Source organism: Culicoides brevitarsis, chromosome 2 (genome assembly GCF_036172545.1).
Source record: "Culicoides brevitarsis isolate CSIRO-B50_1 chromosome 2, AGI_CSIRO_Cbre_v1, whole genome shotgun sequence".
NCBI lineage: Eukaryota > Metazoa > Arthropoda > Insecta > Diptera > Ceratopogonidae > Culicoides > Culicoides brevitarsis.
Window position 1 is genome coordinate 9,961,832 of NC_087086.1, and position 72,089 is coordinate 10,033,920.

Genomic DNA, 72,089 nt, shown 5'->3' on the forward strand with positions numbered 1-72,089 from the left:
GTACTTTATACTCATTTGCTGGCAAGATACAAGCATAAAGTGTTATTATTATTTTATTATTGTCAATCTTTGGCTTGTAATGTGCGTTTGTGTTAAACAACTGTGTCGTTACAAACGCAAACATTTCAATAAATTTTCAAACATCTTTCTCTCGAGACGCTTGTTTGTGAAGCTCTCTATGCAAACGAAACGCAGAAAAAAAGAAGATAAAATAATAATAGTAGTAAAATAAAGTGAAATTGTTCAATCATGTGGAACAAATAGGATACGCAATGAGTGAACTTTTTTTTTTTCGAAATAATTACATTCGATTGCTCTTCGCTCTTCGTCTAGCTGATGATTAGACGTGGATATATGTGAACTGATGAGGTCTGGTTGTTGTTAATTGATGTTATAGTTAAATGTGAATCAATTTTCAAGTAAGAAAAAAACTTGGATTTCGTTCAATTACTATTCAGAGCAGAACGTACAGACGTCAGAAAAACATTCTCGCCAATTAAATTTACATAAATTGTGGATTTTTGACGCATTTCAGTTGAAATGTATTGCCTTAGAGCTATTTTAGAGCCGAAACTTGTCTTTGGAATTTTAACAGTTGAATTTGAGGTTATAAAGAAAATATAAATTTATAAAAAGCCCGCGAAAATTTAAAGCGCCATCTATAAATAACTTTAGATCGATCATAGAATTTTAGATCTTTAAATGGGGCTGAAAAATTCATTAAGTCAAAAAAACAATTTTTTAAAATTTTAATTAAATAAAATAAAATTAATTTCGAAACTTTTTGAAATTTATAAACTAAATACTTTTTTACAAAATTTTTATTTTTTTTTAAATTTTATTTAAAATTATTTTAAGTCGACCTTTTTTCAATAATAAATCCATTATTTTTTCTGATCACTTCTGTTTAAATAAAAGGGTAAAATTAATTAATTGTGTTAAAAACTTACCTAATGATGACTTCTAATACAATTTTTGAGCCTGATATTTTATAGAAATACAATTTTATTCCCATGCTCTGCGTTGAAAATTCAAATCTGTTGACCATCAACTGCATTTATACAAAAAAAATGGAATGTCAAACTAATCACAGCAAAAAAAAAATTAGCATTAGTTTGACTGTATTTAAAAAAAATGACAAAAATAAAAAAAAACTTGTCCGAGACTGCACTACATGTCTATTCTCGCAAGTCCTTGAATGCAAATAAAAATAGCTGAATTAGGTGTGGTTAGATATTTTACAAAAGCAGCAATCAAAGCAACTAACATCGTACGTTTGTGTATGAAGAGATGTGGTCTCGGTTTTCTTTATATTATTATTATTAAGAGTATTAAAAAACCTTACAATAATATGCATATTATTACGGTTTGAGAGTCATACGTGATATGACGACGTGCGATGTTTAATGAGCTGGACGAGTGTCTGCCTTGGAGTGTTTTTTGTGTCTATTCGGGGAACATACGTTGGATATGCAAATTTTTTTCTCCTTTTGTTTAAACTGCTTTTTTCCCTCGCAAATGACGATATCAAATAAATAAAAAAATAAATTAAAGTTGATTGAGTTCCTGTACTGAAAAAATTTGTACATATTCGGTTCGATCTTCGCTACGAAAAAAAAAATGTGTATTTTAACGCTCGACTTGAGATTTCATGCAAGAATTAAGTTCAAGATTATCGAAAGTGTAAAGATTTACGCGCTTCTAGGTCAATATTTCATCAATAACAAAAAACTAAACCAGTTCTTTGTCTCATTCCAGGTTGCCAATGCTCATATTTCAAGCTGTCAGCTGTAACTAAAACGCACACAACGCCGCTGCCAAAACGCCCATCGAAAGAGCCGTCTAACCACGTGACATTCCCCATAAGATGCGAGAAAAGGACCATTCGCCGAGAAAAATGCTTCCTAGCCCAAAATTGGGCTCCGTTTATCCCATCGCAGGCGGTGCAAATTCCCTCTCATCGTCAACATCGAATCATGCGTCGCCCTTTGACTTGTCGTCGGCGCCAAATCGTTCCTCGTCCTCGAACTTGTTGCATCAGCAGCAAACGGCGCTGGATCAACCGCTCGATTTGCGGGTCGAAAAGAAGAAGTTGTACGTTCCGGCGCTACTGCGACGCAGCAACAGTGATAGTCCGATGATGGAGGATGAAAATAGCAACGTGATCAAACGTGAACGCTCATTAAGTCCCATCAGCAATAATAATAACAATAACAACAACAACAACAATATCGTTAATAATAATAATACAAAGTTATCGAATAAAAATTACCTAACTGTCAAAGATGACTTACGAATACCGGGATTGCCGACGCATCAACAAGCGTTGTTCCCGACTCCCTCGCTGAATCCTTTATTTTTAGGTAAGTTTTGATTTTTTTTTTTCAATATTTAACAACTTCCTGCATCTATATTTTTCTAAAACTAAAAAATTAATTTTAAAGTTTCAAATATCAAATAATTCAAAATACTTTATTTTAAATATCAAAAAATTAATTTTTTTAACCATAAATTGAATTTTTTAAATTTTGATCGAATTTTATTCAAAAAGTTAAGAACTTCCATTTCAAAAGTTTGTTTTTTTTTCAAAAACCAAATTTTTTTTTTAAATCAAAATGTTTATTTTTAAAAGCATGAACTTGAATATTTTCAAAAATTAAAATTTTTGTTTCAAAAACTAAAAATAATTTTAAAAACCAAAAAATTATTTTAAATTTTAATTTCAACAGCTGAAAATTATGTTCAAAAGTTCATTCAAAATATGAAAAAAAAAATTTTTTTTTAAATTCATTTTTTTTTAAATATTAGAAATTTCATTAAAAAAGCTTGAAATTCGTTATAAAAACTGAAAAGCTAAATTTTGAAAAAATTTTGAATTTTAAATTTATTTCATAAACCAAAAATATTAAATTTGAAAACCAAAAATTTTCATATTCATATACTAAAAAATTAATTTCAATTTTTTTTTAATTTCATTATCTTTAAAAACTTAAAATATCTTTTGAAAAACTTAAAATCTTAAAATTTTTTTTGAAAATTACATTTTTTTTTTTTTAATAAAAAAATTAAATTCAATAAGTTCATTTCAAATATTAGACAGTTCATTTGAAAACTGAAAAGTTAAATTTTCAAAAAAATTATTTTATAAACCAAAAATAATAATAATTTTATAGAATAATTTAATTAATTTCAATTTTTTAAAACTTTGTATCTAAATTTAAAAAACAATTTTTTAAAAATAAAAATAAAAAAATTTTTTAACATTTTTAAAACTATTTTTACAGAACAAATGGCAAAGATTAGATTACCTACTCTATATCGACCACCGTTCCTGCCGCCAAGATCTCCCACATCGACAGCATTCGATCTGCAACGCCTGAAACAAGACCCTTTGTTGTCGGCTGCCGTCTCGCACCTCATGTCTGGCGCAACACAAGTTACACAAAATAATAACAATAATAATATAAATAGTGTCAACCATAATTTATCTCATGGTCCTAGCAATGGTAACAACAACAACAATAATAACAACAACACTCACAACAACAACATAAAGAACAAAGATCGATATGCATGTAAATTTTGTGGCAAAGTATTTCCTCGTTCAGCCAATTTAACAAGACATTTACGGACACACACAGGTAATGTTAAACTTTTTTTTTGTGTGTATTAAAAAATTTATTAACTTACATTTTTTTGTTTGTTTATTGTAGGCGAACAACCATACTCTTGCAAATATTGCGAACGATCGTTTAGTATATCGAGCAATTTGCAGCGACATGTGCGAAATATCGTAAGTTGTCTTAATTTTTAATTTTCATGCACTTTCTAACAATTTTTTTTATATCAACCAACAGCACAACAAAGAACGTCCCTTCAAATGCGCCCTCTGTGAAAGGTGTTTCGGGCAACAAACGAATCTCGATCGTCATTTGAAGAAACACGATGCTGATGCTGCTAGTCTTGGTCTCGGTTTAGAAGAACGGTTACGAGTTGCCCGACGAAATATGGGCCGCAGTGGATTACCCGAAGACTCGTACTTTGAGGAAATCCGAAGTTTCATGGGAAAAGTCACGCAGGCACCGATTATGCTGAGAAATCATCACAGAATGAACAACAGCAGTTTGTCACGAAGTCCAACGCCAACGATGATTGACAGGCAAAGTATTCGCGATGAGCGATGTGACTCTCGCAGTGGCAATGGGGACGATGATACGAACGGCGATGATGTCGATATGAAGGAAATTGATGATGAGCTGTCGAATGACAAGGAAGATGAACAATTACAAGTTACCTGACGTTGATCGTCGATAATTATTTTTTTTTACAAATAATGAACAACTACAAGGAACTACTTTACATATTTAATGAACTATTACTTTAAAAAAATATTTTTTCCTATGAAATATTTCTATGATCCTAAAACACGAATAGAGACTAAATAGAAAAAGAAATCTATTTTGATACAAAGTATACAACTTAATGAGTGCTAATAATCTAGTTATAAAATATAAATAACTCGAGCTTTCAATAACACAAATTTCGTCTAACCATCGAGACAATATTTAACATATTTTAAATAAATGTCTCGAAACTATGAACCAACATTAACGCCATACAAAATGTACATTGAATTAACCAAAGCAAAAAAATGAAAATTTTTGGCTCTGTCGTTAAAGCTTTCATTCCGTCCAATTACCAACCTTTTACAACATTTCATATCAAAATTAAAACAAAATTTTTATTATTATTATTTTTCTTTATTAAAATTAACATGAGATTCTTTTTTTATTTTATAAATTTTTATTTAATACAATTAGACGATGAAAAAATTTTCCACAATTTTTTGAACTATGTTAACGTTACCATTAGATATTAATAAAATATAATTATTAGTCTTATTTTTTTGTTATCAAAAATTTAATTTTTTATATAAATAAAAAATAGGTTAAGTAAACAAATTTTATACGAAGAAAAAGTTACTTTTGTAAAAAATATAGTAGTATAATAATTTTATCTATTAATATTAAGATTTAGTGTAAAAATATCATAAAAAATATATTTTAATACAAAATACTAGTTAAAAAAACTAAAACTAATACTAGTTAGAACCATTTAAATATATATATTTTTATATAAAATTATACAAAAAAGAGAAATGTTAAAATAATTTTAAGGCAAGAAACATTAAAAGAGATTTTATTTAAAACTTTCGCGATTTTTAGAGAGAAAAAAATATATTTACTTTAGATGATTATTTTTTGAGATTGATTTAATCAATTAAGCACAAATTTTTATATTTAAAAAAATAGGCAAAAAATTGATGAATTGAATATGTTACTCATTTTATAGATTTATTTTATTATTATTATATTTTTACGGATTTAAATAAAATGCAAAAAAAAAATCGAATTGAAAAATCGCGTACCTTAAAATATAATAAAATTATATAAAAAATGCATTTTTTTCTATTCTACATTTTTTTTCACATCCATGGAACAGGTAAAAATACAAACTTTTGTAGAGCATTTGTTGTATCACAGGTACGTAAATATACATAAAGCTGGTCCGCGATGTCATCGGGTTCGACATAATTGTGTCCGAATATTTGCTGAGCTTCGGAGCTTACTTCAAGACAATAATTGTCATTCGTAAAATGTCGAATTTGTAAAGTTTCAATGTTATAAAACCATTTTTGGCGGTTATTTTCGGGAATTTTTGTGATGCATGGCGTCATACGAGCTTTTGGATCGGGCAAGTCTTTCGTTGGTAATGGAGCTTCCAAACAAATTCCTTCGTCAGTTAAAATTTGACTTTGCGGCGTGAAAATGAACATTTCGGGGAGTTTATCGTGAGCTACGGAGCATTTACCGAGCATCAGTTCTCCGAGAGGTTGTTTCAATTCGTTGCGTGCTTTGGGTTTTTGGAAACAAAGTGCTGGGCGATCGCCGTGTTCCAAGATTTCCGTTAGTTCGGGTTGATTTTTGTTCAAGTAGCTGATAAAAGAGTCAGTTTTGCCCTGTGATGACATTGAGGAGTAATACATTTTATTCGCAAGTTTCAGAATTAAGTGTTGATATTTGGCGAATTGAGAAGATTTACGATCAGCAACTTGAATTCTACCGAAAAATCTATCTCGCATGGGAAAGAAATGTTCGGGCCAGATATTTTGTAAGTACCATTCGAAAGTGTGACATCGCAGCTCGCGTCGAAGTGTCACTCGTTCATCGATGTCAACGTCATCTCTTAGTTTAGCGGCATTTTTGTTAAATTTATAGAAAAATTCAGCCCATTCATCCATCCAAACTGAAGCGACACGTATTAAGTTTCTATCTAAAATGTCATTTACGCCTCCCGGAAATGTATAAGGCGAGCTTTTTCTGAATAAATGGCCTACGTGAGAACATGGAGAGATTTCCAACTCTCCTCCGCATTGCCATACTCTGAAGGACATTTCAAGGTTATCGCCTCCCCAGATGCTCATTTCAGCATCATATGATCCAATTTCGTAGAAATACTGACGATCAATGGCAAAAAGTCCTCCAGCGAAGACAGGCGTCTTAAAAGGAACAGTGTGATCTAATTTTCGTTTCTCTATTTCTTTATCTCCGATCGTATACCATCGAAAGTGAAGTTGCCAATTGAAAGCTCCCCAATGAAATTCTGCACTTTTTACATACGAAAAATTATCATCGGAAATTATATCAATTACAGGTGACACGACTTTTCTCCGATTTTCTTTAACTCTTGAGAGTAAGGGTTCAATCCATCCTTCAGAGCATTCGCAATGAGCATCAAGGAACAATAAAACTTCTCCGTTTGATTTTTGAGCACCTAATAATCTCGCGGGAACAAGTCCTTTTCGCTCACCCATCCTTAAAAGTCGAACTTTTGCCGGAAGTGAAGCCACATAAGTATCTAACTCTTCTTTCAGGTAATTTCGATCACTTCCATCATCGATTAACAAAATTTCTTCCAAATATCTCTTCGGCGTGCGGTTTATGACGCTCCAAACAGTTCGCATCAATGTCGACCATGCTTCGTTGTAAAAGACAATTATTATAGAAGCTTTTGGCAAATTTTCATCATATTTCTTTTCTTTGCAAGCAACTCCTCTGAAATCAGGTAAAGTCCTATTGAGAGCAATTCCGTCACTTGCCATCAAATTAAATCTATTTATTTGGAATAATTGTTGCATTTTGAAGAGATCTTTTCCCGGAATTACTACCGGCTTGCCCATTTCACCCCAACCAGGTATGGGATTGTAATTGTTGGCATTAATTACTTCATCACTAACTGCACTTATTTTACCCTGACCCACATAATGTCCAACTACTTGAGGTATTTTTGACTTTTTCGACTTGTTTCTGTGAAAGAAAATTCAAAATTTCAAACTTGAAACTCTTTAAGAGTGGAAATAAATCTTACCTTATGCTTCTATTATATTCCAAAATTTTATAAGCAAGACTCCGTGATGAATAAATTATGAAGAAAAGGACAAATATTGACATCAGAAGTAATATTAGGTAAAAAGTTTTCCTCCTGTACCGCCGCGGAAACATTTTTGAGAATTTTTATGAATTTCTTCGAGACAAATTGAGTTTCATAGCTATTTTATCACAAATCTAACTAATTTTTTGAGTTTTTCGTTAGTTTAATAACTGAATAAAGCACTTTTTATTAATTTCTACGCAAATTAAAGGATTTAAAATTAATTTTTGTTACATTTTACAAAAATTTTGTTGACAAAATGTCATGAACTAAACTTTTGGAATGAATGAAGTAAGTTTTGTAATCGGCTTTCTCTTTTGTTACCTCATTCTAAACAAAAACAGATGTTTGTATTTTGCGACATCTGTTAGTCATTCTATGAATTAAATTATTTTGTGGAAGCATTTAAAATTTTTCAATGCTCATATTAAATATTATGACTTAAAAAACTTTTGTAACTAAAACTTAAGTTTAATTTTAATAAAAAAATTTGAAATAAGAATTTAAAATTTAAATAAAAAATTACTTGAAAAAAAGTTCAATATCTTAGAAATCAAAAACATTTTTTAAAATTTTTTCCTTGATGCTTTAAGTTAATTAAGTCAAATTTTTCATAAAAAAAACAAAATTTCTCTGAACAAATTTTTTAATGACTTGGCTTAAGAAATATAAAATAAAAAAATTTAAAATAAAAATTTAAATAAAAATTATTTGTAAAAAAGTTCAATTTCTTAGAATTCAAAAACATTTTTTTTTAATTTTTTCCTTGATGCTTTAATTTAATTAAGTCAAATTTAATGAATTAATTATCCAGAAAAATTAAAATTTCTCTAAAAAATATTTTTTAATGGCTTGACTTAAGACTTTGACTTCGGAAAAAAACTTAAAGAAAAATTTATTTTTGACACTTAAGCCAAAAGTAATTAAATTCAAAATCTCTTTCAAACAATAGAATTTCTTTTTGATAAATTTTTTCTTTGTTATTATTTCTAACTAAATTAAAAGTTCGATATTTTCATATTTTGTATGACAGAATATACAAATTTTAATGAAAATTTAAAAAAAAATTTATTAAAGTTTTTTGAGAAGATTCAGACATTTTTTCAACATTCGAATATTCTAATAATCGAATTGAATAGAAAAAAAAAATTATTCAAAAAAAATCTCTGCAAAAAAAGTTATTTAATTTTTATTTTCTATTCAATATTAATTATTATTAGAATATTCGAATGTTTTATTGATGAATATGAAAAAAATCCAGAATCTTCTCAAAAAACTTTAATTAAAAAAAAATTCCATTAAAAAGTATTGATTCTATCAAAAAAATATGAAAATATCGACTCTTTAATTTAGTAAAAAATAATAACAAAGCAAAATATTTATCAATTCAGGATCAAAGAAATCTTCTAGAAAAGTGATTTAATCAATTCAAAGTTTACCTTGAAACCAAAGTATAAAAGAAACTTTGAAACATAAATTCAGCCATTGAGTTTTACAAATTTTTCTTGAATAGTTGAACCTAAAGAGTGAAAAAATGGACCTCTCGAAGAAAAATATAAGTTTTTATAAAATCCGCAAAGTATTACATAGTCTTGATCGCGAAGTGGGTTTATTTTACTTCAAGGACTCATCTTACCAACGTACTCTTTACGAGAAATATCTTGCCTTTGCTTTGCCGATAAAGATTTTCCTGCTAATCTTCATGATTGTATCAACGGCTTTCGTAACTCATTTTGAGTTTTTATCGATGATTTTTTGTGTTTCTCTACTTACAGTTTATCTTTGTCTTTACTCAATTTTGACAAAGTTTTCACGGAACAGGAAAGTACTTCAAGGTTTAGTAGCATGGTGCGAAAGTCTCTACAAGGTCGAGGAAAAATTTGACAAATCAATTAAGGACACCGTGACAACTCACTTGATCCAAATGAAAAAATGGACAGTAATTATTGTTCCAGCATTACAAATTACTCTCGCCTGTTTGTCGTTAACTATAACCTTTGCCTTTGCTGTCATTACTTTATTCCTACCTGAACATATTTATCCGAAATTCAGCCCGCCAATTCCTTATTACTTGCCATTTCCGAATCAAAAGACATGGCCTGCTTACATCATCACAGTAAGTGTTCATACTCAAGCTGGATTACATGCTGCTACCCTCACAAGTTTTGTTTTTGGCTTTTTCTATGCCATCGTGATTCATATTTTGGGAGTCTTGGATATGGTTCTGGATTCAATAAAACTCTTAAAAGCCGAACTCTTGGAGAAAATTAAACGTCGTGAAAGCTTGAGTACATCTTCGTTCGATAACTGGATGAGAATTATCGTCGACATGATAGCGGATGTCAATGAAGTTGTATCGACTTTGAGCAATTTGTATGCCGAGTATTTTCTACTTTTGGAATTTACGAGTTTTGCAACGTTGTTCATTGCTGGGCTTATTGTTACCGTTGTAAAAACGCAATATTTCATGGTATTTTTGACTTGTTACAACGTGATGTTTTATACGGTTTGTTACATCCATGAGAAGGTTCTGAAGAAATTGAATGACATTACGGATGCGATGTATGATCTTCCGTGGGAACATTTGAATGCGAGACAAGGAAAAACTCTGGCTTTGGCGATGAAATGTAATCAAGTACAAAAGGGATTTATGGCAGCAGCAATTCATACAATTACCATTGAACGTTTTGGATTGATTGTAAAAGCTGGTTATACTAATCTTTTGATATTGAAGGATTTGGTTGCGAAACATACTTAAAAAAATTAAAAGTTTTAATATTATTTTTCATAATAAATGTTGCACTTTTCTTTGCAAAAAAAAAAAAATTATAAAAAAATAAAAAAAAAATAAAATAAAAATAGAAAGCACTGCACGAAAAAAATGAGTTTTATTTTTTTTTAACAACTTCAAGATAATTTTTTATTTTAAAAATTTTTTTAAAGAAAAAAAAATTAATATAAAAAAAATAATTTTATTCTTAATTTATTATTTATTTTTAATTAATTATTTAACTAAAATTTCAAATTAATATATTAATAATTATTGCATATGACATGAACTTTTTATTAAATTTATTTTTATTTTAATTTTTAAATTTTTTTGAAAATTAAAACTATTTTTTTTAATAAAAAATCAAAACCAAAACAAAGTAAAGGTCGTAAAAAAATTATTATCATGACATTCTTTGTTTAAGGAAGAAAATTGCATGAATAATGCTTTGTTATTACTACTTACTAAATTAAAGGGTCAACATAAATATCTTTATAACATTAAAGAAATTATAGTTCACTTTATGCATTAATTTTTTATTAACTCATCATTTTTTACCATTTTTTTTATTTTTTATTTATATTGTATTTTCATTCAAAAATGTGGCGCACTATTGTTTTCGTTCTCCTCGGGGCTGACTTGTTTCATTCTTTATAGTTTATTTTTTTTCTTATTTTTTTTATTTATTTTTTTTTTTTTTGAAAAATATAAAAATGATTTTAGAAGTTGAAAACTTCAAAAATGTTTTTTTTTCTATTTTTTTTTATTTTTTTTTTTTTTTTTTTTTTTTTTTTTTTTTTTTTTAATATTTTTTTTAAAATATTTTTTCAAAATTTTTTTTATAATTCCATATAAATTTTCCTATGTTAAAGCGACTAGCGTATTAGTTTCAATTTTTTTTTATTTTTTAAAAATTATTATTAATTAAAAATTTAAATTTATTAAATTATTCTACAATAATTTTTTTAAAATAACTTAATTTTGTTATTTATTTAATTAATTAATTATTAAATTAATTATTTAAACTTATTAATTGTTATTAAATATAATTATTTTTTATTTATGAATTATTTTGTTTAATTGTTAATTAATTAATTAATATTATTTTATTAATTTTTTAAATTATTATTTTTTCTTTTTTTTCTTAGAATCAGTGAAAAATATGAAAAAATTATAGGTTTATAATATTTTGAATTTTTCATGCACATTTTTATAATTAAAATAATTTTTCATTTCAATGAAAATTAAAATTTTTGAACAAAAAAAAAAAATCTAAAATTTTAAAATAATTAAAATTCTTTAAAAATTATTTACTCCAATAACGTCACAACACGTCATGTCTAAATTCTTAAAATACTTTGTCTTTGTTCTTTTTTAAAAATTTTCTATTTAATTCCGTTCAAATATTTACCCAAACTCAAGTTCATTCTGGATTACTAAATAACTAAATAATCGAACAACTTTATTAATATCTTTTACATAACTACGTCAATTTGACGTCTCATCTCTCACAAAAATAAAAGAAATTCTCCGTATTAAAAATAAAATTTGTTATCACGATCGATTAGCTAATCACATCACTTGTGTAGCCTCAGATGTAATAATTTGCATTTCTCATCATCTCGATTGCTTATCAAAAAAGCACACACTTCACACAGCTCTATTTATTTACTTTTGTTTAGATTCTACGGATTTTAGACTTTCAAGGTCATTTGAAGATCATCTAATTTTGTATAATAATTTTTCGATTGATGCTTTGGTGAAAATTCATAAAAAATGAGCAATTGTCATAAACAATGGCAATTAAATTAAATAAACAAAATATTTTCACTATCTCGGCGAAAAATCAATTGGACGTGGTATTAAAGTCAAAACAAACTCACGTGTAGATCACGCGTTCCTTAGGTGATAATAACAAGTGACTCAAGCGAAAAAGGGTTGAATTGCAATTTCAGCTCGCGTTTGACGTCGTTTATTTGTTTGCATGATGAAAAATGTTGTTTTTTGCGGAAATATCGCAAAATTCTGTAAACGACACGCTCCAAAAGAGTGTTTTGATGCAAATTCAGGCATTTTTGAGGTCGACATTGACTTGCATTGCTCAAATATTTATCTTTAGATACTAATTAAGTGATAACAAAGGCATTATTGCGAGGTGTGAAAGTACGGGAATTCATCTTAATCTTGTGTCTACGAAGGTTTTGCTTCAATAAATCTCTTTTTTTTCACAATTTTTTGTTGTTCCGTTGATAAGGCGTCAATATAAAATATTTTTATGAATTTTTTGTTGTTTTGGGAAAAAGCAAAGTTGAAAATTGATAAGAACTTTACGGTTGTGTTATCATCATCACACACGATCACGACACAAAAACACATCGTAATCGCCGCACAGAGCATAACGAGACACTGTAGTAATGAAGGAAGATGATCAAGTACATAGGAGAACAAAATGATCCATTTGTCCCGGATCGAATCAGTTTTCGTTCAAACTTTCGACGGAACGGAACCTTCTCTCCTAAAACTCCTTCGTCTTCTGCTCATCTCTAAAGTGCTACGAATGACTTATTCTGTTAGTGAGAAAAAAAGTGAATCAATTATTATTGAGAAAAAAAAAATAAATAAATATAAAAATAGTCAAAGAGACGAGATTACAATTAATCTCACTTTGGATTATTCCAGAATAAACTGAAATAAATGGAATTTGTTTTCTTAGCAGAAAAAAACTTGTTTCAAATAAATAATTAAACTGAACTTTTTATTGCTAATAAAAAAAAAGTCAGAAAGTTAGAGAAAAAAATAAATAGCAAAAATGGTAGAAGGAGCAAAAGTAGAAATTAATGTGCAAAGTGTTGAGGCTGTCACGAAAAGCAGTCTCATAGTTGTGTCAAATCGATTGCCATTTGTGCTAAAAAGAGATCCGGTTACGAATGATTTGAAACGTAATGCAAGGTAAATTTTAATTTTTACCGATTTAAAATTTTTGAAAAGAAAATGGAGACGACTAGTTAATTTATATTGTTTTTTGTTGAACGACAAGTTTTTTAAAAAATATTTAATGAAAAAAAAAATTATTGAAAATTATTGAAAAAATAACTTAAACTCGTTGTATTGAATTGAACGAATATTTTTTTTATTTAAAAAAAAATTATTTTTTATTTTAAATTATTTTTTGTGTAAAAAAAATTAATGAAAATTTAAAAAAAAAGTTAAATCCATAATATTGAATTAAGTGAATATTATTTTTGTTTTAAAAATTATTATTTCTGAAATTTTTTTATTTAAATTTTATTTAAAAGTTTTAAATTTTTTTAAATTTTAAAACAAATGTGTAAAATATTTAATAAATTGAAATAATTTTGGCAAAAAAAAAATATTAGAAAAAAATTGAGAGTGTTAAATTATTTTTAGTGAAAAAAATTTATAATTTTTTTTTAAATATTAATGAGACAATTTTATTTTAATTTTTTTAAATTTTTTTATTTATTTAAAATTTTAACTAAATTTAAATCATATTTTCAATGTGAATATTTCTTGTTAAAAATTGACCTTTTTTGTGATTTTTAAAAAATATTTTTACTAAAAAAATTCAAAAATTTTAATTGATGAAATGAAATGAACTCTTATTTTATTTAAAATCCAACTTTCGATTTAAAATAAATATTTATGACTTTTATATAAATAAATTTTAAAAATTAATTGTATTAAATTTATTTAAAAAAATCTTATAGACAATTTTTTTTAATATTTTGCAATTTTATTGTGAATTTTATCAAAGTAAAATATTTTATTTTAAAAAAAAAATTAAAATTCTCATTCAATAAAAAAAATCTTGATTTTTTTTTTATTTTGATCACATAAAATTTTTGATTTGACAATTAATAATTTTTTTTTCAGGTCAATAAACTTTTTTTTTTAAATTTACAAAAAAGCAAAAATATTCCATTGATCAAGAGTTGTAAAATTAATTGATTTTTTTTTTGTAAAATTATAAAATAAATCGTCAAGAGTTCAATAAATCATTTCGTCGTCAAAAAATTGTAACGAATCAACAAAAAATTGTCTCATCTCTTATCAACATGAAAATTGAGAAAGTCACCGACATTTTTTTACACAAACAAACAAAAAAAAGTAAAGAGCGAGACAAAATTCTATACGAACAAAGAATCAAGAATAGAAGAAAAACATGTACTTTAAACCAAAACATGTCGTAACTAATTAATTATTTTTTGTTCGATTTACGCAATCCCCAATGTTCGCCTTTCATTAAACGAAGAGAGTTCATGATAATTTACAATAGCTGATAACGTGACAATAACAAAACGCTTTAATTTCTTTTTTTTTCTCTCTCCCTGATAATCCGGTAGTGCTGGAGGTTTGGTTACGGCAGTCGCGCCCGTCGTTATCTCGAGCAAAGGTTTATGGGTTGGTTGGCCTGGCATGCACTTCAAAGAGGGCGAAATCGAGATTCCCGAATCAGATCCCAGTGATAGATCGCCAACGGCTGGTTTGTTGTCGGAACAAACGGTTCCCGTCGAAGTTGAGCCAAATTTGTTCAATAGTTACTACAATGGATGCTGCAACGAAATCTTTTGGCCTTTGTTCCATTCGATGCCGGGTCGTTCGAATTTCACGCAGCAACATTGGAAATCTTACGTCACGGTGAATAAACTTTTTGCGAAACGAACAATTGATGCTCTCGAAATTTGTCACAAGAAAAATACGCATCCCGGTACGCCGATTATCTGGATTCACGATTATCATTTGATGTTGGCTGCTAATTATATTCGTGAAAAGGCAGATGAGAAGAATTTGGAGTGTCAGATTGCGTTTTTCCTGCATATTCCGTTTCCGCCATGGGATATCTTCCGTTTGTGTCCCTGGGGAGAGGAAATTCTGCAAGGTAAATATTAATTTTAATATTTTTTTTAAATCAAAAATAAATTAAAAGTCGAAATGAAAGAAAAAAAAATAAAAATATTAAAAAATAATTAAATAAATAAAAAAAATAAATAAACAAAAAACTAAAAAATAAATAAACAAAAAACTAAAAAAAAAATAAAAAAATAATAAATAGGTAAAAATATAATTTAGAATTAAAAAAATAATTTTTTCAACAAGAAAATTCAGTTCAAAGAGTAACTTTGATTAAAAACTAAAAAAAAAATAATTTTTATTATAACTTTCTCAAAATTTTAATTTTCTCTTCGACTTATTGAAGTCATACAAATACAAAATAAAAAATTTTTTTCCTATAATTTTTTCCTAATGAATCTCAATAATTTAATTTTTTTTAATGCTTAATTTAATTTTTGAAATGTTTTTTATAGAAATAAAATTTTATTTATTAAAAAAAACATTTATTAATTTTATATAATTTTTAAATTAAAAATTAAAGTAAATTAATTAAATTAAATTAATTAAATTAGATTAAAAATTTTGATAAAAATGCTTAAATAATTAAAATTTTTTTTTAAATTATAAAAAAGTTGAATTTTCATTTTTTTTTTCATTTAAATTTTTAATTTAATTTTTTTTTCATAAATTTTTATTTTTTTAAGGAAGTTCGAATTTTTTGTATATTTCTTTTTTTTTAAATATTTTTTTTAATTTAAAAAAAAATTAATTTAATAAATGAAATTTTAGTTACATTAAAAAAATTAAATTAAAATTATTTTTTTTTTTTTAATTTTTACTTAAATTTTTTTTTTTTAATTTTTTTTAGGTATGCTTGCTTGTGATATGGTCGGTTTTCACATCCGTGACTACTGTCTCAACTTTGTGGATTGCTGTCAACGCAACCTTGGTTGTCGTGTCGATCGCAAAAACTTGTTGGTTGAACATGGCGGGCGTTCTGTACGTGTTCGTCCCCTCCCAATTGGCATCCCATACGATCGTTTCGTCGAATTAGCCCGTTCCGCCCGCAAAGTTCTTCATACCGAACAAAAAATAATTTTGGGCGTCGATCGTTTGGACTACACAAAAGGTCTCATCAACCGTTTACTCGCTTTTGAGCTCCTTTTGGAAAAATACCCTCAACACCGCGAAAAAGTGAGTCTTTTGCAAATTTCCGTTCCCTCCCGCACCGACGTTCGCGAATATCAAGAACTCAAGGAACAAATCGATCAGCTCGTGGGTCGCATCAACGGACGTTTCACGACAGCAAATTGGTCTCCAATTCGTTACATTTTCGGATGCGTTTCGCAAGAAGAGCTCGCTGCCTTTTATCGTGATGCCGCAATTGCTTTCGTTACGCCGCTGCGTGACGGCATGAATTTAGTGGCGAAGGAATTTGTCGCGTGTCAAATTAACGAACCGCCCGGCGTTTTAATTGTCAGTCCGTTTGCGGGGGCGGGAGAAACGATGCACGAAGCTTTGTTGTGCAATCCGTACGAACTTAATGACACGGCGGAAGTTTTGCATCGCGCCGTTAGCATGCCCGAAGACGAAAGAAGCTTGCGGATGTCGCGGTTGAGAAGACGTGAAGCTGAAAATGATGTCAATACGTGGATGCGGGGATTTTTGAAGGCAATGGGATCGCTGGAGGAAGACGATGTTGGGCTAACGAACATGCAACCCGTGGAAATTGACGATTTCGATGGATATTTGTTGAGTTATTTGGGTTACAGTCACAAACTTGCCTTATTGTTGGATTATGATGGTACCTTGGCACCCATTGCGCCGCATCCAGATCTTGCAACGTTGCCAGCGGAAACGAAAAATGTCCTGCAACGACTTTCGAATCACTCGGATGTGTATGTTGCCATCATTTCCGGCAGAAGTGTTGAAAATGTCAAGAAAATGTGAGTAATTTTCTATTGAAAAGTTCATTTTAAGAATATTTAAAAACTAAAAAAAGTAATTTCAAGAGCTGATAGTTTATTAAAAAAAATTTAAAAGTTGAAAGTTCATTTTGAAAAATAAAAAAAAAAATCAAGAGCTAAAAGTACATTTTAAAAACTGGAAAAAAATATTTTGAGAGCTAAAAGTTCATTTTAAAAATAAGAAAGAATTTCAAGAGCTGAAAGTTCATTTTAAGAGCTAAAAGTTCATTTTAAGAGCTAAAAGTTCATTTTAAGAGCTAAAAGTTCATTTTAAAAACTAAAAAAAATTATTTTGAGAGCTAAAAGTTCATTTTAAAAACTAAAAAAAATATTTTGAGAGCTAAAAGTTCATTTTTAAAAGCTAAAAAAAAATTTAAGAGCTGAAAGTTCATTTTAAAAACTAAAAAAAATTATTTTGAGAGCTAAAAGTTCATTTTAAAAACTAAAAAAAATATTTTAAGAGCTGAAAGTTCATTTTAAAAACTAAAAAAAATTATTTTGAGAGCTAAAAGTTCATTTTAAAAAATAAAAAAAAAATTCAAGAGCTGAAAGTTCATTTTAAAAAATAAAAAAAAATTTCAAGAGCTAAAAGTTCATTTTAAAAAATTCAAAATATTATTTATTATTTAATTTTACTTACTTTTTCATCTCAAAATCAGGGTCGGCATCGAAGGAATCACTTACGCAGGTAACCACGGATTGGAAATTTTACATCCCGATGGCAGCAAATTCGTTCATCCGATGCCAGTTGAGTGCGAATTGGAAGTTAGCAAATTATTGCAAGCGTTACAAGAAAATGTAAGAAAATTTTTCATTATTTAAATTTTTTTTTACAAAAAATCTTCAATAATTCAAGGTATGTCGCGATAACGCATGGGTCGAAAACAAAGGCGCCTTGCTAACATTCCATTATCGTGAAACGCCGGTAGAAAAAAGACCAGCGATGATCGCAAAAGCCAAAGAACTCATCATTAATTCCGGATTCAAACCAGTTGAAGCAAATTGTGCCATCGAAGCAAAACCGCCAGTTTTGTGGAATAAAGGTTTGATTTTTTTTTAATAAAATTCTGTAAAAAAAAAATTAAGAAAAATTAATTTTTTTAGGTCGCGCCACGATTTATATCCTTCGCACGGCTTTCGGTGTCGATTGGAGTGAACGCATCAAAATTATCTACGTCGGCGACGATTTAACGGATGAGGATGCAATGACGGTAATTTTTGATTTTTCGAAAAAAATTAAAAAATTCTTCATAAAATCCCTTAAAAATCAATTTTTTTCCTTCACAGGCCCTCAAAGGTATGGCTGCGACATTCCGAATCTCCTCATCGCACATCATCAAAACCGCTGCCGAATACCGTTTGCCATCCACAGACTCCGTGCTCACGATGTTAAAATGGATCGAGCGTCATTTCATGCGACGCAAGCCACGTGCCAACTCTCTGACCTACAAAAAATCCAAAAAAGACGCCTTCAAGTTGCACATGTCGTTCGATGCGGAAACTGCGGCGGCGATTGCGTCGGCAGCAGCTGCTTCATCAGCAGCCAACAGCGAAGAAGACTAATTTTCGGATGGAGATTATTACAGGATAGGACTAAAAAATTATAATTTTAAGTAAAAAACAACGTTTTAGAGTAATAAAAAAAAATGTCGCATTTTTTAATGACCTTCCGACGATGAAAAGAATGAAGACCTCAATACTCGAACTTGTTGTTTGGCATAACTTGGCGTTATAAACAAATAAAAAGACTCACATTTTATTGTTAAGAACATAAAAATTTTTACTTTTATTTCCATGCTGACTATGTGGTGTTATCAGATGGGTCGCAATATAATTTTTTAATTACAAAAATTGCTTTTTTTATAACATAACATAGAATTTTTTGCTTTATTAAATTATTTTTAATCGAAAAATTAAATTTTGAATTTTTTGAGAGGATAAATTAAAAAAAAAAAAATTAAAAATTGCCGAAAACGATAAATAAATAACATTGCAAGGGATATAGATTTTTATGTCATATAATAGTAGTGTTTATAGATTTTTTTTAGTCTAATTTTCATCATCGCAAAACATTTTGTTAAAATTTCTCCCATATATATTTTTTCTTTTTTTTTAGAGAATGATTAATTTTTTTATCTCTTTTTTTAATTAATAATAATAATTAATTAATATAATAATAATAAAAACTGTCTATTTATTTTATTTTATTAGTCTAAATTTGTTTTTTTTTCTATTTCTGTTTCTCTCTTCTAAGATCCATTAAACACGTTTAAATATTTCAAAAACTTGAAGAATGGAAGCTTTTCTTAATTTTTTTCCCTCTACGTCGTCGCTACTGAATATCGATATATAATGCATTGAAATGTTTGTTACGGTTACATGTTTAAAATTTTTAATGTATATATTTTTTTTTGCTTTGTTGTATAAGTAAAATATCAAGACAGTCAATCCTTTTCATCATTACATTATTAGAGTTTAAGTATTTTTCATTGTTTTTTTTTTTATTTGTTATTAAAAGCCGTTTCGTTGATTTTAATTGTTTTTCGTCTGAGTTTTTTTTTTAGCCGAATAACTTGTCGAAGCATTGATGGCAATATGGCTTGTCGTTTTGTTCTTTGAACGTTCCCTTGTTGAGTTGTTTCAAGCAGAATGCGCAGACAAAGTGCTCGGGATGGAATTTACGGAACATAGCTGGAAAGAAAAAAAATAAATTAATATTTTTATAAAATTAAATAAAATAAATTAAATTAATAAAAAAAATAAATGTAAGTTATTAAATAATTTGAAATTAAATTTAATAATAAAAAAAAATAAATAAAATTAAAATTATTAGTTTTGTTAATTTTTTTTTTAATTTTAAATAAATTTATTATTATTTTAATTTTTATACAAATTTTATTTAAATGAATTAAATAAAAACAAATTTGAAAAAAAAATAATTGAAAAAATTAAAGTTCTTAAATATTTTTAAATTAAAATTAATAATTTATAAAGAAATAAAATTAAAAAATTTAATTCAAATTTTTTTAAATTAATTTTTTTTATTTTTTGAAAAAAAAATTATTTTTTAGGAAAAATTTAAAAAAATAAAAAAAAAAAAATAGCAAAAAAAGCGAACGAAAAAGGAATAAACAAGGGCCTTGTGTTAACAAAGTCTAATTAAAATTTTTATTTCAGTGTACGTCAGTAAATTTTATTCTGAATTTTGTATTAAATTAAATTAAAATGAATTAGATAAATTATTTATTATTTTTTTTTTAAAATAAAAAATTATTAAATAAAAAAAATAATTAATTAAAATTTTTAATTGATTAAAAAAAATACTTTCATTAAATTTTAATAGGTTTTTAAATATTATTTTTAAATATTCAACGGATTTTTTTTAAATTGAATTTTTTTTATTTTAATATAAATCTGTTAAAATAATTATTAAAATTGAATTTTAATTTATATAATTTAAATTTTTAAAAATTATAGTTTCAATAAATAAAAATTCATTTGAAATGTCAATTCAAAAAATAACCGTTAAAAATTTGAAAATCGCATATCTTCTAATTCAAAATATTTTTTTTTATTTTTTGTACATTTTTAAATTATTTACGAATTATTTAAATAATTTAATTTCATTAAAAATAAAATTAAAATTTTATTTACCTGTAATACAACGTCCCGTAATAGGTTTTGCGCATCCGGCACAGAGAGAGCCTCGTTTGGCGTGATAATGCGTTTCGCAGTATGGAAGACCCTCATGATCGAAAAATGACCCACCATGGAATGGTTGATGGCAATCCTGCGGCAAAAAAAAAATACAAGAAAAATACATTAACAATTGTATTTAATTACAGTTGACAGTGACAAGAAATTTGGCAGAAAAAAACACGCGAAAATGCAGAAAAAAAATTTACGAAAAAAAAATTCCATTAAATTTCTTTAATAATGTTTTCCTCATCAGCGTTGACAAGTCGAAGTACATCATCATTTGTATTTTGAGTTGTTAAAAATTTGTGTGTGTGTGAATTTTATGAGTTGAGTTTATTTTTGGGGTCTTAACCTATATATAAATTTTGTTCTGTAATGAACTCTTCTCTATAATTTTTTTTCATGTAAATAATCAAGTAAACTATTAAGATGTGATCTAAGTAATTTCTCTTCATCACATTTCATCAAAAAATCATCCATCCGTCTATCAAAGAAACATTTTGAAAGCTCATCCATCAACATTTTGTCAAAAATTTGAGCAAAAACGAACATTTTTTTCTATTTATTTTTTGACGTTTTGAAAAATTGTTGATTTTTTTGCAAAAATATTTTTTATGGTAAAATCTATTCGAAAAAGGGGTAATTTTTGTTGAGCGATTTTTTCAAGATATAAATAAATTTGTTTAACATCCATCCATAATTAACTCATTTTCATGACAAAAACAATATTTATATGCTCAACAAGTGAATTTTCTTTGATGTAAATTTTAATTTTACAAAACAACCAAAAATAAAATGTTTATTAATTTTCATTCATAATTTTGACTACATTTGTATGGATGAGTTTTTAGTGACGCTCGAGTTTTAATTAATAGTGTGGTTTGTGTTTTATTGTTTACACTACAAAAAAATAAATTAGAAAGAGAGAGAGAGAGTGTTGTTTATTTATAAAATTTTGTCTAATAATAGCAATGTGACATATTGAAGTGTATTAATATAAATTTTTATTTTAAATAAATTATTTTTTTTAATGAAATAATTTTTTAAAGAGCTAAATTTTGAAATAAAAAAATATTTTTAATAAATTTAAAAAAATGAGTAAATTAATTTTTTTTTATGTAAATATCTTAATTTTTAGTTTTCAAAATGAAATTTACGTTTAATGCAAAAAAGAAAATTATTTTTGATATTTTGCAAAAATAAATAAATAAAAATTGACAGATGCCAAAAAATAAAAATAAATAAATATGACAGAGCAAAAAATTACAAATCTCAATTAAAAAAAAATTATAAAATTTTGATTTTTAAAATATTTAAAAGTTAAATTTTTATTAAAAAATTATTTACTCTAATAAGTATCTCAATGTGAGTTAAAATAAAAAAAAATATTAAGATATTTAATTAATTGCAAAAAAAAAATAATTTTTTGAGAAATAATTTTTTTTGTTTCAAAAAAGCTTTAAAATATTAAAAAAAATTTAGTCATTAAGATTTTTACTGTATAAAAAAATAAATAATTAAATAAAAAATAATTTATTTAAATAAAAATTTAATTAATTAAAAAAAAATTAAAATAAAAATTAAACAAAATTTAATTCAAATTTAATTTAAAAAATATTTTTAATTTTATTTATTTATTTTTAATAAAAAAAAAGTTTTTTCTTTAAATATTTTTTTTGTATTAAAATCTGTGTCAATAAAATAAATTTTTCATTTCAAAGACATGAAATTCATGTAAAATCTAGTTAATAACTAGAAAACAATATTATTAATAAATATAAACACATCTTGACACGATCTGACACCTGTTCTCTAACAAAAACAACAACAACAAAAAATTTCATCATCACAACTTTTAATATTTAATTTTAAATAAAAATTCGATTTATTTTTAAAAATAACCGAAAATCGCTTGTCTTTTCAAATTTAATTCAATTCTAAAAAAGACTTTTTCCTTGAATAAATTTCAAATCACGGTGACTCAGTGGGAGTAAAGTCTAATTTATCAAAAAATCGTAACCTTAAAAAAAATTGCGTGATGATCGGAAGTGTGGTCTACATCATCGAGAGAAAAGTTTGACCTTACGCACAGACGTACATACGTGTGTACAGTACATAAACGTACCTACGTGACGTACGGTAGGTGAGAAAAACCAAAATGAACGAACGATCGGATGATCGGCGATCACGTTCTTTTTAGTTTTTCTATTTTTTGGTTTTTGTTTTTTTTTGTTGTTGTTTTTTTTTATTTTTTTTTCTATTTTTATTCTTTTATTATATAAATTAAAATAAAATATCGACCTTAATGTATATACAAATGACTCAAGCTTTGATTACATTCTAAATTCTGTTCTAATAAAATATTTTTTTAAAAAAATAATTAAAAAAAAGGCAAATTTTTTGTGTGTATTGTGTATGAGTGTGTGTGTGTGTGTGTAAGTGTAAGTGTAAGTGTTTTGTGTTCATGTGTTAGCTGTAAAAGAAAGTTTGAGACAAGACAGGGAAATTTCATCATCATGGGGGGATTTCATGGGCATGGGAACATTTTTCTGCGGCTTTTTCTGCATTTTCGTTGAGTTTTTAGCTTATTCATCATCCACGCCGACGCATGATGGGCAAACGGGCTTGCCTTGCATGGCATAGAAAGACTTGCCTGTGACAGCTTTCTTACAATCCTTCATTTATTTTAATTTTTTTGAGGAAAAAATTAAATAAAAAAATATTTTTTAGAGAAAAATTGGAAACTTACCCTGCACACGAAGCAATCCGGATGCCATTGACTATTCAAGGCGGAGATGTAATTTTCCATAATGGCACGATTGCATCCGCTGCATTTTGGCGCAAACATATCGAAGTAGTCGTTGCGGCAATAGGGTTTGCCATCGCGTTCATGGAATCCCTCTTCGCCGAATTGTTGACCGCATTGGGCGCAGAAGAAGTGCTCTGTGTGCCACGTTTTCTCGAGGGCAGTCACGCATTTCTACAATTTCAAAAAATTTGTTTAAATGGAGTCCCGTGAGAATTTGAAGCAGGATCGAAAAAATTTTTTTGACTTAAGCTTTAACTTAAAAGACTTAAGAAAACTTAAAGGAAATAATCTGAAATATTTTGACTTAAAAAAGATTTTTTACTTAAACTTAAGTTTCAAAAATCGAAAATTTCTTGACTTTTCAACCACTTTTGGAACAAAATATTTATTTTTTGTAATTTTTTTTTTTGAAAAATTTGGCAAATTAAGCTTTTAAATTGACTTTTACTTAAGCTTAAGTCAATAGAAAAGCTTAATTTGCAAAAATAAGTAATTAATTTGCAAAAAAAAATAAATTTTGTTCCAAAAGTGGATGAAAAGTCAAGAATTTTTTGATTTTTGACCTGTTCTTGAAAATAAGCTTTTTAAGTCAAAATAATTTAGATTATTTCGTTTCTTAAGTCTTATATGTCTGTAAGACTTAATCTTTGACTTAAGAATCTAAAATATGAAGATTTAAGTTTAAGTTGAAGAAAAAGTCAAATTTTGATCAAATTTATGACAAAAATATTTTTTTCTAATTTTTTTTTAGAAAATTAATATTTTTGTCTTAAAAATGATCAAAAAATTTGACTTTTTCTTCAACTTAAACTCAAATCTAATTTTTTTAGATTCTTAAGTTAAAGATTAAGTCGTTAAGTTCAAGTCAAAATTTTTTTTCGATCCTGCCAAAATTTTCCTTACATCCAAAATGGGACCGTTACAGTAAGCGCATCGTGGACTGAACAAGTTGTGATAATCCGTTTCGCAATATGGGAAACCGTCGCGCTCAAAGAAGTTTCGTGTGCCGAGCTCTTGCTGGCAATGGTTGCAAACAAAGTGCTCCGGATGCCACGTTTTGCCGAGCGCAGTTATCACCTGACCGACAATTGGCTTATCACAGGCACTGCAACAACCCTTTTGTTGTGTATTGATTCCTTGACGACTCATGTTCGCTTGCAAATTACCAAGCATAGAATCCAATTGATCCGGACCTGTTTCGGTTATTACCGTTGTGGACGACTCAAAGTGTGCTTGACCTTGATGGGGTTTTGCGTAATCGGTAACTGTTTGTTGTTGATGCGATCCCTGATTTACCTAAAATGAAAAAAGAAGAGAAAAATTGTACGAAAATTGTGTGTGGGCGATTTTTTTTCTTCGTTTTCTGCCGTGCGACAAGATTCTTCGGTGTCTTATATAATTTTTTTTTAATTTTATTTTTTCGGTGTGTGGAAAATTATAAAATTCGACGAAACGTGGGAAAGCGTCGCTCAATGCGAATTCTTTCGTAATTTTTGTTGATTTTTTCTACTTCGTCTCGGAATTTTTATTTTTATTTTATTTTATTTTTGAAAAAATAATGAAAAATGAGGTCATGGAATTAATTTTATTTAAATTATTTCCAAATTTATTTTCCATCAAATCTCTTTAATTTGTCGAATTTTCCGCAATAAAACTCCCGAAATCCAACGAAAAATTTAATTTTTTAATTACTGCTCAGTATTTTATCCAAATCCGTGTCCAGTGGTCAGATCCAGTCAATTTGGCTTCTCCCACAGAAAAAAGTGAGATGTGAACCCAACAAAAATTAAAAAGCAACTAAAACGTTTTTCAGAGAATTCACATCTATATTACTTGATTTTCGGTATTTTTTTCTATTTTATTCTCATCACGCGAGATTGTACGACGAATTTTCCAATGCACGCATTTTATTACGTACAGACCGAAAAAAAAAATCTCGAAGAAAATGAGAGAAGATGAAAAAATATCGGAAAAAATTATAAATACTATTCATAGAACTTTTGCATAAGAGTGATCTCAGACTGTGGCGTGGCATGGCATAGACGCACGACGGAACAATAATGATCTCATCTCCGTTTCGGTTTTATTTAATTCGGTGAGTGAAATTGACTTTTAAGTTCTGGTTTGTTGTAAAAAGTTGATGTAATGTCAATCGTTAACGGGTCAGAGGCTAATGCACGGTAATTTATTGCGAAATATCGGAAATTTATAAGGAAAAGTTTTTATTTATAATAAAATTTAATATTTTTTTTTTACTTTTAAGGTAATTTTTTTTTGAAAATAAAAATTTTTTCAATTTTTTTAAATTTAGTTCATAAGACAAACTTGACAAGTGACAAATGGAACATTTTTTGGTTAAATATTAAATTTGGAGCAATTTTAAAGATATTTTTATTATTAAATTAGGTCAAAATTGAACTTTAAATTTTTATTTTTTGGGTAAAATTGAAGGTTTATTAAATGAATTTAATTATTTTTTAAAGATTAAATTAATACATTTTAATAAATTATTTTTTTAATATTAATAATTTTAAAAAAATAATTATTATTTTTAATAAAATTTATGAATTTGCTTTTTTTCATTGAATTTAATAATTTTATTTATTAATTATAATGAATTAATTTATTTATAAAACTTTATACCTAATTTAATTATTTTAATAAAAAAAATTATTTATGATAATTTTTATAAAGTTTGTATTTAAAGTTTCATTAGAATAGCAAAAACATATTTTTTTTATAAAATATTATTAATTAATTATTATTAAATATAAAAAGAAAATATTTTTTAAGTACTTTTTTTCACTTTAAAATTTTTTTTAAAACTAAATAAATTTAATTTAAATTAATTTTAAGTCAATAATTTTTTTTGATAATAAATTTGCTGAATTTATTATTTTTTTTATAAAAAATAACTATTTGTAAATTTTTTTAAAAAGATTTTTTAAATATTTTTTGAGGATAAATTGTCAAGAAAGTTCAGCAAATTTACAACAAAAATTAAAAAGACTGAAGAAAAGTCAAGAAAAACTTTTTAAAATGAAATTTTCAAAAATGTGACAATTATCTTGTTCCAAAATCAAAACAAATTTTCATCCATTGACCTTGTAGGCGAAATTCTGACACGGATTTGGTCTATAAACAAGCAAAAACTGGAGCAAACACTTCATAAATTTCAAAATGGATAAAATTTGGTAATTGACATTGGGCACAGTTGGCTCGCAATTGATTTTTCTACACACACAAAATACAAAAACAATAAAAAAAAACTAAAACTGCCCGATAGTAAACAAGAGAAAAGTGTCATCATCGTTTATTTTTGACGTATTTTCACCTTTGAACGTAAAAAACATTAAAATTTATTTGAAAATCGAAAATTATAAAATTCGATCAAAAATTTATAAGAAAAAAATTCATAAAAGTTCCAAATATCGTCGAAAACTTGGTCAGATTATAATCAAAAAACAGCCGTGAAACATAAATTTGAAGGTTATCACTCCTACTCAAATCGAGACGACGATTCTCGTGCACTCTCTCACTTAACACGAACGAGCAAGTGACCAAGAACTGATTGATTTATTTAAATTTTATAGCATTGAAAGACGAAGACGAGTTCATAGTCGCGCGGAAAATCAATGTCAAACGAAGAGTTGTAGCCAATGAACGACGATCAATTACTTTGATTAATCAGATGTTCCAAATTTATCGCTTAGTCAATTATTATTATTACAAAAAAGTAATAAATCGCGCAATGAACGAAGAATCTCTAAGGAAGACGATAAATATTTTGATTGTCTGTTTTGTTAAGCTGTGAAAAAGTGGATTCTCCGATACAATTTTTTTTTTCGTATTGATTCACTTTCCGCCGCGCCAATCCGCCGTTGTGTGAAGATGGAGGCATCGCGTGTTTGGACTAGAGAGGCGAACATTTGCGGTGATAATCTAATTTTAGAAAATTATTTCATGAAAATTAGTAACGGACCATTAGCAGATGCCGTGGAAAAACGTTAGAAATTGTTATTTTGGCGCGGAAACAATTGGAAAAGGGCAGAAAAGGTGAGTTTATGCGACAGTTTTTTCTTATTTAAAGATTTTTTCAAATTTTAATCGATAGATGGCGCTTTAAAATTTATTTCTAAAAGCTTCAATTGACATTTTAATTATTGTTAAAATTTATCCTGAGTAAAAAATATTTGTGAAAATCTTATTTAGGTCGAAAAAATCTTTTAAAATTTGAAAAACTTTATATAAAAAATAAAAATTTTATATAAAGCGCCCTCTTGTGTCAAAAATTTCAAGTTTAATATTTTTGTTAAAAATAAATTTAATTGATTTAAATTTAAGTTTTTAAAAACAAATTAATTTATTAATTAATTAATGAATTATTTAATTTTTAATTATAAAAAAATTAAATCATTTCCATTAAAAACAAAAATTTTGCCACAAGATGGCGCTTTAAATTAAATGTTTATATTTCGAATTTGTCTTGAATTTTTTTAATTCAAAAATTCGCAGACAATACAGAAATTAATCCGTTTTTTGACCTAATTTTAATATTTTTTACAGTTGTCATCAACAACAACATCATCACTGACCGGCGGCGAAACTGAGACAACAAAAATCGATGTAAAATTGACGTGACAAAACGCGAAAGTATTATTCTTGAGTCGAGTCCAATAATTTTTTGTTTACATCAAATGAACAAACAACGACACGAAAAAAAGCTGTAATCAACACCACAAAAGTGTCACGGTTGTTAAATTTCGCGTATGGACCATTTAATTAATAGTTAATTAAAATTTTCTGCAAAATCAGAATAATGTGAAAATTTAAAGAAAATTTCCTTCACGTGTCAAAAAACAACCAAATTAAGTGAAAAAATGATCGAAATGACAAAATTTGAGAAAATTTCGTCGGAACTGGCGTCTTTCACCGAAAATATGTTAGAAATGCATGCAAATTAGATGCAAAAATTTGCTTAGTTATTTATTTTATTTAAATTAATCTGCATTAACACCCATCTGGTGCACCATAATTAACAATGTGCAAAGCAGATTTCGCATGAGACAAGTTTTGATGAAAAAAAAACGAGAAAAAAATAAATTTTACGACGATGACATCAAATCGGATGGGGGATTTTTTGGCAAATAGAAGCAACACAATAACAATGTTTAATTTGAACAGCTGTTCAAGTGCATGCGGGAAAACGGAAATTTGGCTCGAGGTAGATAGACGGGCAATAAAGAAGTGATTGACGAGCCACGAGTGAAAAACTGTCGTAAAAGTGAAGTGAAGGGTAGCGATCTTTTTGAGTGTTTATTGATGAACTTGTTTACCCGTCAGATTTTCGTAATTTATTTTCTTTTAATTTTTTTATTTATTTTTAGACAACTTTGAGATTCCGGTTATCGTGAAACGATTAAAAGTTTCAAAGAAAGTCTAAAATTAATTTTTTTTGCGATTTTTTCTTAAATTCCGAAATTAAAAACATTTAAATTTTTTTGTTTGAAGTCCAGAAAATTTGATTTTTCATTACAAATATGAGAATATAAAATTATTTTCAAAAAAAAAATTATCTTGTCAAAATTTACTGAAAATGAAAATGAAATTTTTACAAAATTTATTGGATGATTGGATAAGTTTCAAAAATTGGTTAGATCCAATGGAAAAATAATTTTTTATTTTCTTTTAATTCTTTTTTTTTTGTTATCGACAACAAATAATAATTTACGAATTAATCATAATTTAAATTCTTTTGCGTACAAAAAAAAATAATTAATATGAAAATAAAAGAAATTAAAAATAATTTTAAATAAAAATTTCAATTAATTTAATTAATTGGAAATTATTAAAAAAATGAATTAATTAATTTTAAAAAAATCAAATAAAAAATTTTTAATTTAATTAATTTAAATTATTTAAAAAATTTAATTTAAAATAAATAAATTTAAATTAATAAAAATTTTAATTTAAAAAATTAATTAATTTAAAAAATAATAATTAATGAAAATAAAAAAGTAAATAATTTAAAAATTAAATTAAAAAAAAATTGAAAAATTTAAAATATTGGGTTTTAATTGAAAATTAATTAATTAATTATTTTTTTAATATCTTTAATTAAATTTATATTATTTTTTTAAATTATTATTTAATTTAAGTTAATTTATTTTTTCAATTTATTAATTGAAATATTTATTTAAAATTATTTTTAATTTCCTTAATTTTTATATAAATTATTTTTTTTTGTTTACGCAAATTATTAATTTAAATTATAATATTTTTGACAGTTATGAAGAATCTTTGATCGCACAAAATTTTCAAATAAAAAAAAATATTCTTACCTTAAAATCAGACAACGAAGCCATCAAGTCATCCAATTCCTTTGTCGCCGACGAAGTGTAAGCTGATGGTTTTTGGCTCAAAGAACTATTCGCGATTGCACCTAAAAAGTAAAAAAAATTAAAATATTAAAAAAATTTCCCATGTTCAACGACTTTTTCTTCCATCTGCCTTTCAAAATGCCAAAACGCTATGAAACGCAGTGAAATGTCTCAAAATCGTGCGAGTGATCTTTTCAAGTAGCAAAACACAAAATAAAAATAGAAATCTACAAAAAAATACTTACTGTGGTTGATATATCCCGGACTCGGAGTGCCGCGAATTTTTTCCGTCGTCGTTTCGCGCACCGTAATCGTTACTTGTCGTCCCGGCTTTTGACCATCGGGCGTTTTTGGGCTATTTGTTTCGGAAAATTTACAGATTTCGGGTTAAAAGAAGCGAGAAAACGGACAATTTTTACGCTACTCACGTATTTGGTAAAGCATACAATGGACTAGTATGGGCATTACTGAGTTCATCAAGCAAGCTGTCTACGGAAGGACGCTTAACAGACTCGAAATTGTATGTGGTAGGACTTTGAGTGCCATTTGTGTAGCCAGTGCTATGATCTGTGTGTGAACAAGCGAATGATGGTGACATTTTAACACGAAATCCAAATAAAAAAAAAACACATGAAAAGCAATTGGAAAGCGTGACTTACGTTTTTCGGCGAGCGAATTGTTGTAACGTGCATTGCTCAAGTCTTCCAAGAGCGAATCCAATTCCGAGAGGTTGCCAGCTGCCGGTTGCGGGGTGTGAGGCGTCGTCGAGCGCGGCAGTGAATTGTTGTTTGAATAAGGCGAATGATGATGGTTGGCAGCGGATCGGGGCAGGGAACCATTTTGTGTTTGGCTGACTAACGTTGGCGACTCGAGTTTTGACTGATATGGCGTTGGAGAGGGCTGCAAAGAGAGAAATTTTAAAAAAATATTAATTCGTGTCGCCATTTTAATTTTTTTTTTGAAATTTTGAATCATTTTTAGCAAAAAACTTTTTTAAATGTTTAAATATTTTTTTATTATTTTTTTTTGTATTTTTTGAGTTGAAATATTTAATAAAACGTCATATAGATCGAATATAGATAATTCTAAAAAAAATTTCGAGAAAATTTAAATTTTAACAAAAATAAAAGTTAACACTTGTCATCTTAAAATTTATATTTTTAAAATTTTTCAACTGAAAAGCTGAAAATTATAAAATTTTAACTAATATTTAATGAAATTTTAATCTCAGTTTAATTTAAATACATTTTTATTTTAAAATTTAAAAAAATACAACTTAACGTAAAAAATTAAGAGAAAGTATTTTTTTTAATTCAAAATTAGTTTTCTCTTAATTTATCTATATTTTTTCGATTTATTTGAATTTTAACGATTTTTTACTTAGAAAAAAAGTTTTAAAAATATAAAAAGTAAAAAAAATGAATTTATTCTAAAATAAAGCGCCATCTTTTACCAAAAATTTCAAAACTGTAATTAGTTAGAAAAAAAATTAATTAAATTACATTAAACTAATATATTTATTATTAAAATAATGATTAATAATTTTTCTGTAAAAATTTAAATGATTTTTCCATGACAAACTTTTTGCCACAAGAGGGCGCTTTATTTAAAGTATTTATTTTTTTTTATTTTTCTTAAATGTTTTACTTCAGAGATGTGCAGACAATTTTTTTTAGATATAAAAAAAGCATCAATATTAATTGATATTTTTAAAAAAATATTTTAAATAAAAAAAATTTGAAAAAAAATCAAATTTCATTCAAATATTCAATTTCGATAATTTTTAATATTTTTTTTTTAAATTAAATTTTCTCTTGATTTTTTATTTCATGCAACTTTTATACTAATTTTTGTCGTAAAATAAATTTTATAACTTTTTTTGAAAATTTTATATAAAGAAAAAAAATTATAGTATTGGAAAATTTCCAAACTGAAAGTAAAATCACAAAAACAAACATTTTACTTACCGATTGCACTGGCTTTTTGACACCATTCAAACTGCCATAACCCGATGAATTTTGTAAATTGTGCGCTTTTATTTGTGACGGTAATGTATTATTCTGGCCAGGCACAGTGTTTTGTAGGTCGGCCAATAATGCGTCTGAAATGACAGAAAAAAAGGCGGGAAATTAATTAAAGTTTACACAAAAAGCGACATTTGAACCTAAAAACGTTTGCGCGTCTTCCAAAACACTTTCGTAAGTTAAATTTTCCGCAAAAACACTCATTTTACGGTCCAACCCTATCAACTGGAAGCTGAGAACTGAATTGAAAATAATTTTTTCGCTTGGAATCAATTTACGCCAAAACGTAATCTAAACACGAGCTGCTCTCGAAATTAACCACAAATAATAACAATTACCTTGAGATTGGTTCGAAATTGTAAATAAGCGTATCGAATATCTTTGATTTGATAGAACTTCATTGTTGCGACTGAGAATTATTGACAATTGGATGGGTTTGAAGGACTTTTGAGACTTTTTGAATAATTTATTGTCATAAATTTTCTAAAAAATTTCTTCAAAGCTCTTAATTAGATACAAAAAATTCGAAAAAAATCCGTAAATGACGAAATAAAAATTCTTTCGACGTCACAATGTTTGTTTTAAAAAAATGTTTAAAATAAAAACATGAGAAAAATTTACTTTAAACATTTTTTTTTTGTAGTAAATGTACTTCTTCCACAAAAAAAAACCTTCAAAATCGAAGCGTAGCGTAAAATTAAATAAATTAAACAGGTACGTCGTCGGAGAATATTCTTCTCAAAAAAAAAAGTTTATAAATAAATTTTGTTTCGAACAAGTAGTAACCCACTATGCAAATACTCATATATCACTCGATACAGACGCCCACGATTGTCTGACAGATTTCTCACTTTTCGGGCAACGTCGAACGTTGTTAGCGAAGTAAAGAGTTGTTGTTGTTCCTGTTCTATCTATAGAACCAAAGAGATTGAAAAAAAAGTAGACAGTAACAACAAAAAAGTGTTATGCAGTTCATTTGAATAAAAAACTCATTAATTAAACTTTAAAAATAATATTCTTGCATCAACGAAAAAAATAACAATTTTCGGAGACACTTTAAGAGAGACAATAAAAACAAAGTTGAAGAATCTTAGCTGTTCTGTCTTCGGTTTGTCTGATATTTTTTATTGTTTATTTTATAAAATATTGGTGACAAACGAGTCATAATAAAGAAAAGTCTTCGTTAAAAAAAATTATTTTGAGTTGAAAAAGATAAATTTAAGCAAGCTAAAGATAAATAAAAAAAATAATTAATTAAAATTAAATTAGTTATTAATTAATAATTAAAATTCATTAAAATTAAAATTAAAAACAAATAAAAAAAAATATTTTTTTTATTAATTAGGCCGCTCCAAATTAAAATTAAAAATAAAGTCCAAAATTTTTTAAAATAAAATGGGGGGGCAAAATAAAAAAAAATTTTGAAATACTATTTTGACTGTATAATGACGAAATTTTTAACTATTTTTCAGTGTTAAATATTTTTTATTTATTTTTTATAATTATTCTTTTTGATATTTGCTAATTTAAAAAAGATTTCAGAATATTACATATTAAAATTTAAAGAAAAAAAATTCAGAAAAAATAACTGTCAAAAAATTTGAAAAAAAATTCAGTAATTTTGTAAAAAAATTAAAACGAAAATTTATTTAAATTAATTTTTTTTATTAAAAATTTAAAACTTTTTAAATAAATTTCTAAAAACATCTTGAAAAATTATGAAAATACACCTAAAAACGGCCATTTTTCGGACTTTATTTTTGATTTTCATTTGGAGCGGCCTTAATAATTATTTAATAAAGGTAATTTAGGTAATTATTTTTTTTTGTAATATTACTTTAAACCTCAAAATATTATAAAATAATTTAAATTAAAATAAATAATAAAAAAAATTAAGAAAGTAATATTAATTATGTATATTTTTAAGAATTAAAATACAATTAAAAGTAATGATTCAGAGTTTTAGAAATAAAAAAAATTGAACAAAAATAAAAAATTAATAAATAAAAATTAATATATATTTTTTTTAAATTAAAATTTAAAAAATTCTTAAAAATTAAATAAAAAGTAAAATAATTTTTTTTAATCAAATTTTGTGATTTTTTGATTTGGCCTAAATTTTCATAAAAATTTATTTATTAATATATTATTAAAACATATTTAAAATTATTTATATTTTTCTTTTAAATTTTCGCATGAAATATTGGTTGAATTAAATTTTCTTGATGAAAAAAAATCTACTATGATTAAATAATAATTTTTTAAACTATTTCTTCAACTCAGAATTTATTTTTATTTTCAAAATTTTATTTAAATTAATTTTTAAAAACTTTCCCATCAGACGCACGTTTGAAATCTGAAACATTATATTTTCTCAAAAAAACACGTTCTAAAAAAATTAAAAAATAATAAATAAACAATGAAAATAAATTTCACATTCATTGTCATGTTCCTTGACACAAAACGACTACCTCACTTTTTCTCGTTTCTCTCTTGTTCTCATTCTAAATGAATTTTCTACAAATTTTCACACATTTTAAAATAATATCAATTTTGACCTTCACTAAAAGTAGTAGAGGTCTACTTACTTAATTTATTCTCGAATTCCCCACACTTGTAGTGCCGATTGCCAATATCGTTATTAGCGTTTTCAGCAACTGACGTCATTTTTATCAATTTTTTGTTTTGTTTTTGTCACTTTTTTATTGTTTTGCGCTAAATTTAATTAAATCAGTGAAAAAACCGAACTTTTGGGTGTGGTACAATTTTCGTTTTATTCCGAGATTTAATTAATTAATCGAAAAATTGGACAAATATTGGTTCAGTGCGACAAAAATTGCCATCGTCATTGTTTTTTTTTCGTTTTGTTTATTTATTTGCTTCATCACAATGCGAGTAGTTTAGTGTGTGGGATACTAATGAAGTGTAAACATAAAACGACCTTGATACCTGTTTTAATAACATTATTATGGCATTTGGTCGTGTCTCTCGCATAATTTCCCGTTTATTGTGCCACGGATGACGTTTAATGTCTTTTAAATGGCAATATCGATTTATTTTCTTTTTTATCGTCATTTAGCTATCTTTCAGTAATGCACAACGAAGAAAAAAAGAAAAGGTGCGGTTACTCATCAACACAATGAAGCATTTCTCTTCTATTTATTGCAGTTGCTTGATTAAACAGAGAAAATGAACGGAATGACGAACGACAAGCAGACAAAAGTGATGAAGAGAGTGGAGTAGTAGGTCATTATTACAACATAAAACTTTTTATCTGCATTACAAAATAGATGAGTGCACACAAGAATTCATTATTGTTGAGCATTTCTTGCGTTTAGCTCGGTAGAAAGTTTTTTTCTGTTTATTATTATTATCTAATGTCATGCCAATGCGCTTGAAATACGCAATAATTGTGCGAAGATTGAAAAACGTGAGATTTTTGTGATAACCCGATAACCTATTTTAAAATGTTTCTTATGGATTTGCGATCCAATTTAATTTTTTTCTTCTTAGTCACTTAGAACAAGAAATGATGCGGATCGGGAAATCTTGGCACCTGTAGTGCAATTATTTTTTTTATTTTTTTTTGTCTATGGTAGTTGCACAATCTTAGTCACACGCGAAATTTTATTTGTATTCTCTCTTCTTCTCAATTTTTAAAAAGTTTTGTCAAATTTTGTTGATATAAGCGCATTTTTTTATTAATTTTTTTTGTTTGAATTAGCAAGAAAGCGATTTTCAAATTTTTTAACTGTCAATATTAAAATTGACATATAAAAATTTTTAATTAAATCTTTAAATTCGAAATTCTTTAGTAAATTTTAATTTTTTTAGAAACATTTATAGCAAAAATATATAAGAAAAGGTAAAATTATCAAGAAAAATATTTTAAATTTTTTAACGGTCAACATTTGAATTGACATTTAAGATTTTTTTTTAAATAAAATTTCCAACAAAAATTTAGCTTTTTATGATATGAAAAGTTTGAATTAGCAAGAAAACTTTTTTAAATTTTTTAACGGTCAATTTTTGAATTGACATTTACGAAATTTTTGTTTTTATCTGTCAAAAAATGACAAATTCCGATAAATACTTAAATTTTATATCACTTTTGTTCGAAATTTCTTCAAATTTCATCAGTTTTTGTATGATTCTCACTTTGAACACTTTTTTATAAATGAACAAAAATTTAATTAAAATTTAACTTTTTTCATAAATCTGTCAAATTTTAAATTTTCCATGTAAATACACTTTTATTCCTTTTCTAAAAATACTTTTTATAACTTTCATTGAGAGATTTTTAACAGTAATGTCTCCATATTTTAATCATCACATTTAACAATAGTTGTTCATGTCTTGCTTGTTTATCAATTGACAAGTTTTCTATTTTTTTTTTGGCATGCCAGTAGCGGGGATGGCGCATACAAAACATCAAACGAAATAAATAAACTTGTTAATCATCATTCTAAAATTAAAACTTTTTGCCACTACCGACACTTTTTTCTCATCCTAATGTACATTTTGTGCTGTTATGAGAACATTTAGACGTCATACCGCACTTCCGATTTCCCTTTAAACTAAATTTTTATTTGAAGATTTTAATCTTTTTTTTCTCGGAATAAAACAATAAATTGACCACACACTTAATTAATTAGACGACGTCTTCACTTTTTGTCTTTAGATTTTTAATCGCAAATGTCAGTCAATTAACACCAATTAAAATTGCATTTTTAGCACTTTAAAAGCGATTAATTGTGAGAAAAATGTCACAAAATTGTATCTGATGAAATTTTTGAATTTCTTATCATTTAAGATATTTAGATAAAAGTAAGTAAGGTATTACAGTTAACAATATTGCACGACGAGGCGACACGAAACTCGTTAGAAACCGTTCATACTTTGCCTTGAAGCAAAAGAAAACTAAACATTGATATACACAAAATAATTTCTCACACATCATTTCTCGCAGAAGCAGCAGCAGCAGCCACAACAACTTATTAAACAGAGTGTATGGTCATGTGTTTTTGTACTCTTTCTCTCTTTTCTTTCTCATTACTCGTCTTTTGTAATTTTTCTTCAATACCGCGATCGAGCGACGTAAACAATTTTCATTCATGTTTTTGTGCAATTCTCTCAGATTTTCGAGCTCTCTTGAACTAATTTTTTTCTCTCTCGGCAGAATTTTCGCAACTCGAGGATGGATAATCGAGCGTACAGTTTTCATCGCACCGCAGGTAGGTCCCGTCCATTTATAATCAAAACACATTAAAATAATTTATGACACCTAATTTTGAGATACATCCATCATGTTTATGTCATATTATTTCATTTCGTTTCAGAAGAAGAATATTTTTGTCTGCAGTGTGACGATGATTGCCGGTAGGTAAGTTTTTTTTTCTGCAGTGTCTATTTATTTTTTGTTAGTCAAATGTCGTTCGAGAAAAAAAGTGTTCTACTTAGTTTCGAAAAGTGATTCAGTGTGAGTGTGATGAACACGAAAAATTGGCACACATAACTTCCTTGAATATTGAGCATTCCAGAAATCGTTTAGTTGTGAGAATTTTCAAGAGATGAAACATCAACAAGTGTGAATGAAATATGAGGCGGGTTAATGTGATCAAATAGATGATGATGAATATAGGAACAAAGAAAATTGATTTTAAAACAGGGATGTTGCTGTTGGACTTTATTGAGGCATGTCGTCGTTATCTCCATCTGAGGTTGCCCGATATGGCTTCAATTGAGGGCTGAACTAACGAAATTCTTCGACGAAGATCAATTTTAGTCCATCGCTCGTGAAAGGAGGGTTTTTTTGAGCTGTCAGTAAAAACAATTAGTGAAATAGCGGAGATATCTGGTAAGTTTTGAACCACAATTGCTTAATGTTTTCTAAATCTTCTTTGGTTTCCATTAAATCATCGAAGGCATTATCTTTAGAATCTCCTGTTTTGAAAATCAAATTTTCATTCGCTGTTTAACTCGACTTTAGCAGATTTTGCTCGCCTTCTCCTTTTATTTCCATTTCTTTCAATTAGAAGCTTACCTCTTTGGAGGTTCGTCAAAATTCTTCCATCAAGTGTTCAGATTTACGAATTTCCATTATTTTTTGGTATATTCCACAAAAAGGATGCCAATTGTGACGAATAGCAAAGAATAAAGTCTTGATGAACTTTGCGTCGATATTTTCATGCTTCGACTTTATCTATGAAATTTACACAAATTCACAATTAATTTAATTCTCAATTTAGTTTAAATCCAATTAAAAGTTGGAAAAACTTTAGAAGTCCTTATTTTCAGTTCATAAGGGTTTGAAAAAAGTTTCCATGATCCCCAAAATTGAAAATAGTTTCGCCTTAGCAAAACATTAAATTTCAATTTAAATAATCCAACATTTAAAAATCTTTAAAATCAATTTACGACAAATTCCTAAACAAAACTATAGCTTCCGTCAACTTGTTAAAACCTCCTTTTACGGAAAATTCAATGACCTTTATTATTATTATATGACTTCATCACAAAGCTGATCATCATCAAATAATCTTTACTGCGAGAACACCTTTAAAAAACTTCCTTAAATGCAGATTGAACCACTTTAAACTCAACTTTCCCCCTTTATGGTTCTACACCTCTGCAATTTTTTTTGTCAACCGCGAATTTCTTTATAAATATTTTTTTTTGTTCTGCATACAAAGTCGCCAGTAGTACTTTGTAATGAAAACAACTTAATTGTCAACGCTTCATCGTTTCGTGTAAATTTAATGAATTGAATGACGACGAGTGACAACACAAACAATGACGTAATTTTTTTTTTTACAGATATTTGCAGTCCAAGCGATACATAATCCGCATGTAGTATTAATATCATGTTTTGTGCGCGATGCCCATAAACTGCTTAATTTTAGTACTAAGTAAATTAATGCAAATGTCAGGTAAATGTGTGTTGTGTTCGCCCCCACACACAAACGATCGCTTACGTAATCGGTCGTCTACCAATTCCGCTTAATTTGAGTTTATTTTTTGATTGGAGTCACAACAATTCATTGACAATTTTATCGTTCTCTCGTAAATTTTTATCGAATATTAACAAAACAATAACAATATCGAGAGAACACGAAAAAAAAAGTTGACATGACCATTTTCGATTGAAAAAAAATCTGAAGGAGTTGATCAGAATGTCAAGTACAGAACAACGTGTAGGGGGTTATGATACAAAATTGTATCAGATTTTTTTAATAACTTATTTTTTTTTTATTTTCAGAAACTGAAGTTCAAGAGTAGGAATCAAATTCATTGTCAACGAAGGTGTGTAAATTAATGTTCAATGCTAAACATTAATGGAAGAGGAACGAAATAACTCACCTGGTAGCTTCCGGCGCGGCGATTCTTTCATATTGATGCAACTTTCACGTGCTTTACTTTAAAAAAATCTTCCAAATTTCGTGTTAATTTTCACGAAACATTAATCCAAATTGGCATCAATTAAAAATTTAACACCAAATCCGTATTTTACGTCTTTCGTAAAATCGTTTTACTCACAATTTCTCACTTAAATTCCCGATTTCCGAAACATTTGGTGTCGAAAATTTTTATATTTTTTAACGACGCGTTCTTTTTTTTTGTGCTATTGAGACGGTAGCCTTTTATATACGCGATACACACGAAAAATAAAATAAATAAATAATCGGAATTCCGAGCGAATGTGTCTCGTCTCCTTTGCTGGACAAAAAGCGACTGCAAGTAACAATGTGAAATCACGTATTGCTTACCGACTGTTTGTTTGGCTACATGCGCGCGTACATGTCGTCTATGGAAAGCCTTTAAAATATAATGATCACTTTTGTCTGGGTACCTTAATAAGAAAACGATATATGAGTATGTGTGAGTTTTTTGTGTGATATATGCAAAAATCTGCCTTCCACACAGAGACAATTCGCTGGAAGTACGCCCGTGGAGATTTTTATCGAGAAATCCCAAAAATGTCTAAAAATGTGTGATTTATGACAATTTTGATCCATTTTTTAAAAAATGGCGCGCCCGAATTTCAAGTAATTTTCTTCCAGCAGAGTATCTGACAGAGTAAACAAAAATGGATTGAATCCATATGGAGTTGAATTCGTGTCGGTTAACGAGAATTTGCAATATTATTTTTCAATAAATATGTGATGTGATTCGATTCGGTTGCATATACAAACATTTTCTTGTCTCTGTCGTTGTGACTTATGGGAAATTCCTCGCAACATAAATATTTACTTTCCGTAAAGAAGTAAGGATGACTAAGGGGGAAGTTGGAAAGAACAAAAGAAAATTTATTTCAAAAATAATCACAAAGTTGGAAGAAAATGTTAAATTGAAGGCAATTACGTTGATGTTACACATGTGGGTAATCTAACGACGACGATGATGAAGTCATAATAAAATCATATGTTTTATGAATGAAATCAAGTTTTGTATTTACAAGAGTTGTTATACACGCGAAACGTTGTGATTCATCGACAACGACGAACGACGGTGTTCTATGAATACTGATGATCATGATGATTGCTGACGGTATAACACAGAAATCGCGATTCGCGAGTGTGCTTGTGTTGGTATGAAAGAAACGCAAAGTTTTTGAATTAGAAACGTTAGAGAAAAACGCAAATTTTTTGTCATTACAAGATTTGAGGAAATTATTTAAATTTAAATGATAAATTTATTAAATTAAAATGTTTATAATAATTTAAATAATTTTTTTCATATTAAATTAATGAACAAAAATCTGAGATCAAAATAATTCAATGTCAAGTCTGTTAATTATCATAATTTAATAACTGGAAAATTTCTAAATGACATGAAGGATTATAAAAAAATGAATATTTTTTAAATTAAAAAAAAATTGCAAATTGTTCAGAAAAAAATATTAAGAATAATAAGAATAAAGTAAATTTAAATTAAAAAAATTAAAAAAAAAATTAAATAAATAAAAATAATAAATGTTAGAAAACTCAAAAAAATCTAAAATTAAATTTAAAATATTTCTTTAAAAAATATTTTTTGAAATTTTTAATTATTTTTCATTAAATTAAAATTAATTTAAATTATAAGTTTCATTCATTCTAAAGGTAATAAAAAATATTTAAAGCTGAAGGTAAAAAAAAAATCCGTGAAAACCCTTCAAATTAGCCCAATTTTATCAACTTATAGTCATTGAACTTGAACATTAAAATTCTGCTTATCACCAATTTTAATTGAATTAACTTTCAATTGTTTCATTGTTCTATCAGAACAATAGCTTCAAATCATTACCGATCATCAGAACTATAAATACTCTGACCAGTCTCTTACCCCAATTCAGTTTCACAAATAAAACGATCAAAAATGAAAGTCAATTTTATTCTCTTAGTTCTCGCGTCACTCATTTTGTGCGCATACAGTTTCCCCCAAGCTTTCAGAAGAGCTTTACCGATGCCTGAAGACGAACCTGAGAAGATTGATCCCGTTAACGAATCACGCGTTCTTACAATCGAACATGAAACAGAAAAACCTCCCAAGGATATGGTTGCTGTCCCATTAAACGAGTCAGCGGAAGAAGGTCTGACCAAAGATGTAACCAGAAAGCCTCATAAAAATTAAATTTTTTAAAGTGAGTTGAATTGTAATAAAAAAATTTGCAATAAAAAATATCAATGAAGTTTTAAAATATTTTTAAACATATTAAAAATTTAATGAAAAATAAAAAAAAATATTAAAAATTAAAAAAAAATTAAAATTTTAAATTTGAAAAAATTGAAGTATTTAAAAATTCGTTAAAATAAAGAAATTTTTAAAAAATTCCGTTAAACCTTAAAAAAATATTTTTAGTAAAATAAATTCAAAAATTAATATTAGGCTGGATTTTCAATCAAAATATTTTCAGAATTTAAAAAAAATTTTCAAAAAATTAAAATTTAGCTTTCGAGCGATATTAGAGCTAAAAATATCATTTTTGTTCAAACTCATTAGTAGAACGAAGTGTACGGGTCCAACAATAATTAAAATAATGGAATTTATCGAGCATCGAAAAATTTTCACTAAAATACGATTAAAATTACTTACATGCTGGAGCAATTCCCCGTTCACGAACTGTACAACGATAAGGTTGTCTTTCACCTGGATCGACTTTCCCATAATTGGTTCTATCCATTTTTCACAAAAATATTTTTTTAACACTTAATTGTTTCAACTTTTTTTTTAATTTCTCATATTTTCATTTTTTTCATAAAAAATCTTCTGAAAATTCCAACAAATGATTGATTGATTTAACAATTCTTGGTCATGCCATAAATTTATGAGTAGTCACAGTGGTACCGAAGAACGATTTATTGGCATTATTTTAACGAAGAGAAAAAAAAATAACATCAGCGATGAAAAGTGAGGAGGAGAAAAACGTTTTGATTTCGACAAACGACACAGAAAATGAATCAGAAACTATTTTCCATGAAGCATAAAACAAGAAAAGCGTTAAATAAACATGAGCGTGTCATGTCTTGACATAATATATGAGGCGTAACGTCTCTCAACTCATCTTTTTTTTTTTAATTCGTTCAACGATGATGATGATAAACTTCTTGCAAAATTTCGTAAATGCTAAATTAAGGTCTGCACAAAAATCAATTTAGTTATGACAAGGAAGAATTATTTAAGCAAATTAATATTCGTCTCGTGAGTTGTCCAAAAATACAACAAAATAAATGCGGAAACCGCTTGCACAAATATTGACATCCCGCAGAATAAATGTTGCCAGAAATATCTCAGTTGTCGTCGTTGACAAGTCAGTTCGTCAAAATAATTGCACGATTAATGTTTCAAAGATGACGATTAACAGTTTGTTATTAAAAGTCGTAAACTAATATTTTAATTGTTATTTTTAATGATTATTATTTTGTGAGACGATAAAAAGTTGCAAATTTTGATTGGATTTCTACTAAAAATTTATTCGAAACAAATGTTGAAAGAAATTTTGAAAATTTTTATCTGACAGATGTTAAACTTTGGAATACCTGTGGGAGCCTCAGATTTCAGATTACAATTTATATCAACCGAAAAAATTTTTAGAGGCGACGAAACAAATGAAATAATGCGCTATTTATAACAACGAGACATCTAACATGCTCTACTTATGATTAACTAACTATTCAACTTAGTTTTAATGATTTTTTGTAAACATTTGAAATTATGAAGAGGAGGTGATTTGTTTCGAACAATAAATAATTAGGAAGATTTAACGTGAGAGTTGAGATATTTATCTGCAATTACAGCGCATCAAAGTAGATTTTTATTGAATTTTGTACGGGTGAGAGAAAAGTGATGGCAACGAGGCGCCAATGTGTCAAGGTATTTTTTTTATGGTTAGTATTGGCGACAACTTTTCTGTGCATTTATGTTATCAAGGTTGGGTTTTAATGAAAAAAAAAGAGATTTTATTGCAAACGAATTATTTTTTTTATTAAAATAATTTATTAAAAGGAAAAGAAATTATATTATAAGGAAGAGAAATTTATTTATTATTCTTTGAAAAATTAATTTTTTTTTAACAAAAAAGAAATTTTTTAAAATTTTTATTATGTTGGAAAATTGAAAAAAATTTAATAAATTTTAAAACAAATTTAAATATATTTTAAGAGAAAATATTTTTTTTTTGTTTGCCTTAAAATTTGCCAAAAAAAATTTTTAATAAATTTTTGCGATTTATTTTTTTTTTAAATATTTTTTTTTTATTTTTTACATTATATTTTTGACACGCGAACGAAAAATATAATATTTTTTTAAATTTTGTTTTAAATTATAAATGAATTAATTTTTAAAATATTTATTGAATTTAAAGTAAAATTTTCTTAAATTGTTTGAAAATTGATAAAATTAAATTTAAATAAATTAATAAGAGTAAAATTAAATAAAATAAAATAAATAAAAAAGTAAAATAAACTTAAAAATTAAAATTAATTTGGAAGTATTTAATTTTAAATTTTAATTAATTTTTTTTTTAATGAATTTTATTTTTTATTATTTTTTTTTAATTTTAGTTTTTAATGAATAAATAATTTTTTTTTCTAATTTTATCAAATACTTTAAACATTTTTTAGTGATAATTTTAACGATTTTTTTCTTTGAAATTTAATCTCTTAAAATTATTTCAAGTGCCAAAATATCATTGAACCCATTAAAAAATACTTAAAAAAATCAAGTTCATTGGCCAAGCCACATATTGATCGAATTCCCCGCAATCACGAAAAATCATTTCTGCGCCAAGTTTCTTGTTGATAAATAATTCACATTGTATAACAATATTGTCACTGCACTGTCATGTCATCGCAAATTGCATACCGGTCGGATATTGAATGTATAATTAATTTAATTCAATTTAAGATTTACAAACAAATCAACGACGAACGACTCGTAGGAACTAATAATCTCATTATTATTGCATCACAATTGAATAAACAACCTTTAATGCCTGTGGAAAGTTTAAATATTTACACTGAATATTGTATAAAATTACACACAAAGGCACTGCAATTCAATCTAATTGATCTTGTCTCGACTTTATTATTTTTTTTTTTTTTTTGTGAGGAGAGACAATCGATACTTTTTGTCTATTCTCGCGATTTTTTGGCGACAATCAGAGGAGACGTCTGACACTGAAGTTTTATGTTTCACTTTCTTATAGAACGAAGATTTTTATTCGCGTTTAATTATTTAATTTTAATCAAACACACGACGAGCAGATTTTTTGTGACGCAATTGTATTTAAATCTATCAAAGTGATTCGCTCGTATACAGACACGAAGCAGCGGCAGATGATGATAATTTAATTTTAGTACATTCATAGATTTTGATTGTTTTGCTCGGTTCGTCAAATAGGTAAAAATAAATTCAATGCTAATCAATTTTTAGTACTGTATACTCTGTTGCTGTTTGTTCTGAGGATTGAAAATGGACAAATTTTACTCAAGAAGGTGTTAAAATAACATCTAAAGGTATTAAATTAACATCCACAGTTATAAAGTTAACATCCAAAGTTAGTTTTGTTTTGAAAAATAAATCAAGAGCAAAACTATGTGAAAAACTGTGTCAAAGCCATTTTTGACAAATCTTGCTCCAAATGGATAGAAATTTGTCAGAGGGCTCTAATTTATCATTTTTAATCATTTTGTAACTCAAAACTGCCAAAAAATTGAAACTGAAAAAAAATTTTTCCTTTGACATAGTTTTGTTTTGAAAACTAAATCAAGAGCAAAAAAACTGTGTCAAAAACTGTCAAAGCGATTTTTGTCAAATCTTGCTCCAAATGGATAGAAATTTGTCAGAAAGCTCTAATTTATCATTTTTAATCATTTTACAACTCAAAACTGCCAAAAAATTGAAACTGAAAAAAAATTTTTCCTTTGACATAGTTTTGTTTATCAAGAGCAAAAAAACTGTGTCAAAAGCGATTTTTGTCAAATCTTGCTCCAAATGCATAAAAATTTGTCAGAGGGCTCTAATTTATCAGTTTTAATCATTTTATAACTCAAAACTGCCAAAAAATTGAAACTGAAAAAAAATTTTTCCTTTGACATAGTTTTGTTTTGAAAACTAAATCAAGAGCAAAAAAACTGTGTCAAAGCGATTTTTGTCAAATCTTGCTCCAAATGGATAGAAATTTGTCAGAAAGCTCTAATTTATCATTTTTAATCATTTTACAACTCAAAACTGCCAAAAAATTGAAACTGAAAAAAAAATTTTCCTTTGACATAGTTTTGTTTTGAAAACTAAATCAAGAGCAAAAAAACTGTGTCAAAAACTGTTTTTGTCAAATCAAAATGGATTCTAAAATCTTGCTCCAAATGGATAGAAATTTGTCAGAGGGCTCTAATTTATCATTTTTAATCATTTTATAACTCAAAACTGCCAAAAAATTGAAAATGGATTAAATTTGTCAGAAGCTTTAATCCTTTGACATAGTTTTGTTTTGAAAACTAAATCAAGAGCAAAAAAACTGTGTCAAAAACTGTGTCAAAGCGATTTTTGTCAAATCTTGCTCCAAATGGATAGAAATTTGTCAGAAGGCTCTAATTTATCATTTTTAATCATTTTACAACTCAAAACTGCCAAAAAATTGAAACTGAAAAAAAATTTTTCCTTTGACATAGTTTTGTTTTGAAAACTAAATCAAGAGCAAAAAAACTGTGTCAAAGGAATTTTTGTCAAATCTTGCTCCAAATGGATAGAAATTTGTCAGAAAGCTCTAATTTATCATTTTTAATCATTTTGCAACTCAAAACTGCTAAAAAATTGAAACTGAAAAAAAAATTTTCCTTTGACATAGTTTTGTTTTGAAAACTAAATCAAGAGCAAAAAAACTGTGTCAAAAACTGTGTCAAAGCGATTTTTGTCAAATCTTGCTCTAAATGGATAAAAATTTGTCAGAGGGCTCTAATTTATCATTTTTAATCATTTTCCAACTCAAAACTGCTAAAAAATTGAAACTGAAAAATTTTTTTCCTTTGACATAGTTTTGATTTGATAACTAAATTATTTAGGTTATAAAGTTAACATCCAAAGGTATTAATTTCACATTCAAAGGTATTAAATTAACAACCAAAGGTATTAAATTAATATCCAAAGGTATTAAATTAACATCCAAAGGTATTAAATTAACATCCAAAGGTATTAAATTAACACTTAGAAGCTTTAAGAGCCTCAAATAATTTCTTTATCAATCCACAGAGCATCATACAGCATTTCGTTCATGATAAAAATAAAATATAGCATAAATCAATTTTGTATTAGTCAAATACAGAGACATGGAGCATCTGGTCTCACTTTAAAAAATTTGTTTTTATTTGTTTATTTCAATCACATCTCATGTATGATTGAAAACATAAAGCGCGATTTCTTGCTAAAGAAAGACGTGCAAAAGAAATTCCTTTTCCACTCACAATCTAATAATCTCCATAAATAAACTCAAAACGGAATTTGCAAACAAGCACGAGAGAGAAACGAACTAATAATGCATCTTTTGTTAAACGAAGAAAAATTTTTCGCCTCCAGTTACCGCATTTCAATCTACGCGAGTTGTTAACTAAATGATGTAAATTGATTTAACGTTCATTTAACGATATTAAAGTAAAAAGTGAAAATCGGCACGACACGAGCATCAATCAAGCCGTTCTAATCGCGTCATAATCACTTTTTATTGGTATTTAATTAGCGATAAACAGTCGAAAAGGCGAGTTAACCCTTTTTTGTTTATTGAAAAACAAGAAGAAAAAATTATAAATTATTTTTGAGGAGTGGTGCAAACATGCATGCCAAGAGTCAATTAGATCATAAATCATAACCTATGAACCGTTATTTATTGTTAAAAATTTGAAATTCGGAAAAACATCTGGTAGGTAAAAAAATTCATCGTCATCGTACGAAAAAGGCAAAAAATTCACGTAAACTAATTAATTTTATTCGTTAATGAATAAAAAAAATTCAAAATTTTTATTGACGAAATTTTTAAATAAACTCGCTCAGTTTCTTTTAGACTAATTGAGAATGAGAGGGAATCAACTCTACTTCCATACATTCTCAATTAACTTTTATTGACTTTAAAAATTAAAATAAACTTGCATGATGCCACTCTTTTAATCAACGAAAAAAATTGAAAGGCAGAGCAATCAAAAAGGGGGGAATGTCGTCATTCAATTTTTTTTTTCAATTTCATTACCAATCCAATTAAGAGATTAGTTTACAATGTTAAACTCTTGCGCGAAGAGAGAATTTGAAGAAAATGTGCAGTTGATAAAGGAATTATCTTCTTATTGTAAAATGAAATTTTTTTTTTATTTTTTTATAAGTTTTTAATGAGGCGGATTAAGAGATTTAAAAGTAATAAAATTATATTTTTTATTGATCGATTTGAAAATTAGGTCAAAAGTCGCAAAAATGTGACAAAAGTTAGACAATTAGAAATTTTTCTATCTTTTGAAATTTTTAAAAATTATAATTTAAATTAATTATTTTAATTAAAAAAAATAATTAATTAAATAAATAAATAAAACTAAATAAATAAATAAATTAATTAGGTATATTTTAAATTTTAATGAATATTTTTTTTATTTATTTATTAGGTACATGAAATTTTTATTAATTTTAAAATAAAATTTTTGATGAAAAAATATAGGGCCTTTAAAAATTAAAACTTAAAATTATTAATTTAATTAAAATAAATAATTAAATAAATAATAATTAATAAATTATTAATTAAAAAAATTAAATAAATAAAAAAATTTAAATTATAATTTAAATAAATAATTTTTAAATAATATAAATAAATAAATAATAAAATTTTTATTTTAATATTTTGTAAATTATACTATTCAATGTTCTTAAAAAGTTTTTATAAAAAATTTTTTTAACTTTTTTCAAAAATTGTTAAGAAAATTTTTAAAAGCCTAATTTTTAGGCTAAAAGAGCTTAGAAAGGAAATTTTTTAACATGTTAGAAAATTACTAAATTTTTAAAATAAATTAAATTTAGCCTCAAAATCAATAAAAAATGACATTATTAGAGGTTTTAAATTCAAGAAAATTATATAAAAATGTTCTAAAAATTTATTCTAAAACCTTTAAAATTTTATATTCTTGGAAAATACTAAATTTTACTGTCTAAATTTCCTTCAATATTTAAAAAAAAATTACAATAAATTATGTCCCTATTTTTAAATAAAAATCTTTTTAAACAGCAGATTCCTCGACAAAATTGATAAAAAAAAATGCCAGAAACGTTTCCTGTTTCTGTCTGATCTGTTTTCAATTAAATTCAGTTATCATCTGGACTGAAATTCTCTCTCCAAAAAAATATACTTTCAACAGATAAAAAAAACTGTGTCACCAATTTCGTGCATCATTAATAACAATAAATAAAGTGATTAAAGCATAACGTCATAATCTTAATGCTGAAACTTTAATAAGAGTTACGACTTTCGAGATAAAAATTTTTCATAAAAGGGCAAGAGGTAATTTTTCGTATAATTAATGAATTTTTAATCAGCTCGCTTGTCATAAACAGATGTTAAAAGTCTTTCGAGCTTTCTTTTTTTTTGTCTCACTTTATTGCGAAGTGAATTCTCGTTTGTAAAATTGGGAAATTTTTATGGAAAAATTTTTGTTTTTATAATTTATGTCATTCGGTGCTTCCTACATGCTTGTTGCTTCAAACGCACGGCGATTTTTCATCATTTTTCACACACAAACCGTTTTTCGTGTTCTTCTTCGCAGAGAGACGCGACTCGAAAATGATGTGTGATGATGTGACACTATAAATAGATGGCACTTGTCTTGTAATAACAATTTTTTTTTTATTTTTTTAATCTCTCCGGTAAATTTTTCACAAAAGTAATTTTTTTTTGTTTTTTTAAATTAAATTTATCTCCACTTTTTATTGTTATTTTTATAATAAATTTCGTTTTTGTAAGTAGATTAGCAGCGAAAAACACTGTCAACCACCTGTGACTACTCAAAAAATTATTTCTGCAGCTTTTTAACACTTTTTTAAGTACTATTTATATCGCGATTGACTCAACCTGAGACGAGTTAAAATTAAAAAAAATAAAAAATCTTAATCTTGCATACAAAAAATCACTCAAAGAAAAAAAAAATGTGACGAAATACCGCGATTATTAACTTATTATTACTATTTTTCTCGAGAGAGCGACTCGAAAAAAAAAACTACAAACGACAACAAACAGCGTCGAAGTTAATAGTTGACTGAAGAATGAAAACATTTTTAGATTTTTCCTACGGAGAGTTCTCCACAGAGCATAACAGCTGCTCGGTATACGGGCGAGCATGGCTACGACGACGACGACAAGCAAATATATTAAAATATAAGCAAACACGACGCGACGCACTTGCAAGTGAGTGAGAGACGAACGAAAGAATACAAATGTTATTTTAAACAAAAAAAGAAAGAAAACTCTCCCACACAATTCGTAAGATAATTTCGTGCTCTGTGCAAGACTCGATGAGACGCAACAAAGAAAAAAAAAGTAGCACCGCACACATCAATGAGGTTGGTGTTGTACGTCGTCGCGCCAACTACAAGAGACAAAGAGCGTAAAGAAGTTAATTTACTCATTTGCGGGCCCCGATAGTTTATGGGTTGTGAATGAAAATGAATTACTACACTCGATTTTTTGTTGTGTGGCATTATTTTTACGTCGTTCGTGTTATTATTTATTGGTGTTTGTTTACATAACAAACGAGGAAAAGATGCATTTCGGATAGTTCGGTCAATATTTTGGTTTTGTTGTTGACGGTGTTGATGCATTTTTTCGTTAAAACGGTGATTTATTTTGTTTTTTTTTTTTTTTTTTTTAAGAAAAGTGAAGGAATTTTTCTTAAAAGTGAAGTTTTTTTTTTTAGAAAAATTTACTAATAGATGATTACTTTTAAATATGTCGTCATAAAAATAGTTTAAAATAAAAATTTATTTATTCAAAAATTTAATATGGTTAAAAATCATGACAATAAAAAATAATAAAAAAAAATAATTGATTATTTAAAAATTTTATTTGAATAATTTTTTTTAAATTAAAAATAAATTAAAATTAATAAATAAAATTATTAAAAAATTATTTTGAAATTTAATTTTTAATGAAAAAAAAAATAATTGATTTTGTTAAATAATTTTCATTATATTCAGTTTATACAAAAATAAAACAATATAATTTTTATTTAAATTAATTAGGTAATTAGGTTTTATTAAAAATATTTTTTAAACTTTAATTCTTTAATTAAGTAAAAAATATTTATTTTTAAAAAATTTATTTTTTTATCAAAATTTTTTAATAAAATAATTTTAATATTTTATTTATTTAAAGGATAAATTAATAATTTATTTTAAAAATATTTCATGAATATTTTTTTTGTCAAAAAAAATTTTTTTAATTAAATAAATTAATTTAAAAATATTTTTTAATTTATTTTTTTTATTTAATATTTTTTCCATAAAAAAATTTAACAAAAATTCATTTTAAAATTTAACTTATCTACTCAAAAGATAAATTCATATTTTTTTTAAATATTTTATTCACAATTTGATATTAAAAAAATTTTTTTGATAAAATAAAAATAATAAATAAAATTTAAATTTAAAATAATTATTTTTTTAAAAATTAAAAAATAAATTTTTATAAAAAAATTTTTTAATTTTTTAAATTTTATTTTTTTTTTTTTAAATAATTTTAACAAAAATTAATTTTAAAATTTAACTTATTTAATTTAAAAGTTAAATTCATATTTTTATTTAAATATTTTATTCAAAATTTGATATTAAATAAAAATATTGATAAAATAAAAATAATAAATAAAATTTTAATTAAAATTGACCAAAAATTAATAAATGAAATTATTTTTTTTTAAATAAAAAATAAATAAAAAATATTTTTTTTTATTTTTTCAAAAACGACAAAAATGTATCTAACCCTCTCAACAAAGTTTCAAATTGTTTTCTTTCCAAACATAAACAAAATCTGCCAAACACAAGATAAGATACGCGTTCACTTTTTATTTTTGTCTTTATTACATTACCAACCGGTTCTCATTTTTTATATTTTTTTTTTCTTAATTTCTTCATTTTTATTACAAAATCATCAAGATGTGACTCTAATAAAAATTCTTTCAAATTCTTGATCTTGTTTATTAATTTATAATATCCATATAATAAAAACAACATGCGCGCGAGATTCATTCACGAAAAATTTTAAAGAGCCATAAATAATTTAGTCCGACAACGAAGATGCCTCCTCACAGCAGAAAAACAGGCAAAAAGTGTCAAAAGCATAAAAATTATGTTAATTAAAACTGACTTATGTTGAAAAATACATTGTAACGTGACTATAAACTTTTTTTTTTGATCTAGATAGAAGTTGTAGAGAGAGCAAAAATTTGTTGTGACAAAATTGCGACAAGCGACGTTCTTGACAGTCATTCCACGCGAAGGATTAGCAGCAATAAGATAGCTGAAAACCGGTTTGCATCGTAAAAGCGTATGAAATATGCAAAAATTAACTAATCTTTTGTGAGCTTTTTTTACGACGACACTTCAGTAGTTGAGACGATTCGCAAACCCAAGTCTAACATGTTTTTGTTGATAGTTTACTTTACAGCTCAGCTCGGCTTAAATCACACACAGACAAGGTCAAAATTCTTTTTTCAATGTCTTTTTATCTTTTTCTCGTAATGCAAAAGAATTCACAGGTTCTGGATTGAATCATTTGCGTTGCCAATGGAAACGGAGCAGCAAAAGGGGAAAGCAGCAAAAAAAAAGTACAATTTCCGTTCGATGATTTGTAAATGATTCATGTCTTAGTTACATGGTCTTATCGTAGCTATTTTACGTCGTTTTGCTTATCTATGACCAAACCTCTATACAGCGATGGATTGCCAATCATAGAGAAAAATGACATCAGTTTTGGAGATAAATTTAGATACGACTGGTTTTTGGAATATTTTAATTGTTGCTCAACTGATTAAATATTTGCTTTTTTTACTTACCCAAGTCTTCCATGTTTTCTGTTTAATAATCCTTTCTTTCTCTCTCACTTAATCTCAATTCAATTATTTTTATTTGTTATCACTTTTCTTGTAAATTTGACTTGATTCTGATTCCAGTGTATTAATACTTGTTATGGAATTGATAAAAACATCTAAAAAACAATTTTTTTTCTTACACAATTTTTCTGTAAAATTTGATATAATTGATCGTTTAAATTGATCGTTTTTAATTCACTAAATTTGTTTTTGTTTCAGCACTTTTCGTAGATGGTCAAGGGATATTTAACAACGAATAAAACATATAAAATTGCACTATTTAATCACTGACTCCAGTTCCATATAAACAGAAGGATTGACTGGAATTCATGAGGATATCCGCATGATATGAAGATGTCTATATGGGAATGAGTAAATGTCTGAAATTGAGTAATGAGCAATGCATGATTGGCCTAATGCACAATTTGCCTTTTTTCTAATACGAAATATGCTATGGGATTTTATGAGACGAATGAAAGTGATAAATTAATTTGCCTTGACTAATTCAATAAAATGGTATATGATGCCCTCTGGAGGATAGTTTTTGCATTTCCTGTAGAGGAGTGACATTACGGAATAGCGGAAAAATAAGGAAGTATTGAACCAAATTTAGGAGTTTATGATTCTCGTCAATAGATGGCGTATTAAGAAATTTTTGAAAATGTCGTTAGTTTTGATTTTTTTCTGTTTCAATAAGCAAAAGAATGTTAAAGAGAACTCAAGATGAACTACTATGCTCTTTTTGAGGTAAGTTTTTAATTTTTTCTGAATTAATATTAAAAAATTATTAAGGCCGCTCCAAATGAAAATCAAAAATAAAGTCCGATGCCCCATTTTAAAAGTCAAAAATCCAATGGGGCAAAATAAAAAAAAAGTTAAAAAAGTTTTGGCGTATTTTCATAATTTTTCAAGACATTTTCAAAAAAATTTATAAAAAATTTTCAATTATTTTAATTTTTGTTTTGAAAATCATATTTTAACTTTAATTTTCCTCTCTAAAAATATTTTTCATAAAATTACTGAATTTTTTTTTCAAATTTTTTTGACAGTTATTTTTTATGAAATTTTAATTTTTCAATTTTTAACTTTAAATGATTTAAATTCAATTTTTCATTTGAAAATTTCAAAGAAGATTATTAAAAAACAACAAAAATGTTGATCAACGATCAAAAATTGCTAAAATTCTGTCATTTTGTATGAAAACAAATATTTCAAATTTTTTTTTAATTTTGCCCCCCCCCATTTTGACGAAATTGTGAAACTTAAAGATTGTTTGAAAAAGTTAACATTTCGAAGTCTTGTCTTTGAAATTTTTGATGCTTGAACAAATTTTTCGATTAAAAAACCTTTTGATAGAATACCAAATTTTGACTCGGAAATCATTCAAAATTTGGTGTTCCCACAAAAGATTTTTTGATCGAAAAATTTGTTCAAGCACCAACAATTTCAAAGACAAGACTTCGAGCTGTTAACTTTTTCAAACAATATTTTAGTCTGGCTGTTTAAATGTTACATAATTGAGTCTCCAAATTGTGATTGTAGCTGTTTAAATGTTTTTGTCCCAAAATAAAAAACTACCTCAAAATCTTGCCTTATGAGCTCAGCTGAAAATTCGGTTAAGTGACAGCCAGAAGTATGATGACATGACAATATTTAAAGTCAAATCTATCAACGAACCTGATCCGAAAAACAAAACAAGAGCCACAGAAAAAGAAAAGTTTTTGCCCAAACCACAATAGACACTCTTCTACACAATTCAAATTGGGTAAGTTATGCATAAAATCCCACAAAATCACTCAAAAACGATATTGGTAGTTTTCCATTGATCGTCATAGTTACATACTATCCCATTCATTGCCGTCCCATAGACCTGCTGAAAGAAAAATAATCTTAATGATGTCCCGATGGATTATTCTTTCAACACAGAATCGCAAACATTGCAATGTGCTCTATTTTTAACGTCCTTTCTTTTGACATTCAATTTTCCTTCTCAATCGCCTTAACGCAGTTCGTGGAAACCAATTGATTAGAAAATTCTTCTTTTGAGTTTCTTTTTCTTTCACGAGAAAAAAAAACGATTGCATTCCTTTTTCTCTTCATCATTCGTCGAGAAGACCAAACTTTTAATTACAAAATATTTATTGATCGTTTTCCCATTTTAAAATCCTCTAACCACTTAACTTTTCATTTCGTACAAACAAATAGACTACGCAGGAAATCTCTTATCATGTTCCCCAAACACAAATAAAAATTACCGCTTTAAATTTTAATACATAAGCGAAAAACAGCATTCTATTCCACGAAAGTAAAGTAAGTAAGTAAGTTCAAGTACATAACATCGGCGTAACATTACCATAGCAAACAAAACTAAAAAGCAATCAAAATACCAAAATGTACAAATAATTTTCCGTTTTTACAAAGCCAATCTCCGTACATAGATTTTCTGATACAAATTCGTAGTACCGAACCTTGCCTGGTTAAAATCCTTCTAAATATACAATTTTGTACTTTTACTTTCGCTCCAAAATAAAAAAAAAGTTTTTGTATTACGTGGGAAAATAAAATACATAACGCAGCAGGGAGAAACGATGTCGTACGGAAAAACTAAAAAAATCTATTTTGTACACAGAAAAGTTTTTCGTGTATACACGGATTCTAACTCATCCTGGTTGAATAAGTTTCACTTTTCACGAACAACGTACACTTTAAAATTTTCCCACCCAATTTTCCGCCTGTTTCTTGCACAATACGTCGTTTTACATCTGTACGATCGTACAGAGGTACGTAGTTGTATGGCGTACGGGTATGCGCTCCTTATCAGTGTTTATTATAGCTTTTATGTAATTCCGTTGTTGTTTGCTCTAACGCACATACGATGCATTTGTGTTAGTCCTACATTTTCCTTTCGAAAATGTTTGTTTTGCCTTGCCTCGTTTTTCGGCTGTATGACGCTCCTCCGCAGACCTCGTTTCTAACATAGTTTCATATAGCGCCGTATAGAATGTGCGCAGTATGGAATTTTCACTATTATTATTACTGCTTTTCAACTTTCAAGTCATATACTTAAAATATTACGTTTGGAGGGGATGGAACACTGTGATTGCATGTGTACGTTATCGTCGTCGCTGGGTAAAAATGCTCAAAAGGGAAATACCTAGCGAGGCTTTCAATTGGATTTAACAGGATTTTGCTTTCAGGCTTCATTTGGTTTTTTCGTCGAAAGTTGGAAAGTTGCTGAATTGCATGGATTTACAATTTGTCAAGTTTACTTTCGAATTTTTCAAAGAAATGGGAAACTAGGACACTAATTTTCGTCACACACATTTAAAAAGCTGCTCCGCCTATGTAATTTCAGCTGAACGTGACGCACCAACTTGCAGGCGAACATTCCAACACAACTCACATGGAACAACGATGATTGTAATACTAAAAGAAAATTGAGGGATTGTTATTGCAGGGGTGCAGGAAAATCTCGTACCAAACCGAGAAATATTGTAGATGAATCGACAACCGGTGATAACAACTTTCACTTCTTTTTTTTCGTTAACGAGGACAGACTTTTGCATGTCTTTGCATCCCTTGTCTCCCCGTCGTCGTCGTCACTCATCGAAAATGCGATCGGGGGGGATGGGAGCTCCTGTTTGTACTTGTAAAATATTATTATTATCATCGTTATATATCTCTGCTTTATTTCAGCCTGGTTTGCCGAACGAAATCATGTTATTATTAGAGAGAAAAGGAGAAATGTCTATATGGTTTATGTAGTTTTACGACGACGACGAAAGGGGGTACTTGAACGTACAGTCGCTTGTTTTCTCATCTATTTATCTGCATTTTTGTACGAGCAGCACACGAAACGGGGTGGCGGGTGGCTGGCGTACAACAGAGGAGGCTTGTATACTTGCAAAAAAAAAATGTTATCATGTTCATGCTAGAAAACTCTTACTTTCACGAGCTCGTCGTCGTCGAGCTAGATTGCTGCTGCTGCCAAGCGAAAGTGAAACGAAATGAAAGAAATAAGGAGAAGATTGAATGAAGCGACTGTAGTGAAGTGTAGTATAAGTAGATATGGCACGCAGGATTGAAACGAACGTCAGTAAGTGTTCTTATGCATTCAATTCCTTTTTTTTTTCAGTTAGTATGTTATTTCAGCACAATGGGCGAAATATTGGTAATGTTTGGAAATTTTCGCAAATTTGAAAATAGTTCATGTCGACCATACTAAAGTCATCAGATGGAAGTAACTCAACCAATTCTGCTTGGAGGATAAATTTTTCCATTATCTAAAAACTTCGAAGATATCTATGGAAATATAGTTCGGGTTTATGAAGCATCTCAAGCATATCGTTGTACATTAAGAGATCTATTGGCTTTCTATTAGATTCTATTGGCTGAATTCGAACATATCAGATATTCCAACGATGGTCAAGAGGATGAACAAATAATGGGAAGTAAGACCAAATGTTTTAAAGTCTTTCAAATCAACTTCTATAGAACGCATATCCTCATATCAAAAGCGGATCTCCATTTGAACCAATTTAACCAAAAGACTTCGCGTTATAGAATAGCAAATATTGAACATCTCGCAAATCTTCGCCAGCATAAAATCCCTTGCTAATGAGCATAAAGTCCTTTGCTCTTCGAGGTATCTAAGTGCATCATGTGTGTGGTTGGCTGTCTTTAAGCATTCGAAATATGTTGATTACAGAAAAATTTGTGATAGCTCGAAGTTTTCAATGTAAATATGAATTGATAAGGAAATGCAAAAAATGATTCGATCTTGTTTGAGGCGACAGATCAAATCATGATTCGATTTGCAGATCTAATCAAAAAAATTTCAATCCTTAACTTTTTTGATTTGATATAATCTAAGAATTGATTTAAATCAAAATTAGATCAGATCGATCGAAAAATTTTTAACTTCAATTTTTTGTGGATTTTTCTTGATCTAATTTGATCTGATCTAATTTTGATTTAAATCAATTTTTAGATCAGATCAAATCAAAAAAAGTTGAGGGTTGAAAATTTTTTGATTCGATTTGCAAATCAGATCAAAAATCAAATCTTTTGTGATTTGATCTGATGCATGCAAAATATAACAGATCATGATTTGATTTTTGATTTGATTTTTAGATCATTGATCTAGATTATACAAGCCTGGGGAAATGCTTGCCTTCAATGAATAGATTCTGAAATTAATTTAATACATACTTAAACTTATGTTTAAAAGGCTTTGGTCAACTAAAATTTTCAGCTATGGAGAAAATGTTCTCTTGAGTAAAAAAATGTTTTTCTTATATGTATTTCCATTTTTAATTTGTTTAAAAGTCTTAAAGGTTTGATAAGCTCTTCATAATTTCTTGGAGAATATTACAAAATTTAATAATCATACACTAAGCCCTTCTAAAAAATCGATTACTAATCTATCTTTGTGCATTTTCGATTTTTTTTAACTTAAAAATTTTTTATGTTCTGTTTTGGCACACTGTGTCTCCTTTTTCTCTACATCTAGGTCACAGAACAAGGCATCCGTATACGAGACTATAGACATCAAGTATAACGAGGAGCAAATAATAAGAGTGAAGTGTGTATGTAACGACATACTTGAAAACGGAGAACTGGGTGAAATGAAGGTTTTGATGCTTTTGTGTGCTTTTTTTTTCGGGTGTCTTCTACATCTCCTACAATACATACCGAAAATTGAATGGGATGCCTCTTGTACTTGTACGCACAAACACTCCATTCGAAATGTGTTTTATTGCTTGTGCAATGCCATTATTATGATTTTTTTTTCGCTTGTTTTTGTCGCGGCGTTGGAAAATTTTTGTGTCATTATATCTGTGCGGTGCGGACGACAAGGCGTCAGGAAAAATAAATCGGCATCGTGTTACCCGAAAAAATATATTCTTTTTTGATAGTTTTGTTCTGTGCGTTGTTCCGTTGTAAATAACTTTTATGTCTCTTGTTTTGTTATCTCTTTTCATTTGGCGAGAAACAACGAGAAAACATCATCATCGGAAAAAATATATATATAAATAAAAAGACACATGTACACGAGAGAGAGAGAAAAATCTTCACAATCTGGTAACAGCATCTCGTCGTAGATAATCCACTTTCTTCATCAAATTCAATTAGGATAAATTGTAACTGTGGGAACTTTTTTTTCGTTTTATCATTTCCTCCTTTCTTTTCTTTTCATTCATTGTTGATGTCTTTCTTGTTATTCGTCTTCTACGGTGTACCTACTTTTTTTATTTGTTCAAATTATTGTTGTTGTTGCTGTTCTTGTTTTTGTGAATTCCTTATTTCTTCCATAGGAATTTGTTTAGATTTTATTTTTATTTTTTTCTCCTCCTTTCTTTCGTAGAAAACAAGTTTTTTCTGCTTTTTCTTCTAAATTGATGCAACAACATTCAATTTTATTTTCCCTTCATGCATAAAAAACGCGAAATACCTCGCTCGTCATCAGATATTACATAAGATGAGAGAGAAGAAAAAAAAAGTGTAATAACTTTAGATGAAACAATAGACGTGAAGATATTCTCGAGAGTTGTCAAGAAGACAGAAGACATGAAAATGATAAAAGAAGACAAGAAGAGGAAAAACAGACAAGATCGCATCTCCAATGACTACCAAAAGGAGGAAGACTTGTGAAAATTTTTAATTTTCTTTTATGTTACTAAAAGCAACATTAATTTTGAGCCATTGTCTTATAAATTTATCACGAGAAATTTAGCCTGTTATTCGTTATCGCTCGTCTGCTTTTCTATCCTCGTCCCCCTCGTCCTGTTCTGCTCCCTTTTTCATCAACAACTAATTAAATCTTGTAAATGCATTCTTTCTCCGTATTTTTACGCTCTGCCAAATTACTGTGACTATATACTAAATAAAGGGCCAACCTGCTAATTATTATAACTGGTTTCCCATTAAAACCTAAAAAAAAACAAAAATATTGTTTTACACACGGAAGTTGTTTAGTTTGAAATAAAAAATTGTTATGATCGTGATGATAAAATTTTTCTACCTATTTAAGATATGTGTCAAAACAGATCCACTTTGTTCGTTTTTCGTATATATTTCGTGTACAACAATTTTAGGACAACCTTGCAGCAAATCGTTCGTACATACAGAGCTAAGTGTTTTTTTAAAGGGCCATTATTTTTCAATATCATTGTCATCGCCGCGGTCGCACAATAGTACAAAATACGCACTTGTAACATGTGTGTGTGTATTTTTTTGTAACTATTTTTGGAGAACCTTGAAAACCTTTGAATGTGACACCTAAGCTACAGTTTTGATACGCACGGATTTTTATGACGGTTGTCAAACAATCATTTGTTTGAAATTTGGTGAATGCTGGTTGATGGAGCTTTGTTTGAAAAGTCTATAAATATTATGACGGGAAAAAGTGAAGGGAGGTCTTGTCAAGGGAGTTTTTATGTTTGGAAAGAAGTTTGACTTTTCTTTAATTTTTCTTCGGGTCACAATCATGAATACTCGAATTTTTTCAAAAGTCTTAAAAGTTAGAGCCTTCCGAGTATATTTTTCTGAAAGAGCACAAAAATTGCAAGAAAGTATCGGTACTCATTTGAATTTTGGGCTATCATGAAAAAATTTTGTCAACAGAATACTTGAAACCCATTTTATGCATTCTCATGAAAGGTCGAGTTTTTCTCATTTGTCTTAAAAGTTTTTATATTTTTCTGAAAGAGCATAAAAATTGCAAGAAAGTATCGGTACTAATTTGAATTTTGGGCTTCCGTGAAAAAATTTTGTCAACAGAATACCTGAACCCCTTTTTATGCATTCTCATGAATGGTCGAATTTTTCTCATTTGTCTTAAAAGTTAGAGCCTTCCGGGTATATTTTTCTGAAAGAGCATAAAAATTGCAAGAAAGTATCGGTAACTATTTGAATTTTGGGCTATCGTGAAAAAATTTTGTCAACAGAATACCTGAACCCCTTTTTATGCATTCTCATGAATGGTCGAATTTTTCTCAAAAGTCTTAAAAGTTAGAGCCTTGAGGGTATATTTTTCTGAAAGAGCATAAAAATTGCAAGAAAGTATCGGTACTAATTTGAATTTTGGGCTATCATGAAAAAATTTTGTCAATAGAATACCTGAACCCCTTTTTATACATTTAAATTTGAAGGAAAATATTTTTTTTTAAATATTAGCAAAATTTTAGAATTTTTCATTTTTAAAAATTCATAAGTTAAACCTTGAATTGATTTGCTTCTTTTTTAACAAAAAAAAAAAAAACAATTAAAAAGTGACCTAATTCACTTTTAAAAGTCAATTCAACAAAAAAATGCCTTTTAAAAAATTTTGACGTAAATTTTAATGCAAATCCATTCGTCGATGTCGTGTTTGCCTGACCTCTTCAGTACTAAGGTCTCGTCATTAAATGTCCTAATTTCACATAAAAAACAGAATAGAATTAATTTAATCATCAAACAACGCTTTTATATGCAAAATTAACTTTTTTTTTCACTTAGTTCGTCATTGACAGAAAAAATTTGAATTTTTGTATAAAAAAAAGTTAACTTACAAATACACGTTCACGATAATAATAATTTTTATGTATTAAAATGTTTGCATATTTATTTACGACTTAAAAACACGCATCAATAACAGTGCGACTGACTGTGCCAAACGAATTTCGTGAACCCATATATCTCATAGAAACACGAAAAAAATGCGTGTGGTTGAGTTTCGCATTCTTTTTAACGAAAAAAAAATGTGTTTCAGTGTATTAGACAAATATACTGAAGACTTCGAAAAAAATTGTGTATCTAAAATCTGAAATTGCGTGAAGGAAAAAAATCAATTTAAACCGCTAGTCCATCCACGCTTTAATGAATCCCTTCTAATGGCGGTTTGCAATTTTATTTTTTTTAAAACGCACAAAAACGATTTCACAAAAAAAAAGTTCAATGATGCGATCGTAGGTATTTAGAGATGCCAAAAAAAGAAACGCACACGCATAAAATTAAAATTTGAAAAGCAAAATAAAAAAAGAAGAAGAACAGTTGGAAATGAATTTTTTTGAATAAAATGAAACCTAAGCCGAAAAAAATAAGGAACTGCATAAATTAATTAATTCAAAAGCGAACGGGTGCGTGTACGCCATAAAAATTTTTTAATTTTTATTTTTTGAACAAGCTCCATACAAATTGCGTACACGCAACGCGTATCGACGCGTATACAATTTAGTCGTGACACAAATTCACACTTTTAAAATATTGCGTCTGAAGGTCAGTCACAAATACAATGAATAAAGGTGGATTTTTTTTTGTGTTTCGAGTTAATTTAAATTTTAAAGTACAGTTGCGTTGCTAATTGGTTGCGTTTGTCATTGCACGAGGAAAAAAGTGTGCGTGGCAAATAAAAAAAAAGTTGCAATTTTAATTAGTTTTCGTGTGTGAGAGGAACTGCGTGAGCTTACGTAATGACCGTCAAACAATTCACAAAAAAACTAGACGCATGTTGTCCTTGTAAATGCAAAACCATTCATTTTTTATTATTATGGTATGCGTTAATGGAGTTGATTATAACGATTTCCTGGTTTAGATTTTTTTTCGGTTTGTATTGCGTACACACACTTTTTTAGACATCGTGTAGGAAATTTGATGGTATCTCTCTATCAATTTTTTTTTGACTGACAAAGGCAATTGGTACAGCTGTTAGTGAGTTAGATGATGTAACTAAGTCATTCTATGGAAAATAACTAAAAAATTAGATAAGATATTGTTTGGGTTTTTGATGAATTTCTTGATAAATTTATCTTTAGAAGTTTTTTTCAGTGCTAAAATTTAAGAATTTTCAAAAAAAAAACTGATAAAAATAACAAAAAATGTCTTTTTTATAAATTTTTTTACGAATTTCAAACCACGTGACCTTATTTCAAAGTAATTTTATGTTCAATTGGTTTAAATTATACAAAACACGTGACTTTTTCGTTAAAATGACTTAGTCCAATAAAATTTTGAAATATTTGTCCCAATTCATGTTTTAAAATTTAAGAAATTGTGTATAATTTGATAGACTTAACCACGTGACCTTATCTATATAAATAAAATTGTTTTCAGAAATTATTTTTTTTTTATCTAAAATAAGAATTTTTGCCAATAATTTTAATTTTTGAGAAATAATTTGGTAAATTCATTTTATAAAAAATATAAAATAAATTATATAATTAATATTAAAATAAATTGTCAAAAAAATAATATAAATAAATAATTTTTTTAATATTAAAAAAGTAAATTGTCAAAATAAAATTAAAAAAAATAATAATAATTTCTGAAAATGTGAAAAAAGACGAATATACGTAAGAAATGTATAAGAAATATTTTTTTTAATTTTTAATACATTTTAATAATTTCTTGTTGAAGCAAAATATTTTTATTAAATCACAAAAAAAAAAAATAAATAAATATTCTTTACTTTTGAAAATCTAACAAAATTTTAATAAATGGATGCTCAAAATTCAAATACCTAAAAAATACAAAAATAAGAGAATAAAAATTCGTAAAATATTTAATTTTTCAAAGGAAAATTGTAATAGGGTATTTTCATACTAAAATTGTTAAAATTTTAAAAATTATTTATTAATTAATTATTTAAAAATTAATTGGATATAAATTAAATTAAATAATAAAAAATCATTAAACATTAATTCATTTTCAGTTATTTAAAAATAATTAATTAAGTTAGTTAAATAATTTTTAAAAAAATAAATTAAAATAAAATAAATAAAAAATTATTTAGCTAAAAAAATTTTCAATTTTTTTCAAATTTTTTTTTTTATTAAATATTAGATCAAGATCCAGAAATAAATAAAAATTATATTAATTTTTTAATTTTTTTTTTTACAATAAATTAAGGTAAAATAAATAAAATTTTAGTCAACTGTTTATTTATTAACCCCAATTTTTCCTTAATTTTGTCAAAAATCAATTAAAAAAGTCAAAATTCACAAAAAAAAAAATCCTTGAAAAAATGTAGTTTTAACCCTCTTCCTGATTACTTCTTTAGTATCACAACCATCGCTATATACCTAACAGGTTTCTAAAAAAAATATCATAACGTTCACAAAAATTTTATACTTCTTAATAATTTATTCATGAAATTCAGCTTACAGACCGAATCAAAAATTCTAAAAAACTTCAAGGTTGCAGTATTTTAATACACTTGAGTCTGCGTATGATAATTTATACGCACAAAAAAAAACTCACATCAAAAAAAAATTATATACAAGTTATATATAAATATTCTTACAATTTGATTGTATTTCGTATTTGTATGCGTTTATTGTGTGTGTCGCACTTTTTTAGACGTTTCATTAATCTAACTCTTTTTTCGTGAGTCGCTGCTCGCTCAAGAAACGCACAAGTGTGTGCGTATAAAATTGTTTTTTTTTAGCATTCAACAAAAATTTATTCAGTATAAAAAAAAATTGTAAAGTTGTGCGTTTCCTGGTTGTCAATGTGCGTGTAACTTGTGCGTCGAGTCTTTATTAAAGTGATCTTGACTGAGGTAAAATACAAAAAAAAAAAAGATAATAAATTAGGTGAGTGGCGTCACTGTGTTAATGAATGACGGTCATTGTGGCAAAAAAAAAATGTTTTCCTCCGAAAACTTCAAAAATTCTAATCTTTAGCATCGACGACTTTCCCTCATTTTTTTCGTTGTTTTTCTCCAAATGTGTGTAATGTGGCGCCGAATCCTGATTGTTATGAAATAAATAATCTTTGAATGTTATTTTTCCGGCATCCAAGGTCTTATCAGCGCATTCGAGTACGTGATGGCAAAAATGTTGTTTTTCCGCACGCACCAAAAACTACTTTGTGAAAAATATAATAAATAATAAATTTATTTACAAAAATCTTTTGAGAGCTGAATCAGTGATTTTTTTTTTGTTGTCACCACACAAGAATTTTATGTCAGTTCGCGATTATTTTGTTACATAACGAGAATTCTTTTCTTGTTTCTCCTCCTATTTATCTCTCGCTGTTCCATTCTTGAAATATTTCAAAAGTGATCGTATTATTAAGAAGCATAATCTATGTCGAGCTGTCAAAAAAAACTATATTTTTTGTTTAGAATCTGACGTAACAACGTGGGTTTTACAAAAAAAAATCAGATTAGATTTAGATCAATTTAATGGAAAATTTTTATTTTGATGAAAATTTAATTGAATAGCTTTAAAAAAAATTAAGAATGTGCATTGGGCAAAAATTTTAAATTACGTTCTGGGATAAAAATTGAAAATGTTCATTGGGGTTAAATATCTAAAATGTGAAAAATCTTGGAATTTACGCCTTGCGAAGCATGAAATTATTTTGAAAATAATTAAATTGTGCATTGGGATTGAAATTAAAAATGTGCAATGGAATTAAAAATAAAAATGTGCATTGGGACAAATTTTAAAATTGTGAAAATTTTTGTATTAAATTCTTAATTAGATTCTTAAAATGTGCATTGGGGCTAAAATTAAAAAAATATGCATTGGGATAAAAATTGAAAATGTGCATTGGGGCTAAAATTAAAAAAAATTGCATTGGGATAAAAATTGAAAATGTGCATTGGGGTTAAATATCTAAAATGTGAAAAATCTTGGAATTTACGCCATGCGAAGCATGAAATTATTTTAAAACTAATTAAATTGTGCATTGGGATTGAAATTAAAAATATGCAATGGGATTAAAAATAAAAATGTGCATTGGGACAAATTTTAAAATTGTGAAAATTTTTGTATTAAATTCTTAATTAGATTCTTAAAATGTGCATTGGGGCTAAAATTAAAAAAAATTGCATTGGGATAAAAATTGAAAATGTGCATTGGGCTCGAATTTTAAAAAATTAAATTTAAAATGTTTCCATTTCAAAACATTTTCCATTATTTTCCCATCTCAAATGCTTGCATCGGATCTCTTGCATCAGCATAAGCAGTCAGCCAAACATTCAGAAACGTATCGTTGTTCGTCGTGTGAAATCGCATCAGCATCTTGTACATGCCTTTTGGGGCAATTTGCGGCACGGCATTGTTCATAATTGCATCTATATTTCCATCCTTCAAACCTTCTTCGCCAAAATAGGGACACGCATGCAACAATCCCGGTGCAAATTTCAGCACGCTCCTGGCAAAATGATAAGCAAATCCGCCTAATCCTTTCGACGAACCGGCCAGCTTGCAAATATTCTCATCAAAGTTAAGCATCCAGGGACGAAATTGCGTCGAAGTCAGAAATTGGTAGTAAAGTATGATGTGAACCCACAAATCGTTGCACGGCTTTCCGTAAGTGTAGCGAACATTTGTGATTCCGTTGCCATTTCGCGTTGGCTTGATTGAACATTTAACGGAGCCATTGTAAATTTTCGGATTAATATGCTCACAACGAAGACTTTTTATTGAAATTTTCATTTTATTGCGTTTTTGGGGTTTTTGGGCACTTGCCACGAAGACAAGGAGCAAAAAAATAAAAATACTTTTCACCTGCATTTTCACTTTGTGACTAACGAGATAACTTTCAACATTAAGATTAATTTTTTTTTATTGATATAGAAATTAGTAAATAGTTAATTTTTATGGTAATTAGGTCAAAACAATACTCAAAAATGTTTTCGATTTTTTTTTCACCAATTTTTTTTCGAGAAACAAAAAAAAATGTTAAAAAAAATTTTAAAAAATATTAAAAAAAAATATTTAAAAAAAAATTTATATTAAAAAATAAGTTTTCAACTTCTGAAACAAATTTATATTAAAAAAAAAAATAAAAAAAAAGTAAAAAAATCAAACTATATAATATGAAACTTGAAGTTTTGATATTTGGAATTGTGTTTTTGATAATTCTATATCAATATATTTAGCCATAACAATTAAACAAAAAATTGCGGAAATAAGTTAATATCTAATTGCATAAAAATCAGTTTTAAATTTGTTGATTTATTTGATAATAATGTTGATGAAGTATAATTTTATTCAGCTCAGATGCAAAAAAAAATGAAAAACTAAATAAAAAATACTTTAAACTTAAGCTTAAAAATAATTTAAAAAAAAATTGAATTAACTTATCAAATTTTTTATGACAAACTAAAAAAAAAAATAATGATTTTATTAATTTTTTTTAGAATATTTAAAATATTTTTCTGGAAAAAAAAAATTATATTTAATTTTTAATAAGAACCTAAAAAATAATTTAAAATAAAAAATTAAATTAAATTAATTTTTTTTAATTTTAAATTTTCAAATTGAATTAAAGCTTAAAAATTAATTAAAATTAAATAAATAAAATTAAAATAAATTAATTTATTTAATTAATTATTTATTTATTTTATTTTTAAAAATTTAATTTTATTAATTTTAATTTTATTTTATTTATTTTAACATAATTTAGTAATTTTTATCGATTTTTAATTAAGTTAAATATTAAGTCTCATTAAATCACAATAAAAAGTTGATCGAAATGATGAATTAAATTCATAAAAAAATTTCAACATATTTTTTTTTTCATTAAATATTTACTATTCTAAACAACTAACTAATAAAAAAAATAGAACATAAAAAAATAAAATATATTTTTTGTCTATAGATAAAATTTACATAAAAAATATATAATAAAATAAAGAATTCAAAGACTAGACAACGAAAAATTTCTTTAAATAAAAAAAATCAACTTTCACTTTTAAATTATTTTTCTTTATTCTTGATCCAGAACTATTATTAAAGATTTAAATAATTAATGCGATTAATGCACAAAAATAAAAAAAAATATGATTTAATCAATCAAAAATAATTTTTTAAACGTCATGCGATTAGATGAGTCGTATTTTTTTCAAGGTTTTCGTATCAAAGGTTCTTGCACTCTCAAATACAATCAACTTTTTGCATATACATACGATGAACGTAGCAACTAAACTATCAACAACTGGCAATTTTAGAAATATTTTTTTTTTCGTGTGTGTTTGCGAGAACAGCAAAAAATAGCAAAAGCAGTAAATAATGACTTTTAAATTTTTCTATGCCTTTTTATGCATATTGATTGAAAAGAGGCACGTATGTGTGGGTAACAAAACACGAAAATAAAATAAAATTAAGAATTGCTTAGGATCATCATCGCGCAAAAAAAAAAAACAAATTCTTCTGTCTATTATTTGTTATTGTTATTTAACTCTTAATTTTTTTTTTCTTGACACGCGGTGATTTTTTTGTTGGTTTTTTTTTGCTCTCGCGAAAGGCAATTGACCCGAAAAAACATATTTTATTTGCACATATCTGCATACATGTGTAGTTAAGTGTGTTTGTTTGCGCCACACATCGAGCCCCATGCACACACATCATCACAAATAATCATAAATAAATAGAACTGACTTAGAAATGTACGAAAAAAATAAAATTATTATTATGAAAAAAATGTGTTGAAAAAAATCTAAATTGCTTTTTGGCTGTTGCGGATGTAGTTGAATTCACGAATAGAGCTTGGATGATAATGAGCCGTACATTCGTGTGCGATGGATGACGATTGTGCAAAATGACTCAAGAGCAGAAAATTTTTTATTTATTGACGACGACGTTTTAGTGCAAAAGATGAATGAACTTTGCGGTGTGCCGGTAGATAATTTGGTTGCGCAATCATTATTATTAATGTTTTTCGTGGACTTGAGACTTTTTGAGTTCAATGAATTTTTCGAATTTTTTTGGATTTTTAGTGATTTCTTGAACTTAAAAAGACTCAAAGCCAAAAAGTCCTCAGAAAAATTTCATTCAAAGTATTTTTCAATGTAGTTTCAGAAAAATTATCCAATATATGAAGTTATGAGTTTAACTTCAAAATCAACAAAAATGTGAAAAAAATATAAAAAAAAATAATTTTTATAACAAATCAGAAGCAATTTTAATAAATAATAATTTAACTTTAAGAATAAAAATATTTTTGAGCCTATAATTAAAAATTAAATTTAAAATAAAAATTATTTTAAACTTAAAAAATAATTATTATTTAATTTTTTATTAATTTATTATATTTTATAAAATAATATATTTAAAAAAAATAATAATTTCGTAAATTTAATAAGTAAGTAAAAAAAATAAATTAAATGAAAAAAATCCAAATTAATTCCACACAATTTTTTCTTTGTATTTTAGAGAAAATTTTTTTTATTAATTTATTTATTTTATTAAAATTAATTTTTATTTTATTTAATTTTTTCATAATATTTTTTTTATAAATTAATTTAATTTTAATTATTTAATAAATTTAATTTAATTTTTTAATTAAATATTTTAAATAATTTTTTAATATTTTATTTTTATATTTTTTTAATAATAATAATATTTTTAATTTTATATTTATTTTATGTCAACAGTTTTTTTTCTTTAATTACTTTCTTCAGTTGATAAAAATTTCTAAATTCTATTATTTTTATTTATATTTTTAAAAAATTTTAATTTAATTTAAAAATTAAAAATTTATTATTTTATTCTTTTTAATTCTTTAATACGCTTTAATTCACAACTTCCTTCAAACTTCAATCGAACTTCAGACAAAAAACAAACAAAAAAAATACATTTTATAAAAAATGTAATAAAATAAAATGATATAACTTCCGTAACACGAATGTATTAATTTTTACAATTCCCTCAGCAGTCTACGCATGCACGCACTAACTGTACGCACTATTTTTTGCGGTTTCGTGCAAAATAAATATTTTTTATCGGTTCCGCATATTATTTGTTCTGTCGTCTTCCAAATACTTATTTTCTGTGAGTTTCTTGCCATAAATGCTTACTTTTTATATTTTTTTTTTGCTACTATCTGACATACTTACTTGTTGTTGACTTCTTCTTCTTGTTCTTCTTGGGTTTGGACTTGTTTGTTTATGCGTTTCATGCGTTTTCGATGTTGTTGTTGTTTGTTTATTGTGGCGAATTTAGCACACTTTTGTAATAATATTTGTTTTGTTAGTTGTTATTTTTGCTGGTTGTCGTTGTTGTTTTTGCTTGCTGTTTGTTGATTGAGTAATATTGTAGAAATTTATTATTATTGTTCTTTATCATAATATGAAAAGTCCTGGATTGCCAAAAAAGGAGTAGGATGACACAAAAATTGTTTTTGTCGAAAATTGTACTTGCAAGAAAATTTTTAGAAGAAAAATTTAAAGAAATGTTCAGACAATTTTTGGTTCGTTTGGAAAAAAGGCTGACACACATAAAAATAGCTGTACGATTGAAAAAGTTGTTTTGATGTTTTGAAAAAAAAAGTAAATGCTATTGGAAAAACTATTCAAGGATAATGCTATTTTAGATATATTTTTCTCCTGATAACGTCTATCAAGATTTTTATATTTTATTTTTCGAGTTTTTTTTATAAAAATATTAATATAAGTTATATGCAATCATCGCAATTCTTTTAATTTTTAATAATATTTTTTAAAAACATATTTAATTTTAACAGAAAAAAAAATTATTTCATTTTCTTACATTTATTTAAATTTAATTTTTGTATGGTTAATTTTAATTTAAAAGAATATCTAATATAACTTGATTTTTTAAAAAAAATAATTAAATATTTATTTAATTTTTTTTAGTATTTTATTAAATTTTTTAATACCCGTTGATTAAATATTTAAATTAATTTAATTAATTAATTAATAAATATTTTTAATAAATTTAAATTTTTTAGAATTAATATTCATATTTTTTTTATATTTTTTTTTTTTTTAATAAAATATTATTATTTTATTTCTTTTCTGTTAAAAAAAATTAAAATTACAAGGAATTAACTGAAATAAGACAAAAAAATAAATATTGAGCCTTGAAAAATAAATTTAATTTTTTTTCTTCCTGAAGCCAATAGAAAAACATTCATAAAATTTTTTGCTTAATTTTCAATTATTTGGTTATTTTTTTAAATAATTAATTAATATAAATTATTATATATTTTTTATATTTTTATTAATTTAAAGAATTGAAAAATAAATTTAAAAATAATAATTTAAGTAAATAAATAATTTTATTAAATAATTTAATAAATTTTTATTAAATAATTTTATTAAAGTTAAAATTATTTATAATTTATTAATTAAATAATAAAGTCAATTATTTATTTTTTTTATTATGAAATTTAATTAAACAATTTAATATTAAAAGCTCTTTTTAAATTTAAACTTTTAAATTTAGCAAACTCAAACCAAAATTAAAAATCTTACCAAATCCATCTTAATAGTAATTTAAAAGAACTTCATAAAATCAATCAAAAATCCTTCTCGTTTTACTTCAAAAGAACAATCTCCTCTTGATAGCAATTCACAATTTATTAACAAATATTTTATGTGGTTTCCTACATTTCCATAGTTCTTCATCATCATTACTCCTCACACTCGAGCCTGCTGCTTTTTTGTTGTCTTTGGCATGCTTTATTATTATCATTCTGTGAAACAAAATATTCGTATATATTTTAAAATCTTTTCTTATTTGTTGCTGCGCAACGTCAATAATTGTATTTAATTTAGATAGAGAAAATATTCAAAGCTCTACACAACGAAAAATTAAAGAAAAACTTTGCCAAAGCCATAACTTTAATTATTTCCTCTCTGCTTGCTTCAAAAAAAAAAAAAAGTACATAAACGTTGTTTATTCTCGTTGTGCCACATTTTGTGCGTTGAAATTTTCTTTTTCGTGCAAAAATCTGATATAATGGAAAATTTGTGTACCCATTTTGTTAAAATGCTAAATATAATTGTTACCATGGGATATTTTAGTTTCAATCTTGTTTTCAGTAGTGCTCTGCCTTTGTGCGTTATCTAGAAGAGTTTGTGTGTTTTCGCAATAAAACAAGGAGAAAATTCATTTGAGGCATCATAATTTCTCGGTGTCGTTGCATGGCTGTAGATTTTAGGTCCGCAAAAGATAAAAGTGATAATGAAAAACTTTTTTTTTTTTGTTTCGGACAAAGACATAAAAAGTAAAATGAAATTTTGTCATGGTCACCGGAAAAACTAAGAAAATTAAAATATTTCAACGAAAATATTTTAAATTGAAAAATTCCTCGTTTTCAATCAAGCAAGAAATTTGCAGGAAAAAAAAATCAATCTTTGAAAAGCGATCAAAAGATTTTTCGCCCAATATGAACCATTTGCCTCGAATGGAAATTATTTATTAATAAAATAATAATTCGTTTCAAAAAAGCGTTCGCTTTCATGTAATTTCGTGTCACGCGGAGAACCAAAAACTAGAAATGACACAAATTTTATAATGATGATAAAATACGTGAATGCTCGTTCGTTCGCAACAGGAGTGTGGCAAAAGGCGCATGGAAAGGGGGATGGTTGTCGTATATCCGCTTATAAAATGCCGCGTCGTATGTATAGTTTGTTGATTGTTGTCTTTTACATAAAATTTTCCTTTATGTGTCAAGTACACCGGTAGTCAAGATAATAACAATGATTAAATTTATCGTTTGCATGAGAAAGAGAGAGAGTAGTGTGCCAGTAGGTATTTACGCGCGCTGA

General features: G+C 26.7%; 5 protein-coding genes across 8 annotated transcripts; 3 read left to right on the forward strand and 2 right to left on the reverse strand.

The window, feature by feature from the left end:
- The first annotated feature begins 1,867 nt into the window (after positions 1-1,867).
- On the forward strand, positions 1,868-4,298 carry LOC134828483 (MDS1 and EVI1 complex locus protein EVI1-A). The gene is made up of 4 exons (XM_063841463.1): positions 1,868-2,363; positions 3,285-3,641; positions 3,714-3,793; positions 3,858-4,298. Exons 1-4 carry the CDS (start codon positions 1,868-1,870, stop codon positions 4,296-4,298), a joined length of 1,374 nt encoding a protein of 457 aa, XP_063697533.1.
- Positions 4,299-5,354: 1,056 nt separating this feature from the next.
- On the reverse strand, positions 5,355-7,723 carry LOC134831484 (polypeptide N-acetylgalactosaminyltransferase 3). The gene is made up of 2 exons (XM_063845219.1): positions 7,429-7,723; positions 5,355-7,367 (listed from the first exon to the last, which is right to left on the reverse strand). Exons 1-2 carry the CDS (start codon positions 7,560-7,562, stop codon positions 5,486-5,488), a joined length of 2,016 nt encoding a protein of 671 aa, XP_063701289.1. The 5' UTR covers positions 7,563-7,723; the 3' UTR covers positions 5,355-5,485.
- Positions 7,724-9,025: 1,302 nt separating this feature from the next.
- On the forward strand, positions 9,026-10,249 carry LOC134828485 (uncharacterized). The gene has a single exon (XM_063841464.1). The coding sequence runs from the start codon at positions 9,026-9,028 to the stop codon at positions 10,247-10,249; it is 1,224 nt and encodes a 407-aa protein (XP_063697534.1).
- A 2,491-nt stretch (positions 10,250-12,740) lies between these two features.
- On the forward strand, positions 12,741-18,978 carry LOC134832180 (uncharacterized). The gene is made up of 7 exons (XM_063846119.1): positions 12,741-13,210; positions 14,626-15,161; positions 15,984-17,061; positions 17,742-17,880; positions 17,939-18,125; positions 18,187-18,293; positions 18,370-18,978. Exons 1-7 carry the CDS (start codon positions 13,071-13,073, stop codon positions 18,643-18,645), a joined length of 2,463 nt encoding a protein of 820 aa, XP_063702189.1. The 5' UTR covers positions 12,741-13,070; the 3' UTR covers positions 18,646-18,978.
- A 112-nt stretch (positions 18,979-19,090) lies between these two features.
- Positions 19,091-52,857, reverse strand: LOC134832181 (leupaxin). Of its 4 annotated transcripts, XM_063846120.1 has the most exons (11): positions 36,838-36,896; positions 34,583-34,709; positions 31,938-32,071; positions 30,630-30,870; positions 30,399-30,537; positions 30,216-30,325; positions 29,932-30,032; positions 24,494-24,886; positions 23,531-23,761; positions 20,737-20,872; positions 19,091-19,773 (listed from the first exon to the last, which is right to left on the reverse strand). In XM_063846120.1, exons 2-11 carry the CDS (start codon positions 34,659-34,661, stop codon positions 19,643-19,645), a joined length of 1,695 nt encoding a protein of 564 aa, XP_063702190.1. In that variant the 5' UTR covers positions 34,662-34,709; positions 36,838-36,896; the 3' UTR covers positions 19,091-19,642. The 4 variants fall into 4 exon arrangements, with proteins under 4 accessions (XP_063702190.1, XP_063702192.1, XP_063702193.1 ...); XM_063846122.1 differs by lacking the exons at positions 34,583-34,709; positions 36,838-36,896 and adding an exon at positions 32,135-32,223; XM_063846123.1 differs by lacking the exons at positions 34,583-34,709; positions 36,838-36,896 and adding an exon at positions 39,354-39,701 and having other exon boundaries at positions 19,093-19,773.
- Positions 52,858-72,089: the final 19,232 nt, after the last annotated feature.

Excerpts from the sequence above, each read along its gene's own strand:
- LOC134828483 (XM_063841463.1), top strand. The coding sequence starts at position 1,868 with ATGCGAGAAAAGGACCATTCGCCGAGAAAAATGCTTCCTAGCCCAAAA. Across the intron at positions 2,364-3,284 it reads GCTGAATCCTTTATTTTTAG|AACAAATGGCAAAGATTAGA; the intron begins GTAAGTTTTGAT and ends CTATTTTTACAG. Across the intron at positions 3,642-3,713 it reads ACATTTACGGACACACACAG|GCGAACAACCATACTCTTGC; the intron begins GTAATGTTAAAC and ends TGTTTATTGTAG.
- LOC134831484 (XM_063845219.1), bottom strand. The coding sequence starts at position 7,562 with ATGTTTCCGCGGCGGTACAGGAGGAAAACTTTTTACCTAATATTACTT. Across the intron at positions 7,368-7,428 it reads GAATATAATAGAAGCATAAG|AAACAAGTCGAAAAAGTCAA; the intron begins GTAAGATTTATT and ends TTTCTTTCACAG.
- LOC134828485 (XM_063841464.1), top strand. The coding sequence starts at position 9,026 with ATGGACCTCTCGAAGAAAAATATAAGTTTTTATAAAATCCGCAAAGTA.
- LOC134832180 (XM_063846119.1), top strand. The coding sequence starts at position 13,071 with ATGGTAGAAGGAGCAAAAGTAGAAATTAATGTGCAAAGTGTTGAGGCT. Across the intron at positions 15,162-15,983 it reads GGGAGAGGAAATTCTGCAAG|GTATGCTTGCTTGTGATATG; the intron begins GTAAATATTAAT and ends AATTTTTTTTAG. Across the intron at positions 18,126-18,186 it reads GCCAGTTTTGTGGAATAAAG|GTCGCGCCACGATTTATATC; the intron begins GTTTGATTTTTT and ends TAATTTTTTTAG.
- LOC134832181 (XM_063846120.1), bottom strand. The coding sequence starts at position 34,661 with ATGACGTCAGTTGCTGAAAACGCTAATAACGATATTGGCAATCGGCAC. Across the intron at positions 30,871-31,937 it reads TCAAAAAGCCAGTGCAATCG|CCCTCTCCAACGCCATATCA; the intron begins GTAAGTAAAATG and ends CTCTCTTTGCAG. Across the intron at positions 20,873-23,530 it reads CGGATTGCTTCGTGTGCAGG|GATTGCCATCAACCATTCCA; the intron begins GTAAGTTTCCAA and ends TTTTTGCCGCAG.